The sequence below is a fragment of the Myzus persicae genome, unplaced genomic scaffold (genome assembly GCF_001856785.1).
Source record: "Myzus persicae strain clone G006 unplaced genomic scaffold, MPER_G0061.0, whole genome shotgun sequence".
Taxonomy (NCBI): Eukaryota; Metazoa; Arthropoda; class Insecta; order Hemiptera; family Aphididae; genus Myzus; species Myzus persicae.
This window is the reverse complement of record NW_019101427.1, coordinates 360,159-432,247: the sequence shown is the minus strand read 5'-3', so window position 1 is coordinate 432,247 and position 72,089 is coordinate 360,159. Positions and strand designations below refer to the sequence as shown.

At 27.5% G+C, this 72,089-nt stretch overlaps 4 protein-coding genes across 7 annotated transcripts in view; 1 reads left to right on the top strand and 3 right to left on the bottom strand.

The window, feature by feature from the left end:
- The window catches only part of LOC111029036 (3-hydroxy-3-methylglutaryl-coenzyme A reductase), a 28,239-nt gene extending 25,308 nt beyond the window's left edge, over positions 1–2,931 (bottom strand). The window contains exon 1 of the mRNA XM_022307857.1: positions 2,755–2,931. Within this exon, the coding sequence (XP_022163549.1) occupies positions 2,755–2,779 (25 nt within the window). The 5' untranslated portion in view covers positions 2,780–2,931. The remainder of the gene's footprint in view (positions 1–2,754) is intronic.
- A 23,954-nt stretch (positions 2,932–26,885) lies between these two features.
- On the bottom strand, positions 26,886–38,629 carry LOC111029047 (armadillo repeat-containing protein gudu-like). Its single transcript, XM_022307880.1, has 11 exons — positions 38,447–38,629; positions 34,387–34,560; positions 34,137–34,283; positions 33,150–33,359; positions 32,782–33,030; positions 32,581–32,691; positions 32,266–32,490; positions 31,477–31,776; positions 29,174–29,362; positions 28,856–29,077; positions 26,886–27,353 (listed from the first exon to the last, which is right to left on the bottom strand). Exons 1-11 carry the CDS (start codon positions 38,549–38,551, stop codon positions 27,246–27,248), a joined length of 2,040 nt encoding a protein of 679 aa, XP_022163572.1. The 5' UTR covers positions 38,552–38,629; the 3' UTR covers positions 26,886–27,245.
- A 446-nt stretch (positions 38,630–39,075) lies between these two features.
- On the top strand, positions 39,076–55,712 carry LOC111029046. Of its 2 annotated transcripts, none has more exons than XM_022307878.1 (8): positions 39,076–39,393; positions 48,450–48,539; positions 48,785–48,918; positions 49,407–49,549; positions 50,611–50,842; positions 51,366–51,705; positions 52,926–53,182; positions 54,049–55,712. In XM_022307878.1, exons 2-8 carry the CDS (start codon positions 48,474–48,476, stop codon positions 54,113–54,115), a joined length of 1,239 nt encoding a protein of 412 aa, XP_022163570.1. In that variant the 5' UTR covers positions 39,076–39,393; positions 48,450–48,473; the 3' UTR covers positions 54,116–55,712. The 2 variants fall into 2 exon arrangements, with proteins under 2 accessions (XP_022163570.1, XP_022163571.1); XM_022307879.1 differs by lacking the exon at positions 39,076–39,393 and adding an exon at positions 47,861–48,325.
- Positions 55,713–60,036: 4,324 nt separating this feature from the next.
- LOC111029035 (MTSS1-like protein) overlaps positions 60,037–72,089 on the bottom strand; it is a 37,990-nt gene continuing 25,937 nt past the window's right edge. The window contains exons 6-14 of one of the 3 annotated variants that reach the window (XM_022307854.1): positions 67,952–68,178; positions 67,760–67,867; positions 65,945–66,121; positions 65,125–65,250; positions 64,655–64,997; positions 63,630–63,739; positions 63,233–63,332; positions 62,192–62,281; positions 60,037–61,153 (exon numbers count right to left, since the gene is read on the bottom strand). In XM_022307854.1, coding sequence (XP_022163546.1) covers positions 60,558–61,153; positions 62,192–62,281; positions 63,233–63,332; positions 63,630–63,739; positions 64,655–64,997; positions 65,125–65,250; positions 65,945–66,121; positions 67,760–67,867; positions 67,952–68,178 — 1,877 coding nt within the window. In that variant the 3' untranslated portion in view covers positions 60,037–60,557. The remainder of the gene's footprint in view (positions 61,154–62,191; positions 62,282–63,232; positions 63,333–63,629; positions 63,740–64,654; positions 64,998–65,124; positions 65,251–65,944; positions 66,122–67,759; positions 67,868–67,951; positions 68,179–72,089) is intronic. The other 2 variants (XM_022307855.1, XM_022307856.1) reach the window with 2 other exon arrangements.

Below are 72,089 nucleotides of genomic sequence, written 5' to 3'. Positions count from 1 at the left end.
TATTTTATACATTACATTGATTTTATTGATTAACATAGGTAAGCAACAAACTCTGCCTACGCACATATTCAGCTACTAGATGTTAGCTGCAGTTGACTGCACTTCATTGTGGTAGCTACTATTCAACAGCCAACATTATTTCTTATTGCATTGCTTATAATTAATGCCTTGAAATTCTAATAAATCTCTGAAGATGCATAAGTGTTTATATTTGAAATAAGTACTAATTTTAATAAGTGATAAACATTATCTAAGTATGTGATTTGTATACATTGAAACTGTTGTATATCAAATAAAAATTATTTGCTTTCACATTTCAAAAAGCTTGTTATATCTGCTAGAAAATAGGCAAAAGCACTGAATTAAATTTTTTTATTTTTAAATGTTCATAGACAAACTATAGTCTAGTATGTATATATATGATACCTTTGTATTATAGCGTTTTTTGTTTAGTGTATAGATTTATTCTCCCTGTTTATTACAGACATTTTATACACCAAAAGGTACAATTTACTTTAGCTACGTAATATAATAATATAAATAATATTAAGTAAACATTTTAGCATGAAGCTTAGTTAAAATGGCAATTTTGTTTTTTTATAATAACTATGGGAATGGTTTAAATAAATAAACTTTTTTTGTCAGAAAATTTTCAGAAGCAAAATAGTTGTTGTTTAAATTAAATGCTTTAATTTCTCTTATTGTATACAAATAAATTCTAGAATGAAATTAATTAATAATTATAAATTTTGATTTTATTTTTAAACATGTATGTGCTTATTTTAATACTATACTAAGAAAAACTAAAACTAAGCAGCTTGCTTTAATGGTTTAATCTAAAACTCAGCATATAAATTTGTACATGTTATTTCGATCAATTTTATACTAGAATATAAATCGATAGTAGCTACTTCGTACACTATATTTCAGATTTCCAGAGATTACCAAACATTCCTACACCGATTGATGATATGCCCTAGTATTCCTGTATACATTCTATTTATTTAAATTAATATTTATTCACTGCAAACATTCATTCATGTACCCATAGAATATTTTTAAAAGAAATAATACATTTAAGTACTTAGAAATAAGTGTTATTATGCTATTCTGATACTTATGCGTTATTTGTATTATTATATTAGATAATATTATTTTAAAATATAACACATTTACTAATATATATATATATATATAATATATATAAATATGTAATATAATATATTTGAAGCTGTTTAATCAATAATTTTTGATACTGTTTAACCAATATTTAAATAAATATACCTAAGTTATATTTGTTTAACATAATATTTACAGTTAATTTACATTGAAAATATCTCTATAATATAATGGGTATAACTATCAATAATTAATTAATAAAAATCAAATAAGTGCCATACATATTAGTATCAGTTAGGTTCCTATACTCTATTTCTAAATATACTAAGTAGATACATTACAGCATCTCTATATTAGTTTATAATCATGCATTTATATCTTGTGTACTAGGAATCATTTAGTAACATGGTAAGTCATTGCTAGTCATTATGCCTTAAGTGATGTATTTTAACGTATTAAAAACTATAATTTAACGAGATGACATATAAACTTGGATTTACTTGAATATAGAAAGTACATACTATAATATAATGACTATAAACTATTTATTAAAGAAGAAAGAAAGATTAGAGACATGTTACTTTCAATTTTTTAAATTGATAAATTAATAAATTAATAAATGAAAAATAACTTAACAAATAGGGATCTAGTTAAAATGTAGATCCATTAGCTTAATATTAAATTTATAGAATAAAATGATGTTTAAGTAGGTATATATCAGCATAATTGCTTACTATTTTGAATAACTACATAATAATACAATTATATACCTATTTTAGAAATGTTGGAAGATTTCCAAAGATTAACAGATATTCTTAAAAATGTGTGTACTATGCAGGGGACTGGGAGGTATGAGACCCAGTATTCTACTCTGATAATCTAATAATAACATTTAATAAGTAATATTCTCAAATGTTCATCCTCTTGGCTGACATATTCAACCAGGTAAAGTTTAATTTTTATACAGAATAAAGGATCTATACAACTCTTTAGTAATCATTTTGCTAGTTATACAACTCCAAAAATGATATTTAAATAGAATAAATGAATCAATAGCTTAATACTAACTTCAACCTCTAAAAAAAATAGGTATCTATGTATATTCTATTTAGAATAGGACTATAGGAGTTCACCAGTTAGCGCACGTACGAGACTGAAGGTGTACTCAGCGGTGCCGGCTGCTAGTAATAGCGCTGCCTGTATCCCCAATTCATGATAGAACTAGTAGCATTTCTATCCACCACCTGGTGTACTCTTATTCTAAATAGAAAATACCTAAATGAAAATTCTGATTCCAACTCTACGTTCCATCAACAAATTAATGCATGTGACTATCTTACAAAAAAATTATCAATACACCACTGCTTTGTTGCAATAAATAACTGCATAATATAAGTATATAACTACCTACTCTAAAATAAGCAAATCTACACCTACTTAAATAATTGCTAAATAAAATGTGCTAATCTAAAATATTTATCTTTGAACTTTTTAATCTATGTAAATAAATATGTAAGTTATAACATTATAATACATTTCTAAGATAGTACGACTCGTAACAGTCGAAATACCGTTAAAATATTTGCGTAAAATTATATAAAGTATAATATTATTTTCTATCAAAATACAACTTACGATATCGTGTTTCGATTGATTCCATTACATATAATTGGCATTACAAGGTTTCACATAATCTTTAATAAGAGTATGTTTAGTAAATTAAATCCATTAAATTAATTAGATAATAATACAGTAATAAATGACTAAATGAGACAAAAAATTCGAAGTCACTAAAGTTTGACAGAAAATTGGACTTTGTAGTAAATAAATATTAAATCAATATCTTATCAGGTGACTTTTCGGTTATCAGATAACATTGTGTACTATTTAGATAACCTCGATGTATCGATCATTTCCCCAAAGAACACTTGAATCGAAAAATCTCACTAATTAGAATGACTTTATCGTGCAAATTAGATATTGACCAAGCAGTATCGTTTACACCGAAAAAAAAATGTTTAAAATTCAAAAACTTAATAGGTAATTAATAAACAGAGAACACAAATATTATATATTATTATGGTAGGTACGGTATGTTGCCATGTTGGTACATACTACATACAATATACGTGCATACATGAATACATTATAGTATGACGCATAGTACAACACCTACGAATTACATATTATTATGTTATATAGTCATTTATATTTAGTATTTTTACATTGTAAATTGTAATATTGTGTAGACTTTAATATGGATGTTTAGACCAACATTTTAAGATAAAGTCGATGGAAATTAATGTCAGTACGAATTGTACGGTATATTTTTAGGAAACCGTATTTTATATTATTTTAGAAATAATTATCACATTTTACATCTACAGTGGTCTATTGTTCAAGATCGTTCGTAACTGACGGAAATCTTAAAAATAGGAATAAAAATCGTTCACTATTTACATAGACCAACGTAAATTACCTATTCATAGTAATATATTATTTGTATTTAAACATTTTTCTTTTTTTTCATAACAATGAATATTTATTCAAAACTAAAAATTTTCACATACTGTTTTTTTTCGAAGTGTCATTTCTATTTTCCATAATAGATATGTACTGCATACCTTCTAATTGTTCAAACAGAATCTTCTCTGCTGTCGGTTAAACAGAAAAAAAAGGAATTTGGTACCTATACCTACTAGTATACCTACTAGTAGGGGGGGGGGGGTAAGTAGTATTTATTTAGGTATTATCTAGGCTTTCTATAGAGTATAGACTATAATAAATTATATAGGTAGCTAAAATAAACATCAGAGTGTCAAACTATAATTTATAATTTAAATTCGTGCTACAAAATCAAATTATCTGTGAATATACTCGAAATATCATAAACGTATTAAAAGTTTGCATTAGGTACCTATACCTACCTATAATTGTGTTGTTCTAGAAACAGAGGATTTTATTTAAGATTTTGAGCGAACGTAAAGAAATGAATGTAGGTGTAAGTGAACAATTTATTGATTTTATAATGTGTGTTATTGTATAATGTGCGTCTTATTAGTTTATTACTCATCACCTTTTTGAGCAGTAAATTCGCTTAGATATTTAACTTTGAGGTAGGTTTTTGACAGAAAATTAGATCTAGTTGGTATTTTTATGGGGGTCAAAAGAAAGCACTTTAGGTACTTCAGAATTTCGCGCCTCACTGTGCCTTACTTGCCTCTGAAAGATACTCACTATTTAGTGCTATATGGGACCCTTAACCTGCGTATACAGATTCAAAAGTAGACAAGAGTATCCAATGACGTTTCCTCTCCATTACTGGTCTTTATTATTTACATCGAACACCCTCAAACATGATGATTCCAATATTCAATACAACCTTGAATACCACCTAGGTACGTCAGCAGATAGAAAATTCTCCTCAAACTTTAAACTATTGGACAACTTGAATCTTATTTGAATGATTCAATTGATGTATAGGCATATAAGTATCATTTATGGCACTTATGTAGGCTTCTTTCTCAAGTTGACTTCAGGGTCCTTCCACTGTCCTTAGTCCCTTTGCAGTTTCATTCCATATCATGACATATACGCCTACAATTCATCACATGATGCTTGCAGTGTATAGTATGTAAATATTAATGTATTTTACTTTAAGGTCCTCGATGTTTTCTATATGTTGTATAAATTCTTGTAATTTTGGACCTTAGCCTCTTTTGTAGTATAGGTGACGAATAAATTAATATATTCATGAGGTACAAGGGTGGTTAAGAGAACTGATTTTATTTAATTTTTATTACGATCAATTTAAATAGGTATGTGATTTTTTTGGTATCCATAATCCATGGATAGATAATCGTTGCCACTAGCTTGACCCGGACTTCACGTTGGTATTAAATAATAGTATATGTATATATTATATAATATATATAGGAACTGTGCATGTTCATTTATTTATACTTTCCAGTGAATGTCATTATAATCCAGGGCTATGAATTAAATAGTTTTGAATGTCGATCGATTTTATTCAGAAATTATAATTAAAGAGATACGAATCTATCTCAAATCACACCGTGACATTTAATATCTTCACGTTAGTGAATATAACTGGTTGTTTATATTTTTGTAACATATTTTATTTTTTATGAATTTTAGTATTTATTGTATGTAAACACATTATTTTTATCGATGAGAAATCGCAAACATATCACAAAATTATACTTTCTATTACAAATTATATTGAAATTGAATTATTACAATTATACTTATATATACGGAATAAAAAATAACACTAAAAAAAAGGCATTTCCGTTTTAAAAAAGACTTAACTTTTATAATACAAAAATTACCTAAGTTTTCTATTTGCGCTTAATATATACTGCTAAGTTTACTAAAATTAATAAAAAAATAACTTAGCGAGTGGGAATGGCCGGAATAGATAATATGTAGTGTCTTATAAAAGCTAATGACTACATACCTATGTACATATATGATCCGGATCCGGAAACACTTCATGATATCTATTCCTGACCATATGCATACATACTCAAAGCTTTTTAAAAAATGACTAATGTGTCATTAGTACCCAGTAATTACCTATTTATTATAATTATTAAAATAGTTCATACATTAGATGGTGTGTCATCTAAAGACTATGATATGGTATTTGGTTAATTTGTAATTTTTCAATAACAAATATTATATAATAATATAAATTCTGACATCATCACAATGTTATGACAACGGTGACAATTTGATAAATTCTTTTTATTACAGATGAATATACTTACAATCGATATAATATTATGGTATAAATGTGTAATAATTAAGTTGGATAACATTCATAAGTCATACTATTAATGGTCGACATAAGAAAGCTCTCAGCAGTTCCTCCTGACAAGCCAAATAAATAAGATTAATATTTTATATTATTATTTCATAATGGTACATGGGCACATGGCATATAAATTATAATAACATATTATACGCAATATACATCTAATGACCAGACATGAATTTGATTATTGTTTTTAGCGTTCTCATAAAAGTCAAATAGATACTTATTAGATTCATACAGTGAGCCGAGAACTGTTGGCATCAATGTTTTTTTTTCTAGAATAATATCTTATTAATTAATAATTCTAATTTCTTAGCAGAATTGAATCATATCATTTATTAGATTCTGGGAGGAGCGATGAATGTATTGATTTTACAATTATGCTGTTTTATTATTTTTTTTTTTCATTACGTTTCGGGACAGTAAAAGTTCTTCGATTTTCTTCAACAGCATATTTTCTGGTAAGAAGGTGAATCTAGTTGGTATATAGGGTCGTCATTCCTAATAGTTTTCAAAAGTGGCATGAAAAGCAAACAAACAATTAAGGAAGAACGGGAATTTTTACTCAAAACCAGTTTTTGAAAAAATCGATTTTTGTTTTTAGGGAACTCTAAAAATAAATCATAGATAGGTTCATGAATTTTTCACTGAATGTTTGTGTTAGCATTTTCTATATATCATAACATTTTCAAAATATTTTGAATTGTATTGAACTATTTATAGGCATATGGCATTTTCGATTATTATTTGTTTTTTTTAAACTAATGTCGATAAAAACTTTTTTGCAGTATCAAAAAATTTGAAAATGTTATACAACATTCCACGTAAGTTGTTTTGTTGTTAGTAGAAATTTAAAAAAAAGTTGATTGTATATCCACAATAATTTTTTATGAGCGTTTGAATTTAGAGTTTTCACAAAATTCTTAAAAATCACGAAAATTAGCAAAGTATTTTGAGTTAGAAATACATAAAAATGTTTCTTTTTGCAATTAAGATTTAAAAATTTGATATAAGATTCCTCATAAACTTTTCTACCTCTATCAAAAAAAAAAAAAAAAATGTCTACCAGAAAGTCAAATTAAATATTTATGAGCGTTTAAAGTTGAAATGATTAAAACATTGGATATTCACTCGATTTCTCATGTACCGATTTTTTTATTATGCTGTAATTCAAAAACAAGTTACTGTAAACACTTGAAATTTACACCATACGTTTATTTCATCAATTTGTATACTTGATACAATTTTCAAAATATTCTGACACGTTCTAGGCTGTTGACGGACATTTCCATTTTCCTTTTTTTCCTTTTTTTTTCTATTAATGTCAATAAAATTATATTGGTTGGTTCAAAAAGCATAATTTAATTTATACAAAACTCTTGATAACTTGTTACAATAGCAGTTAAAAACTATTGCAAATACATAGTCACGATTTCTTCTTCTGAGCATTTAAAGTTCAAATGTTGACAACATTTATCAAATTGAAAAATAAAAATGATTTTTTAGTTAAACATTAACACAATTTTCAATTCTTATGGCTAAGGATTGTAAATTTGAAACAAGGTTCCACTTAAGCAGTTTTTTGTGTAACTGAAAAATCTAAAAATATATACGTACAGTTATTTTTTGCAGACATTTTAAATTAAAATTTGGACAAAATTGTATATTAACAAAAAGATTAACGGTTATCATTTTGTTGTAATTCGATTCTAAAACAGCCCAATTTTACATTGATATATTTAATATTTTTCCAGTATCTCTGATAATGTAAGAATAATATTAATTCAAATCGCAAATAGCGATGTTGGACGTTGGTGCATATTCTTAATACTAAGAATAGCGTTGCTTTAATTTGATTATTTTCTTTGTACATTTTGAAATACTACTTGGAAACTCTCAAGTAACTTACTATAACTATTGAATGTGCCTAAATATACGTAAGTGTTGGCATAAAGATATTACTAAAATTAGTTTTTATCACTTTCTTGTGCTCTCCAGAACAATAAAACTAATAAAATCTGTTTTTTATTATTTGAAAATACAGAGCATAAAAAGTCTAAATATTATTGTAACATTGTTGCACAATTTATGATTTCCGTATTTAAACGCAAGTCGTATTTTCGTGTGACGTCATAAAATCACACAGTCCGACGGACCGTATCTGAAATACAGATTATGAGTACCTACAATTAAAATAATTATAAAATATAATTGTATGAAAGTAAAAAAGTTATATATTATACATATTTCTTCATAATATGTTCTTATTAATTCTATAGTAGTAACATTTGTTAAAGGGTAGTTTATAGCCTTATAGGAACGAATAAAAATGTATAAAAACTAAAATAAGTTAATAAAAAAAACCTTACAATAAAATATAAAAAATTCAAATAAAAATACATACATTTAAATAGCTTAATAGGTTGGGATTGTGAACCACTGTAGCCTAAAGGTAGTAGCCAGTGCCCAGTAGTATACATCTACTTTATATAACACCAACAATATTTACTTATTTTATTAGATGTATTTTATTTAAATTCATATTTTGTGAGATTTTTCATGTATTTATTTTAACAATTGTTACATTATTAATTATAATAAATAATGATGCATTAGTTTATACTTTAAATTACAGATCATAATATTATTTATCTTTGCTATTTTGTATAATTTAATTTTTAATCGTTCCAATAAACTGAAGTAAATGGTTGACAGAAATGTTTAGACCATCAAAATTATTATTTTTTGAAGCTCTATATTTTTACCCACTAAAGTTGTTTTTACTTTTTAGTTGTATGGAGTTCAACCTCAACTTCGTAATTAACGTCTGCTAAAGACTTATGTATGTAACGGAAGTGACATTCAAAACGTTAAACTGCAATACAAACAGTTTTTTTTTTGAAAAACATGAAATCTAAAAACGATTATCAGGACGCTATTCTCGCATGTGTTGTCTCCGTTTAGCGTTTAAAAGAATTCTCAAAGAATTATTTTACTCAGTTAAAGGTGATTTTTCATGTTTCAGTGAATTTATCAAATTTAAAGGTTAGATTATTATCTGTGTTTTTTTCATATTTTAATTTTAAAGCAAGTTAGGAGTATTTTAAAATGTATTATTGTTGGTACGAAATTTGTTATGCGCTTATAATGTTTATATAGTAAAATGGAGACAACAAATGCACGTATAACGTACTTTCAAGTACCTACCGACCACATTTTCAATGGAAAAAAATATTAATTGTTATTTAAACTGCAATGCAATTGTTTAAATAACTTTTTAAATTTGTTATCTCAAGAGTATTGATTTCATGCAAAATGTATCTTAGGTTTTCAGATTAAAAACGTACTTTATAGAAATCAGAAATCAGAAATATAAAATAACAATAACTTTTTAAAAACACGAATTACTTTTAATCTATCATATAAATTAATAACTTTTGACTCTTAGCCTTATGTCATAATATTATATTATACTTGTTATTTATAATTAATTATTAGCATAATACATAGCCTTTCAGCTGGCACATATATTTATTAATGAATAACATTTACTGATAACAACTTACAAGTATTTGAAGTATTTATGCTATTAATTGTATAATAAGGTCAATACTATCAGGAAATTATAATTTAAATGTTAACTGTATAACTGTAATTATACTTGCATATATTTCAGTGCTCTTGGCAAATCACGATAAGGATTACTGATACAAGGTTGTCCTTCTCAAACTATAATTTTTTTTAAATCATATTCATTCAGGAGCACACGAGTTGCGTCCCGTAAAAAAGGTATACACGAATTCCGCCCCAAAAAATCCTCAAAATAATAAATAAATGACAACTATAAATATAATCACAAGTCAATCAAAAATGTGTTTATAAAATGTAATAAAAAAGTAAATAAACGTTGAATCACTTACATCTAATCAAAATCAATATAGTCAATAAAATAAATAAATAATAATAATAATGATATCAATCAAAATGTCAGTCAAAACTTAGGTTTATACTTATAACTTATAAGATAAGATTTTTAAAATATCTAACCTTCTTATTTTATTTTAGTTTACAGATATAATATAGGTAGAATAGAGGTCGTGTTTTAATTGTTCATGATGCCGATAAACGAATTTGATTATTATTGCTATCAATACTATTTCTTATGGAATCAGTTACAAAATCCATACACTGTCGTAATTTATAATATTAGGCACGTATTAAAATATATCGAAACATAATATTAGAGTCCAGGCTCCTTTATAATTAATACACCAAGGAGAAGCCCTGGAAACCAAATAACAATTCTACTACCTCACCAATATAATAAGACGCAATTGGTGTATACTTTTTTTGAGGGACGCAATTAAGGTGTCCTGATTCATCACAAGATGTGAAAAAAATAAAAGTTTATAATATTTCATAATATAATTTTTAATAACTCGTACATATTTATTGATTTTTGTTTTTTATTAATACGCTTAAATTTATGTGTTGTAATGTTGTACATTGCTTTTCATACTCTGTTAGCAGAGTTCACTGGATAATCTCAAACAGGAGAATCAATATCCTAAAAGATTTATTATAACGTGCTTACCAATAAGTAAACCATAGAAACCCAGTGATCTTAAGTTTCCTAATTAATTTCTATACCAAAGTGATAAATACAAATGTGAGATATAAACAATTTATCCAGGCCACCCACCAAAAATGTTTTTCTCTCTACGCTCAAATTTGGTTTTTCTATTTTCTATTTCAAAACTATTATATAAGTAGGTTTAATTTCATTACTACTTTCAGTATTATATAAAAGTATTTCAATCACTATTTTGCTATTTCTTTTAACTTCTGTCTTCTAACGCATTATATTGATGTACCACTAATAATTGAAAGTCTTAAAAATAGAATTAGTAGGTATAGTTTAATAGTTGAAACCAACGAAATACATGCATTAATAATAATATATTGTATTTTAATGGTTTAGGTACATTATAGGTATAAGGTAATAAGTAATAAATAAATACATAAATTATAAACAAAATAATAAAAAAGATTTATGCATTTATAATAATAATCTAGATAATAGCTGAGATTTCTCACCAACTGCATTTGTGATAATATTATTATCTATTTCCATGTTTTATTATAAAAATAACCAGCTATATCAATATATTCTTTTGATTTTATTTTATGTACCAAATATTTTGTAATTTTATATCCAAAGTTTTCTCATACGATGTACGAGACTAATACTATGTACTATTATTGCATTAATAATATTTGTAATAAAATAATTTAATAGAAACAAATTTTTGATGCATTTAGCATTTACTAATATTTTGTAAATTAAATTACCGGCCACAGTGCCCCTGCAGGCAGGTCGCAAGTAAATAAAACCAATAACCACGATGTTTTTTTGTTCTTTTTCAGTCTGTGCAAAGTGAACATCTAGGTTAATAAAACGCAACATAAACATTTTGATTCGTAAATATTTCCAATCTGGTTTTTTGGTGCAAACGGAAAGCTTACAAAATTTCGCAGTCTCGTAATTGTTGCGCCCAATTTAAAATTGTATGATGTAATACTATTGTGTCTATTTTTGGTTGTATCAGCCTTGGTTTGACACTTACTCTATACCGATTTATCTGACTATCTGACTTTAGAATGTATGTTGATATAGTCCAGGGGTATTTTGACACTACGTGCCAAAAATTACCTTTTTTTTCGAGCGTGCAATTAACGTATGAAAATACATAATATTTGTAATTATATTACATTAAATATTGTAAGAACCGTAATTTTATTGTATAATTAATGTATGAATACAAAAAAGGTTAGTTCAGGTCACATATTACTTTGGTAATTATTTATTATCTTAATGTGATTTTTTTTTTGAATAATTGATGCCAATTCGTTGATATTTGGTTTATAATTGGTAACTTTTAATATGCTTATATTGCAAATTATGTTAATACGTTCATGCGGCACTGCATTCATAACTCTCATCAGTTAGAAGGTTTCTTAAATCAGATTTTATAAAATTCATTTTTGAAAATAGTGACTCGCATGAATAAGTCGAAAAAAAAATAGAAAATATTGCTATGTGTGGCTCATGTACTTTCTCGAAGTGGAATACCAAAGGTTTTTTGTACTACCAATATAATAAGTGTCCACATACACATTAAAAATAATAATAATAAAATAAAACACATATTTCGGTTCTAATATATTACATAAAATAGTCAAATAAAACATAATCTGTTTCTAAAACGAGAAGTTTTTTTATTAAGTATGGTGCAAGTAGGTTGCACCTATTGAATAATTTTAAAATTGTTTGTTAGGTACGAGGACACTTGGTATTACCACGACAGTCTATTTGCTTGGAATCTAATAATGAATTAAAATACTGCAGTAGAATAGTAAGAACTTATAAAACGGAGGTATTCGATTATCTATATGGCTGAATATAATTCGAAATTAGAATCAAGATAAATGATTTAATATGGAATTGAAAATACTACATTTATCTGTACAAAATCATCGATATCTGTACAATATCATCCAAAGTTTTTATTTTTTTTTTAAATCAAGATGATTTATTTATATAGGCAGTTATGGTTTCAAGGGTAATTAGGTAATCAATCACATTTTGTAGCAGATATCTATCATAACTCATATAATACTTGGTAAACATTTTTATTTGACGATTAGATTAACGGAAGTTGGCTATTGAATTATTATCGTTATTGTGCATAATTTTTAAAGTATAATATTATACAACGGTAGTTTTGTATCATTGTGTAACTGCATAAGATATATTATTCATCTTATACAACAAAGAAGAAAATTAAGTTAATTTATAAAAGGTATTTAGTAGTATAATATATCTATTGTCTAGTATTTATGTCTTTAAGATGGTTGATATATTTAAGTACTTTATACGTTATATAGCCTATAAAGTACTACTTATAGTATAAATCTTTTGGCTTAATTAACTATTTTTATCAACAATAAGGAAGTTATATCCGATTTAAATAATTAGATTATTGTAATTAATAACTGTATTGTTATATAATATCAAAATATTGTGAGCTTTGAGTATGATTTATTTATAAACACAATAATCGGTATCTGTTATATAATCACGATTATAATATAGTCTGTGTAGGTACTTATCGCCAATCTATTATTATAATTCATCATACATTAACCGTAATGCATATGAATATATGAAATGATTAGCTATTACCTTATACTTATTATGTTTATAGTTTATTGTATAATCTGTTTCTATAAACAGTCTACCAGGCGATATTTTTAACAGTTAACAACTGAACACAAATGTTAGAGAAAGTTTTGAATGTTTTTGAAAATAGTTTTTATCAGCATTAATTATTTTAGATTCTGAGTGGAGCAATAAATGTCTTGGTTTTACAATGTGTTTACTTTTTGTGTCCGACGTGGCGACGTCCTTAGGGACAGTACAAATACTTCACCTTCAACTTTGAGGGAAGTTTCTGGTAAAAAATTGGGGTTTGTCGATTTTGTAAGGGTCAAAAGTGAAAATGTTTTGCCCTTTTATTACATGCATGTGCAATACGCAACTTGTAATTTTTTAAATGACAATACTTATTTTCAACACAAGATTTGAGTAGACCAAATTTATTGAACTCATATTGACCCTTTATGTATGGCACTAAAACAAAATTTGACTGAATTACAATTTACAACAAGTTTAAGTCAAGTTAAACTTAAAAATACTCAAAATCACATAGACATTAGGAAAATCATTTGATCATCGTTAAAAAATTCAATAATTTACAAATCTAAATTGAAACTTTAACTTGTTGTAATGCAGTCAATTTTGAATTTTGAGCCATTATTATAAAATCAAAATGACTTTGAAATTGAAAGTGATTATTTGTAACTAGGTACATTTAAAAAATGGTGGAGCGTTCCCGATCGTGCATGTTCGGATGTTCCTACTACCTATTCATGTCAATAACGCCCTAAAACGAATATTAATACATTTTTTTCTTACCCAAGGTATCCATTGCTTCCATTGAATACAATTGTTTCAGAATATTTTTGCTCGTCTTGTGTTATTTATAGACGTTTAAATTATTTGTCTTTTTAGTTTTTATTATTCAGTTTATTGCAAACAATATTAATAGAAGAAACTTCAAACATTTCACTATCTCTTAGATTATCCCTAATATGAATTTTGAAATATTTTTAAACTAATTTTATACTTGTCTTTCTTTACCTCTAGCCTGACCAATATATTAGTTCATACTTTTTTTTTAATATTAAAAAAAACATTAATTACTTTTTGAGATAACGACCAACGATAGTGTTTACTGTTGAAATGATTACACTGTATATTCTGTAAATTAAAATCAAGTGTTAAAAGGTGAAATCTGTAACACAAATGAATAAAAGGTACCTTAATATATGTAGGTACACATATAATATATATTAACACGTGAAAATAATTTACCTTGCACGTGTGAAGTTTAATTTTTACTGTTTTGGTTAGACACTTGAACAATAATTCGCGAGTATAGTTAATGGTGCATCTATGTATAAATGTAGTTCTAAATAAATCTAAATGCGAAAGTGAGATAATATTTTTTTACTGATGAAATGTAAATCATATTTTCAAATTGCATATTATATGATTTTGCTTAACGATTTCACGTATACTACTATAGTATAATACCATGTGAAATCTTTTTGCGGTTAAAATTACGATTTATTTAAATGTTAAATCGAGTAACCTATGGGTCATGTGATTAGCGATTAGTGGTTGCTAAAATTAAAAGACATTAAAATTTGCAGTCTTGCAAATTTTGATACAAATAGAATTTTTAATAGCCGAAGTCATAATGTGAAATAAACTTCATTTTATGTACAATAATACAATCTAGGACTTATAATACAATTATCAATTATTAATTATCTATCTTTACGAGTTAGCTTTATTATTTGATCATAATACATGTATCTATAGATACATTATAGATTCTAAAAAGTTGGGCTAATGGGTATGACTTTGCTATACATTAGGTGTCGTGTGGGTAACTGCGATGAATGTTTTAGATACATAAAATTGAATTTAACGATATAAAATCATTGTCAGTACATATTATAATTAAGTATATTTTATGATATTATTGCTATTAAAGTAGTTTATTTTACTATTAGACATTAGTATAATACAGTATTATTAGTAATTGCTATCGAAAAAATTGCATTTAAAAATGGCTCTATGTAACAATATAATATTATTCTTTGAAAGTTTCTAAAATAATATTTTTAATTTACAACGAAATAACATAAATCATTATTCTTGGTTATTTAATATGTAATTTCGTCCACATTTGAACATATAAAAACTAAAAAAAAAGTAGCCAAGTTAAAGTATACTTTAGTTTAAAGTAACCAATCTAAGTATTTGCTTAAATGTTTGTATTGCGCAAAAAGATACTATCGGAATAATTTTGGTGTGGGCCTGATGGACACCAAATGATTAATAAACGTTTTTCCGTTCGAAGCGATTTTGAAAAAATTACACGAGTATTGAAAATAAATAATATTTACACTATAGCAAAAGAAAATTTGAAAATACATTATTATGGGTAGGACGTGATTCCTATTTGTTTCTCAGGAGTTAGGATTCTGTTCTAATGCATATGGATATATATATTATAAGTTTTAAATTTCCTTGACATTTTGGACTGCTAGATTGGATTTGAGGAAATTATAAAGAATTAGCTATCAAAAGAAGTGTGCAAGGAAAAAACACATTCGGTATAATGGAAATATAAAATTATATTTCTCAGTTCATTCCGAATCTAAAAAATACGTTGCTATTTTGACATTTTCAAAAGAATATTTATACTCAGCAAAACATTAGGTTAAAGAAATTATGTTTCATTATTTAATTGTAGTTTTAGAAGATGAAAAATAAGGTTAGATTTTATTTTAAACTGTAAACAGTGTAAACAGAAATATTAAATAAAAAAAAAAAAACTGCATCTGGATTTGTTATTTAGTATGTTTCGGGCATATCTTGGACTTGAGAGTAAGTAACTGTAATGGATTCATTAAATTTGAAATCATTAAGAAAGCATTACATAAGAAAAAAGATAAGCAAATTTTTCATTCCAAAACATAAATTGATGACAAACATACAAATATAAGTTCATATCATTTGTAATACATTTGATAAATTATCAGTTAGGACTTAGGAAGTATACATAGCTAAGAATCTAAAATCATCATAATATCTGATATTACTCATGGGTGGTGGGTACCATGTTAAGTAATGAAATGTATTAATTTTTTTATAATTTAGTCATCTAGGTATAAAGATCATACCTACACATTGAGTGTACCTATGTAATGTTTAAATAATAAATATTTTAAAAGTCGAATAAAGTTTTAAGTCCATTACCTAACTTACTCTATTAATAAGGTTCAATTTTGTAGGTACTACTATACAGTGTATTATTTAAAAACAACAAAAATGTTTGAGAATTAAATTAAGGTAGGTCTAAAGCCCTTTTCTTGAAGATTATACTTTATCTGTAATGCCCTATATTTTTACAAATAAGTACCTACCTTCGATAGTATTTCAAGCACTTTTTTATTTTGAGGTTAATTTAATTGTCAGATTTGTTTGCACTATGATTATTGACAATATGACAAATATATAATTAAGTATGACTATGATTTATTTTTAGATTATACATTTAATAACTAACTAAAATCTGAAATACAGTAAAACGGTAAAATCTTTTAGATGTATTAAAGTTGAAATTTGAGCTTCATCAATAAATGAAGAAAATGTATAGTAAATAATTTAAAAGACCTTTTTTATGGCATTAATACATTTATAACATTATAAATGCCACAGGGCACAGAACACATATTTTTTATGACATTAAAAAAAATCAACATTTTAACTAGTTAATAGGTATCTACTAAGCTAATAATATTTATATATTAAACTAATAAGTAATAAATTAATAATTAATAGTAAAAGTTTTAAAATTATAATGGATATTTTGTATCTATATGGAATGTGATTATGTGAACAGTTAGACCATATTATTATAATATTCATGTCATATTATATTATTATATTATATACGTACATATAGTATTATGTACCTATTAAGCTAATAAATGTATACATGAAAACACATATAATATTAGTTATACGCGTTACACATTTTCCTACGTAATAAAAAAAAATATTTACCTATGTTATTTGTTTGCCATTATATGGAACTAAATCTGTCGACCCCTACACTAAATATCAGGTAGGTACATATTTACATACCACATAACCACGTACTTAAATTATTCTGAAGTTAACAATAGTCTTTAAAATATAGGACCTACTCAAACTTTATATATTACATAATCATATAAGTATATAACATATTACATACATCAAACTATCAAAGGTATACAAAATACCGAACACAAATGTTTTTTTTTGTATAACTCTGCAATAAAAATTGTTTATTCTCAAATCAAAATTTCTACATTTAGGTTAGTTTATAAAACAATGTTTATCAATAATATCACGATAATAACAATTTTCATTCAATTGAAATCTAAAAAAAAAATGTTCGTTAAAAACTTAAAATTGTTACCAGGAAATCTTAGTACGTGATAACATAACAGTACCTGACAAAATATAAATACGTAACAGGTTGTTCATATAATCATATACATCGAAATTCATATTTTTTGAAAGTAAAAAAGAAATATTAGTATATTACCTAATGACATAATAGAGTTGTACTTAAACAATCTATAACGGGTAACAATATAATTATTATTAAATGGTAAATTATTCAGCTAGTATTATAAATAGTATAATGGATAATTATTAAATACCTAATTAATATTATTAGGTATTACTAATAATATTCATGATTTACGGCCTGAGTATCTATAAGATGCATTTACACATACACGAACGCACACGTTTCACCCAAGCCAAATATCTTTATAAAGAAGGCGCAAATGTAATAAAAGCTTACAATAAAACATAATATAGGTGATTAATTTTATAAATAAATGTTACCTACTGCACACATTTGATACATTATCTACAGGCCTACTGTTAATAATCATTTTTTCTTTAATGGTGTGAACGACCAGTAAGTATAAACACCCACTTTCTTTTAAAATGCAAAACCTTATAGGTATTTTGACAAAAGTAAGCCTTTAAAAATGTAACTTAAAACATATTTTGTTCTGTATACGTCATACAATTTACTGATTATAGCACCCATCAAAAATTGTATTTTATTACGTTCTGTGTTGTCAGTACTATAATAAATAACCAAACAAAAAAGTGAAAAAAGTATTAGTCAGTTGAAGTTCTCAGCAATTCAGCATTATTGTGCAATACAAACAAAATTTCTTAGTATAGCAATTACAATTAAACTTTAAAAATCAAATTTATTGTTAATAGTATTTAATAAGTATTTACTATTTCTTACTATTTCATATTACTTAAGACGCCGAGTAAAATGTAATTTTAGCGCCATTCAATGGCAGGCAGCCGAGGCCAAGTTCCCATAAAAAACGAAAAAAATGCCGAATAACAACTTTCACTAACATGAACATTATTGCTAATGATATAAATTCGCTTATTAATCCCATAAACCATATCATATTTTATTTTATACTTGCACATTTATTCAACTATAATTTATAAATATCTGAATCAAAACTACTAAGTTATACATTAAATAGGTACCTACATACCTAATAAGTTATTACAACCTACAAGTAATTTGATTTGTGTCGTGTACGAAGTATTTGAATAATGAAGCTATTTATATATTTTATATCTAGCAATTAAGTTATAGATAATATTTTATCTAAACTGTACGAACAATCATTAATTTAACACTTATTTTAATTAATTAATAATTCATTTTTTGGTGTGAATTTATTGTAAACCAAATCAACGTCGGTCCACATGCAACCCCGGCACACGGCAAAATTGTTCAACAAAGTGGTTAGATCTAATAAACAAAGAGTTGAGCGTCGTTCAAAACCGTACACTTATCATTCATAAGCTCACATTTTACACCGTTCAATACGGCACACATTTTGTCTATTGTTAAAAATGAAAATTTGATAGGTTGAAAGTTCAAAACTTCGCACATTTGATGACGGTTAAAAATTAAACATTTATTGATATTAAATAAATTATCATAACAATTATTTTATTTATAATTAATTTAAAATAATATAAAAATAAAAAATAAATTGTTTAGTGAAAGAAATTAATGTTTAGCATGGAATAAATTTACTTCCATAAATTTTTACTGGTAAAAGATAATGTAATTTTAGATAAACGTGTGAGTTATTGATGATGATTAATATCTGTGTGTGCGGTATCGAAAGATATAATTTTGGTAAAACTGTGGAATTGGCGTATAAAAGTGTGCGTTTTTGAACGAAGACCTTTTTTTAAAAATGTGCGGTTATGACGACCGCTGAAAGAGTTCGGTACCACTGGTTATACCTACTTAGCTAATACTAACTTTACACTTAAAACTTACACCGACGGCGACGACTCCAACGTCACTCAGGCAGAGATCTTTTATGCTATGTCCATGCAAAGTAATAATTGACGACTTGGTATCAACTATTACTAGGCGTGTGGCGCAAGTCGTCAGCGCACAACAATCGCGTAAGCAGAATCATTAATTTTTACTGCAAATACTCGAAATAGAATGTCTTAAATTGTTTAAAAAATATGTACCTAACCTTTTTTAAATTTAAGTACAGGTACCTACCCAAATGTATCGTTTGTGGTAGAAAGAATAACAAAGAATAAAAAAAATATATGAATCAAGTAGGTACCTATATAATCTATATCGATACGGCTTAAATAAAATATAAATAAAAAATATAACTATATATTGTATTAATTCATTTAAATATTCAGTATAAAATATATAATACTAATATGCGTCTTTCACTTTAAAAAAAACACATTTTTCACACCGAACAAACACAGCATATGTATTGCAGGACGGTTTATTTTAAAGCAGTAAGTTTATGTCATTATACATGTATAGGTACATAAAATAATTGTCTATTTGCACTAAAATAAGATTATATCATTTTTCAAAATGTTTATACCTTTTCCATTAGACCCATCGCGACGGCTTAAGTTATGCTGAATATGCTGCACTTGTTCAATTTTCGATAAGTTCCTTGTAGTGCAAGAAACATTCATTTTCTGTTTTCAAGCTCCTCGTCATACTAAAGCGCGTATGTATAATAAGACCAAATAGCAATATTATATTTTATACATTATTACCTATATTACACATTTTCAAGAAACGTTAACCACGGTATACCGATAATATTATAATACCTATGTGTTCGCAAAATCGCAATGCCTTAATATAATAGAGAATATACTTATATCGTTTCTAGTGACGGTGGTATATATAGGTACGCGTCGATATTATATATTTTACTAGAACGGGCTGTGACCCAGTTCGCGACAAAAATATGCAAATGTGCGGTATAGACGTATAGTGAAGCGGTATAATATGTATTATTTACTGTCGGTTCTATCGTACTATGTCTTTAATAGTTTAAAATGTAATCGGACTATCTATACCCTGTAGCGTGTTTGGCGTACTATAAACGTGACACAAAAAAATAATGTTTTGCATGTCGTGCGAAATTGTAAAATAAGTAAACTCGGTACTCGCTTTACTACTAACTATATAATATTACGTTCAATGTACTGCATTGCCGCCTGTAATATGTTATCCCATGGGCACAGAGTGGGTTTTTAGGCAGGTTTCGGACAAAAAACGAAAAGTACTGTGCCGGATTATAATATTATACTGAGTGATTAACTGACCATGCTCATAGTCTCCCCCCATTTATCATTTTCAATATTTCATTACAGTTGTTTAATACATGATTTTCGGACATTTTGAAATGTATAACACTATATAACTACTTAAACACTATATACATTTTTAGTTCATGAGACTTTTGTAATTGTTGTACATTAATGTTTTTATATTTACTTTCCAGTATATGCAGTCACTAATTGTGATTGTAACCGGTAACTGGTATAATCCAATCTTTAATTGCCCGAAGAAGTGTTAGTTTATCACGTTTCTCCACTGGAATCAAAAAATAATTTCCGGTATCTATTCAAAACCATCGATAATCCACTGTCTTTCCGGCTTCCACACGACGTTCACGCGCTGTGATATGTTTGGAGGCCAAACTTTGATTCTTCAATTTCCAAAATTGTATAGTAATATATAATTATTTTAATTTTTAAATGACATATCTATAATGTAAAAAAATAATTTTTAGACGTGTTATTTTATATAAAAACTAATGAATAACCAATTTTTGGTACTGTATATCCAATAATCATGGCATCATAGGTGACTTCACAGTGGTACGATAACAGTGGCTTGTCGGGAAATTTGTATTTGCTTTTTAAAATAAATGATTAAGAAACATTTTCAAGCTATAAATAGTAAAATATATTATTTGGAATAGAGATAAATCAGGTTTATTAAAAAATACATCGTTTCTAATGGTAAAGTCACATTGTTTTTTGTTTATAGAGGCTGCTTGTTACGGTGCGCCGCTAAGTAAACTCGCCAATACATCTCAAATCTTCATAACAAGTCGAGGGTTATTTTCGACTTTAATCATCCGAATGAACTCAAAAAGCGAGTGACCATTCTATGGGTATATGTGCTTTTAAACATTTTGTTTTAACTCTTAGACCTACCCGACTTACTCTACCTAAGGTGCTTTTACATACAAATTGAGGGATGTTTTCGATAAAAATTGTCCGAGTGCAGCGAGTTATAGTGATCACACCGCGTCTAAAAGGTAATGTTCAATTGAGTAGGATTTTCGCAAAATACTAATTTCAATAACTATCGCTCATTGTCTTGTCCAAAATCTACTACCAGTAGATTGTCTTATCTGATATACTGTTATATATGCTATATTATTTTCATAACATAACGTTCAAATACGATAGTTTGAAAAAAATATGATATAAGCATCCTTCTTTGTAAATACCTTAGAAACTTATGATTTCGAAACATTTTTTTGGTACCATAATTATTAGAACAATCAAATACACAGGTTTTCAAAAAAAACCTAAAATGTTGAGGGGGTGTTAAACAAGGCGATTCTCCTTTTAGAGCGAGCAGGGTTAGCGTCACGCACTCCCATGTACGTGTTAAAAAACGAACGAAATCGAAATTGTTTCATGGTAAATTATTGTAATTTAGTTAACACTTAAATAAGTTCCAGTGAGAATTTTATACTGACAAAAGATAGATTTGATTTTTTTGATAAGTCCACTTTGACCAATATTTTTAATTTATTATACTAAAAAAAATATATATCTCTTAAAATTTAGTAAATAATCTTGTATGAGATGTATGTATCTTGTACAGAAATGTTCAACGGAAAAAAAATACAGTTTAAAATGTTTATAGAATTCTAACTTAAATTATTCAAAATAGAAAATAGAAAATATTTGGTGATAAAATCACTCGTACTCATATAAGTACTCAGACTCTTGGTTCAGGTAGTGCACAACACATTACAAATTAAGGCCCAAAAGAATTTTAAAAGCCATTAGGTAAGTTTCAACAATTCTTGCCGTGAAAGTTGATCCAAAAGTCCATTCAAATAAAAATAAGCGTTTATTCAGATAAACTAAGTTATGTAGAAAATAAACAAATGAATATCTAGATAATATATAAAAAATGATTTTCCAATGACAACACTGTGATCAAAATATTTTTCTCGTCAATATATTATATTATACAATGTATGTGTAATATAATTTATAAACGTATGGGCGAGGCAGGTACAAGAATATGTCTAGGTAATGGAGGGCTTTCGTTTTCTAGTTATGACTTATAAGTTATATTTCTTTAACTTTTAAGTTATAAGTAGGCCTAGGATGTTGAAGACTTTTGTATCTGTTTATGGAACACTTAAAAGACGATGCTTTCCAAGCTTCAAAAGTTTTTCAGCTCTCAATAATATACAAATCTTTATAACTAATTTTTATTTTGCATTTTTGTGTTTTATGTTATTTTTGTGACTTAAGGTCATTTTTTACCGTTCTCTAACAATACAATCGGATGAAAAATAATTATGTGTTCATTATTTGTCATTATCAGGGGTGGGTTTAACAATTTGGCATTTGCCATCCCTATGCCAAATAAAAATGTGTAGTCCTTATCCTAAAAAAATCACTTTTGTATACCTACAGCAAAATTTCCTAAATAACATTTTCTATTTCTTTTTCTTTATGAAATACAAGAAAAAAATTAAGTATTTTTCTGTAGAACAAAATAAATACCTATTAAATACAACTTACTACGTATAAAATATTTACAGCTCTCCAAAAATGTACAACCCTATGCAGCCGCATAGTTCGCAGTGCGTTAAATCCACCCTTGGTTATTATTATTGATTTTATGTTTAATTATTATTTATATTTTTTAAAATGTACAGGTATGGATATATCATTAGGATTAGTTCCATTTTACCTACTGGTTACCAAAAATATACTTACAACAACATTTTAAATTATTTTCTAAATTAAAACTAGTTTTGAAATCAAAATCACGTATGTTTATAAATTATAATTTTTATTTTAAAATTCATAAGCAATTTTACTATAACTTTAATAATTTGATGAGCGTTTTAAAGCATTTAGGTTACTAACATATAAACATTTTCCGGTTATTTTTTATGTGTTTTATGTTTTGTGCTTTTATATCATAAATTCATTTTCTTTAGGGCATTAGCATCCGGGTTCTACTTATAATTAGTAACGATGTATAGTAGGTACTGACAATTAAACGTAATACAAAAACATTTTGATTTAAAAATTGATTATCCTTTTAAACTGAAGTAATCAAGCATATAAATATAGAGTATCAATCTTTACTGAATAGACAATACCTAACTCTCATAGTCTGTTATATCTGTGGCATTCTCAGGATTTTTTAATGGAGGGAGATAACAAATAGACTTACAAATTATTATCATTATCAAATATTAGCTATTAAGATACGCATGATGTGAGTAAGTGCAGGAACGCAGACATGAGGTGGGTGGGGGGGGGGGGGTGTTTTGGTGTTGGTTGATGGGGGGGGGGGGGGGGGGGGGAGTTGTTTTGGTGTTGTAACACCCTCTCGGCTGTATTTATATGCAAAATATATAATATTTACTTAGTGCGTCGAGTATAAAAAAAAAATGTAGATTGTTATATTAAAGTGTGTTAACCTTAACACATCTCTGAACAAGTTATATTTGAATTTAAATTTGATACACCCCCTACAAAAAAATCTTGGGTAAGTGGGTTGTTCCTTTTCTGTTCTATACAAAACAGTTTGGGACTAGATACCTCGAGAACAGCAAGAACAGATTAATGGACAACATCGACATAGGCGTGTCAAAAATTATGATGTGTGGCTCTTGTAGGGAGGACATTTCAGTCTTGGGCGAATCCCTCTGGTTTCGCAGTCTGTACCTGTCATTTCGTAAACCGCCCTTGACGCACAATATAATATACACACCACTATAGTATGTTGGTATAGATAGGTACTATAAAATATAGTGTTATACATAGCAGGTACCTATTACCTACTATACCACTTTTGAAAAATACTGAATATGCTTTTTTTTGCTTAAATACTTCTAATTCACATCAGATAATTTTTTTTGTACTCGTTTCCTAATGATCAAGTCTGTTTAGCGTTGTTCGGCATCTTAGATGAAATTTAATTTTAAGAAAAAAATTTTAATTCAGCATGTATAGTGGTTTTTTTTCGTCATCATTTTAATATATTTAATAAATAAATATAAATAAAAATAAAATGAACAATGTTTACTACATATCGCATAAAAAAATCCACCCCATTTGTAAAATTCCACATTTGACATACCTAAGCCTATTTTAGGATAAGTTCCGTGTCTTACAATTAAAACACAACTGGTAAAAGAAACAAAAAAAAAAAAATAGAAACAAACAATATAATATTAAGTTATTATGAATAATAATTAGTACACAACTCGATATAGGTGATGCATAATAAATAAATAAATAATTATACATCAATTTTCAATTGACATAATGTCTTATCTTGTTTCAATTTACAGTTTTTATGATGATGATTGTATTACAATTTATAAGCAAAAATAATAAACGAGGTCTTTTATAAATAATGTTTAATTCAATTATATTACCTACATATAGTTTCTGTTTAAGGTTCCCACTAAAACAATTATCCATAATCATATGAAATATAAATGCAACTAGTGTCTTTCATCGGACTTAAGTAGAATTGTATAAATGTGTGGGTAATTATATCATAATTATTATGATTTAAAAAACATTTAATTATAAGTCATGAGAAATTGTATAAATAGACGATCCGATTGATTACCAAAAGGTGAGAATGAAGATATAAATCATAAGTATAAACTGCAGTGGTGACGTGGAGGAGTGAAGTTAACAGTATTTTTTAAAAGTCATTAAAATGCAGTGGTTGGATGCGTTGTTCGCGACATTGGCTGTTTTTTTTATACTTTCTTTGCGTAAAACGTTCGGAAGGATTGTAAAATCGTCAGAAACAATAGCACAGCCCACCAAAAGAATATCCTAAAATCTATCATTCTCAAATAGATGTACGATTCATGTTGATGTGAGTACATATATAAATAGGATCTAAATTCTAAATTATTGTTCAAAGGAGGGCTTAAATGAGTCAAACATTTAAATCAATTTACTTATTTTTTTTTATTCATTAATTTAATATGGCGGGTGCAATTTTTAGGTATTTAATGTAGCAATGTAGCATTGTGTTATTTTATTGGTTTATTTTATATCACTGTTTATTTTTATTCAAATTATGACATAATATTATGTTAAATATATTTAAGCGTCATTATGATTTACGATGACCTAAGATAATAAATAATAATATTATCTCCCCATACTGTCTTAAAGCTTGAATAAATATATCTAAATATTCTGATATTCTTGTAGTTGATATTTATTTATTTATTTGTAAATTGATATTTTTGACTATATATTAGTCATTAGACAAGTTTAAAAAATAGTGCAACTTTTAACGGAATTTAACTTACGTTTTAATAATTTCTCATTACATTAAAATATTATCAAATCGGACAATAGGTCGATTATCACTTTAGATTCATCAAATATATTATATATCTACACCAGGGTTAACACCATAACACAAGTATAATTCGTACTACAATACCTACGACATAAATTATAAATCTAGTGGGTACCTACTAAATATGGTTATTAGCTATAGCTGTGTTTGCACTCAGGAAAGCAATATTCACCTTCCTTGGCTACTACAGAATTAATTCTCCGAGTTTCTTATAATTAATGAGTTAATACTATAACGTAGACATTTATACCCAAAAATAACATAAAATACTTTTTGGTGTTTTGCTTATTATATAATATATAATATTGTGTGCTGTACATTTAAAATTTCAATCATGACTTCATTTTAATTTAATAATAATATACTATATACACGTGACCAGGATCTTGATGACTTGCGATTTTTTTCTATTTACATCGTAATATTCTTACTTCGTCTTTATCGTGTATACCTAATAATTATTATGACATGTAATTTTTGATTATTTCGTCGTATTTAATTTCGAACTTTTATCAAATAATTTTATATTATTATTATTTTGGTCAGAAGCAATTTTAACATCAACACACTATTAAATTAACAATAAGTATAATATATTGTATAATAGTTCAATAACCACAAATAAACCCTATATAAAGTATATATATATAATCATAATAATGAATAATAACACTATAGTATTTAAAACGAATAGGTGGGGAAGGGGGTAATATATTCATATCGTATATGAATTTAATATAACAATATCGGGTTTAAGTACTTACATACTAACGGAGATAAGAAAATTAAACAGTCATAACTCATTACATTATTGTTAAACACAACCTTCGCAAAAGACGCAGTCAATATTTGAAAAGAAGAAATCTTTAACAGAATATAATATACTATAGAAATAAAGTTAACTAAATTATTGTTAATAATAATAATAATAATATGATGTTTCCTATATAATAATTTCACCTTTTGTAGTTATAACATAATCGTCGTGTAATTGATTATATTAAAAGTTATCATTTTAATCTTCGAGAGTTCAAAGCGATCTTACGAATATTTGCCAAACATCCAGCTGAAGCCTCCTGTACGTCGGAATCTCGTGACGCAATAGTCTCCATCAGGAACTGTAATTTCAAACGCAATTAAAGTATACTATTAATTATTATTCTATAAATAATTTTTTTTTTCTATACGGAATAAAAATTTAAAAAACGAATAGCCAAAAGCCACAGCCCTCATAGCTATAATATTGTTTCTAAAATAAATTCAAGGTCTCCACATAATAATGGCAACTGGGGACTAATATTATAGCAGTGTTATATTCCTATGCAGCCATGTAGGTACATAACCATTGATTATAAATAGGTAGTGATTAAAGTACAGTATTGTGATGTAGAGGTAGACGAGAAATCTTCTCCACATTGTGTATAGTAGCTAGTAGGTGCTATAGGTATTTTTTGATTAATGATAAATATTATAAAATAGTATCTATAGGTATTCTGAGCTTACTGCAAAGTGCGGTTGGCCAAATGACGTCTGAAACACGTCTTGATGTACGTAGGTACAACATTAATTTTTTAACGTCTGTGAATTTTTTTTTATTATTTAAGGCTATTATATAGCATATAAATTGTTAGATTCATGAAGCGTTTTACTATATTTGAAGTTTGATTATTATCTATATATAGTATCTCACCTTATTGTCTTTGTTATTCGTGCCTGTAAGCTATTTATTTAAGTCTCTATACACATCCTGCTTTTATTTAAGAAGTACATAACTAATGGGGATAAGTTAATTTTTTTAATATTTACACATTCTCTATAAATTGGATTGGGATTTGAGATTTTTAAGAAACACGAAAACGAAAGTTATATTCATTAACTTCGAAGTATAGAAAAACTATAAAAATAAGAAATACTATAATATTATCTATAATATTATATTAAAGTAGTTGTGTCTATCTTAAATAAACAGTTATGATTTTATAAAATATACTTATTGGGAAAAAGTAACTGGCTATAGGCTCAATTTTATTTTTAAAAAATCATCAAATGTTATCAATTTTAATTGATAAAATTATTATTATTTCATGTCAAAAAAGAATACATTTAAATTAGCATAGATTATTCATAAGCATTTAGGTATACAAAAAGTAATTATTTTATTGCAACTAAAAAATTTCAACGAGAAAACTATTAATTATACTATTAAAAAAGTGTATAAAATATTGTACTATTGTAATATTTATAACTGGATAATACCTATACAACTATACAAGTGCCAATGTACTATGAACACTTTAAATAATTAAACATGGACTCATGGACTTACAAGTAATGAGGACAATATAATATAAACATCCACAAAGCCACAAAAGTATTAGAAAAATAATCAACCCCCGGGGATTTTTTTTTTTTAATTAGCATATTCAAACATAAGTAGATTATTATTATTTTTTAGCAAATAATAATATATTATATTATTATGATTTATGGTGTGTAGCAAGACAAATACAAACAAAAAATTAATTAAATTAACAGCCTCTTTTTTACTCAAGTATCGCCTTTGAAGCCTTCGATACAAGCCAAACATAATATAATTATTTATATTTTATTGTCATCATACGGGAACGACACCACAAGATTCCATGGCTACACAATTTGTCGCGTCTCCGGACAGACCGTGTAGAGCAAACGTAACGTTCTGTTTAACCAGATCAGAATTGGAATGTATGTATTTGGAAATGGGCAGTACTACATCAAGTCGACCGAACGTGTGACAGTTGCGTTCTAATAAACAGCAGGAACCGATGGCACGAGACAAATGGGCTTGGAGGTCCGAATTGCTCTGCAAATGAAAAATTGTAGCCGACGGTTATTACCACAGTAAACTTCGATTGCACTGCACATAGATTACATTATAAAAAATAATTATACGTATTACCGTGTGCACCAAACTAGATAACCGCTGTACGATATCGTAATCTGTGAGAATTGCCAAGTTTTCGGGTTCTTTGGCCAAAATTCCGATGACGGCGCAGGCGGCTGCTAACACCCTCGTGTCGTGTGATTTCAATAAATCGACCAACATTACCAATCCGGTTACTAGAGAACGCATAATGTCACTAGACTCCTAATAAATAGTAATACTTATGTAATAATAATAATTCTAAACGGCATTAGATTAGGATTTCAAACCCTTTTAATATGTATACCGATCCCTGAAAAGGGTGTCTCGTGGATGTTTGTCCTCGCATGACCAGGCCATCTACTTATATATTATTATTATTATAATTATTATAGGTATATACTCCTACCTAAAAAACTCACACTATCATTAGAATTTCTAATTTAGAAAGCATAATAGGGAAATTAATAGATAGATACCTATCTATATAATAACTATAAATTAGCTAGCTTTATTATTGTTATTATTATATCGCGATAATACGAGTAATCAATATTTGTACATTGTATCAGTATAGGTAGGTATTTCAAAGTTCCCCTCCAATCATTGTACATTTTTATTACTCCACAAAAATCATATTCTAATAGCATACAATTTTGATGACCATACCAGAAAAACTTTATTTTAATAAAAAAAGAAACTATTTCAAATTTTTAAAAGGCACGAACCCAACAATTTTAATTTTAGGTTAACTGCTAAAATATATATTATCAATTATGTTAACAGCAGCTTCTAATATACTTATACAGTATAATAAAGTTTCATACAGAATTATAACTAAACATTTTAATAAGAAAAAAAATTATTTGATGGGGGTTGACCTTAACACGACGAGACACCCTGTAAATATTTAAACTGGGTGATTATTTTATCACTCATTAATATCCATTAACGTCTTTGACAATATGTTTTTATTAAATTTAAAGTATATTTAAGAAATAATATTTATTTTAAGTTTTATACTTTTTTGAATGAGAACATACATTTATTATTTCATGATCCTAAGCAGAATATTTTCTAAGAATTTCAAAAAACTCTTACGAGTTTGCTAGAAGTTAATTAGTTATACGATGCAATATTATTAACACTAATTAACAATTTGTCTGAAATTACATATTTTATGAATTTAATCATTCTAAAAAATATGCTGCTGCGGACTACGAAATTTAAAAAATGAATTTAGTCATTCAAAAAAGTAAAAAACTTAAGACAAATCATTTTTTTACTGGACTTGGCGTAACGAAACGAAACTGAAAAACAAAAACGGGAAAAATGTTCAAAAGTGTGCTGAATGCATCGCCGGCGAGAAGTTTTACGGGGCCCGGGGGCCAATTTTTTCATGGGACCAAGAAACCTTTTTTCGTAAGCCAAAAAAAATTTTCTGGTACGTCCTAGTACTTAGGTACTCGTAAGAATTTTTTCAATGTTTATTAAAATAAAATACGAATAAATTAAATGTTTAGGTACACCAAGTATACTAAATACAAGTGTTACACAAAAAAAAAAAAAATTCAAGATTTTAACATCAAAATCGTTTTTGACGTTGCCGTCGCTCGTCGGCAGTATGATTTATTTTTACTCTCACTCGTCTATTACAGGTATTCCCAATTATTATATTAAAAACCCACAAGACTCGAAAAACAAAATTTTTAGGATTAATCCAATGCCATGAAAAGCGCAGGGTTCCTAAAATGGCGGGGCCCGGGGCAGCTGCTCCTTCTACCCTGCCCTTCTGCCGGCGCCGGCTGAATGTATATAGGATTTTAAGTCATAATTTGCTAGGTTGTACATCGATGGACTTAAAAACATGGCTAGTAGGTAGATATAACTTAAAATTTTAAATATTCAAGATTAAATTTTTTTTTTTGATAAAATCACAAATTATTGATAAGTAACAATAATAAATAAAAAAACATTGTAACTAAACACATTTCGGGAATACATTGGCTGTTCATTACTGCTATTCTTATATTATACACATTACACATACCTATAATAATGTGACTAGGTAGTAGGTATGTATGTTCACTATATTTTACCATTAATTATTATAATTATTGCTGGTTATAAATTAAATTAAAAAAATTAGTCTAATAATATTTAGTTGAAATTATACTTGGATTAATTGTTCGGAATATATCAAAATTTAAAATCCTATATTAAACGAGCTTGCTATAACTATGATTCGTAAGATACAAATAAAATATATTGACCGGTACATACTCAGCAACTGGGAAAAACAAATAGGTATAAGGTATAACACTGTGACGTGAATTTACTTTTGTATTTTTAAGCAACGTGACCAACGTATGTCCCGCCGTAGATTGAACGAGAGTGGAATCAAATTTCATCATGGACCATACTAAACGTATGCCATCATTGCTAACCACTTGTTCCATGCACAGTAAATCAGACGCACAATTGTCGATCACACGACACACGTTAACTAGAATCCTCTCATGGCCGGTGTCTTGTAATAGCTTTATTATGGGTACCAAACCATCGGCCGCCCTCAGAGCGATCTTGTTGCGCCCTATTTTCGTGCATTCCGCTAAAGACGCCACGGTGTTGGCGATTACCTGGGTATAAAGAAAACGAGAGCTAAGGCCTAAGACTAAAACTGGGCTCGCATTACATAATTGTGTCGTGTAAAATAATTTTCTCCGATTAGCCGAATCAGGCGGTTACATTAAGTATACTATATGGTATATAGTTATTTTGTCACACAATACTGCATAATAGTTCAATTTATTCAACTTTTGACTGTGTGCCACACGCCACACGGTCATCGGGCATGTGGTTGCATTTATGTACCTACGAAAAGTGATACCGAAAAAAAATGATAAAATGTTATCATCTGGAACAATACTTATATCATTGGTATTACATTTTGGTAATCTGGTATAAAAAACAGTAAACATAAAAAAGCGCACTGCACAAATGTCCAAGATCATTAAAAACACGACACGATATAGTGTGAACCCGGCTTTAATTTGCAGTTGATCTCAAGCAGCCCACATAGGTACTATAATATTATTATGTGACATTATTTAAAATTTCCCACTCACCTCTTCACTGTCTGAGTCCAATAGTTTTACCAAAACGTGTATGCCGTTTATGTCTTCCAGACGTTTCACGTTATCCGGGTTCATCAAACATTTCCATATTGCACCCGTAGCGGCTTCCATTAATTTCGTTTCACACTTGTGTGATTCCACTTTGACAATGTTTACCAACGAGTTTAGGCCCCCTTGCTCTTTAATCATTTTCCGGCTCTCGGGATCCTCAGCACACTATACATGGTCACGATTTTATAAAGGCGTGTTTAATTGTTCGGCACACCCAATATTATTATGGTTTATAAAAGTAATGAGCACACTCACATTGAACGTTATGGTGGCAGCGTTGTTCATCATTTCAATATCCGAACTCTTCAACAGTTTTAATATATCGACCAACATGCCTTGCTCTTTGATCGCCGTACGAAACACTGGCTGTGCAAATTCACAATTTCATTTCGAGCTTAATGAAAATTAATTCGATATCGCGCACCGTTTGATTATAGTCGTAAAATTCCTATCTACCTGTGTTGCACAATTAACGATAATTCCCATAATAGAACTGACAACATCCTCATGCACCGAGGTCAATAGCTTTGCCATTACCGGTATGATTCCAGAACGTCGCATCACATCTTTATTTTTATCCGATTTGGACATCGACCACAATGCTTTTGAACAATTGCACAACAGACTAAATAACTTTTGTTGAACTACTGGTAACATTTCACTTTCGGTTTTTAAGACTTGATGCGGTACATCCATGTAGTCGACCTGTTACACGATGAATGTAAATGTTCAACAGTTATTAAATAATAGATATCTATATAATCTCCAGATACGATTAATAATACAAAATAAAAATAAATTTGTTAATATATTTGCTGATTTACCATTAATTTTATACCACCGGCTTTGCGTATGAACTTTCGGCCTTTTTTTATTTTTGCTACATTAGCTAGAGTCTCGGCTGAGAGAATTTGTAAGTCTAGTGATCGGTCAGACAATAACTTCACTAAAATTGGAATTGCACCCAAATTTGTCAGATTTCTTCTAGTACCCAGCATATATGACATTTCATTTAACACTGCTAGTGCACCGTGCTAAAAAAACACACACATTGAAATCGCCTTATGTTAACTCTAAAATTATTAATTAAATACACTTGTAATAAATAATAATTATACCTATTGATATTGTTCGAAATTTTAACATTAATTTTCAAATAAAAACTTAAAACAAATAATTATTTACGGTAAGGAGAAACCTTCTTTAATAATATAACTATTTGATTGTCGAAGTTATCAAACATATTAAACTATGATGATTCGCAAAAAAAAATGTAGGTATACATTTTATTTTATTACATTATCAACAACTAAAAAGGTTATACAACAGAATAAATTAATTAGAATGGACACTGATAAGGAATTATACGAACAAATAGGGACATCTGATAAACTAATTCGCCAATTTTTAGAGGAAATCATTATGACCATTGTACATGTTATGTATTCATATATAACAATATTATCTTCCTCCAAAAATATGGCCGATAATTATTGACTATCGTTATCATTTTACAGTGTCCAGAGCCTGAGGTTACCAATAAGGTGCATACTTGTAAATTACTTTGTAGTTTGTATATATTTTTATTTTCTTTGAAAGTGGCTAAAATTTAAGCACCCTAAAAATGTCCTCTCAAAATAATTAATTTAAATGTTTCAGTAAATACTATAACAAATATTACATTATGTGATAGTTTTTTTAATTTTAAAAATAGTTGGCTGTGCTCTTTAATTAGATTTTCCAACAGTTAAAGTCCAAACGGACTGTAAAAAACAATTTTTAAACGTCTGTATTAATTCGTACAACATTACTCTGCATTCGTTGTGGTCGGTTTCTAATAAATTGATCAAAAGCTCTGTACCACCAGTAGCAATCACGATACCTTGCGTGGACTCGTCACGCAGATTATAGTCCACCAAGGCAGCCAATGCAATTGCCGTAGCCGTTTGATTTCCTACCTTCAATCAATACATAATACATGATATTGTATATTACAACATATTGTACAGCAATGATATTTAAATAATAATTTAATAATATGATTAGGTATTGTATTGTTACTCGTATGTATTTAATCAATCTCTGGATGCTTTCTATTTCAGCTGCGTCATCAGACAACGATGTCGGATTATACCATCTGTCTTCTTCAAACTCGCTCAATGTCATACTGTAACTTGAACTGTCATCCGATTGTGCAGGTTCCTCAACCATCAATGTGTACAAAGTACTAGGGGCCTAATAACCGAAAATGGATATCATAAAATTTTTAAAATAATTAAACTGCAGTCAACGAATTGGTGTAGGTACGGTGTACCTAGCTACACATAATATTATATCATGTTTTAATGTTATATATTAGCTGTTGTATAATTAATTTAACTAGTAAAAAAGTTATTGTATAAGCATCTCAAAAGTATGATTGACTATTATTATTACAGTATCATATAAAAACTATAATTCATTATTAAATTATAGTGTAAGGAACTTGTTTACTTTCACGTTCACGCTCATCATGGTTCATCGAAAACATGAATACGGAATTATAAAAAGAAAATTGTATTATACGATGTAATTAATCAATATATTTAATAAATAGTAAATAAATTGAGCGTATTAAGAATCGTTAAAATGTATTAAAATATAAACGTCGTTCACGTTCATCACTTTTAATTTTTAAAAAAAACCAATGACGTTCGTATATTGTTCACTAAACATGAACGTGAACGTGTAAAAGTGCGTTCACGAACTACGGTTTTTTCAAAAACTGTAATTACAGTAGGTAATAATAGTGTACTCATTCATGTTATATATTATGTTGGGTTCATTGATCATCCATCATTATTTATTTATTATACGACGTGTGGTTTATTATTGTCAGCAAAATATACGTAACTCAACATTAAATGCTGCGTGAATATTCCTGTTTTTTTTTTGTTAGATTTTCCCAATTACCTAGTAAAAAAGTAGATACTGAACAATTTATACTTCTTACCCTATAGTGGTACCAAATAGATTGAATTTTCTACCAGAAACCACCCTCAATGTTGAAGATTAAAGCAATTTTCTGCTACAAATATGATAACCGACGCACAAATAAAAATAAAAAAGCGGGTAAGTGAATGTCGCTCTGCTGTACATTAGGTGTCTAAGAGGTCGCTGTAATGGGTGGTATTAAATTTGAATTCAATGATATCAAATCATTTTATACGGAAAACGATTCTGACCGGGGACAATTTAAGATATTTTATACTGTTATTACTTTTTATTAATATGGGAGCCGGTAAGTTGAATTAATATTATTCTTAAATTATCAGAGATGCAGGAAAAATATTAAATATATCTATGTAAAGTTGTGCTGTTTTGGAACCGAATTACAACAAAATGATAACCATTAATCTTTGTGTTAATATGCAATTTTGTCCAAATTTGAACTTAAAATTTCTGTAAAAAATAACTGTATTCATATACATTTTATACATTTTTAACTACAAAATCATTTTAAATTTTAAATTTGATAAATATTATCAACATTTAAACTTAAAATGCTTATAAAAAAAACGTGCCTATGTATTAAATTTTAAATTGTAATATTTTTATTCTAATGGGTCAGAATATTTTGAAAATTGTATCAAGTATATGAATTGATGAAATAAACATTTAATGTAAATTTCAAGTGTCTACAGTAATTCGTTTTTGAATTGCAACAAAATAAGATAATCGCTACAGGTGAAATCGAGTGAATATCCAATGTTGTAAAAATTTTAACTTTAAACGCTCATAAAAATCTCATTTGACTTTCCGGTAAAAATGTTTGTTGAAGGTAGACAAACTTGTAAAGAATCTCGTATTAAATTTTTAAATCTTAGTTACATAACTAATAGTATTACTATTACATATTATATTATGATGAAAACATTACCTATTGTATAGGTATTCCAAACAAATTAATATAATTAAAAAAAAGGGAAAAAGTTGTTAAATTATTGTATTAAAGATGATCGTAAAAAGTAAATTACACTCCATATTATGTATACAGTAGTTAAATAAGTAAGTAATTTATTACCAAATTGATTAAATATTATGAAATTTACCATTTAAATCACGTTTTATTCATTATAATTAAATATTAATAACAAGTTTGTTTTTTAAATATTATTTTTATAGGTATAACAAAATACTTCAAAAACTAAAGTTTTCACATTATTAAAAATGAATTTTCTTTTAGAAATGATCTGACATACACTGATAACTGCAGGGTTTGGAATGAATGCATTTATTTTTCAATGAATAATTAATTTATGAGTACATTTAATTTATACACTAGGAATTATGAATGCGAACTCACTAATTATACTAACAAAATATGTGAATTTAAATTTAATTAGGTATGCAATAATGTATTCTTCAAATCAAACAATAAAAATGTGTTTTGATATTTATTTTTTATTATCAAACTCCAGGTGTCATCGTCACCAATGGATTTAATTTCAAATTGCATAAGTGATACTCCTCATAACTTCATAAGGTATATTAAATACTTATGTACTTCAGTACGCATGATGTATAAGTATCTTGTTCAAATTTAATTTACCTAATACATTGTTTTTACTTTTTACTAATGCGATCATGAATTCGTTCATGTTTTAGTAAATGTGAATGCGAGTTTGAGCTCAAAAAACGCATGTACGAATTCATTAGATTTTGAAATCGATGAATCAATGAACGCAAATACGAATACATCCCTTTTTAAATTAATGTTCCAAATCTTGGATAATTGTTTGGTAAATGTCATGCTCTTATACACATATGTAACGCACTCATATAATTGCATGTACTTAGTTGGTGATTATTTAAGTTGCTTCTAAGTTATCAAAATTTTTATGGTTATACTCATAGACGCAAATAGACTTCTGCTTGAAAGAGGGGGGCTATGTTGCCGTGGTCTCTGTAAGCATTATTACATAATTTTTTTAAAATAAAAAACATTATTCATATAAAATTACCTATACTAATTAACACTGCTAACTACACGTGAACTATAATTTTCCGCCATGAGGAGATTGAAAACGTAGGTAGCCAACATTGTTGAAAAATTACTTTAGTGCATTACGGATATTTTAGTTATTAAAAGGATTTAAAAATGAGAAATAAATGTTGAGAATAAATTGAACACTGTTGTTTTATTGTTAATCAATTATCAACATTTTACTTAATTATTTTGACTAAATTATTGTTATTTTATCAATAAGTTAGTACATAATAATTGTTATGTGAAAAGTGTATGAGTTTCCAACTGTATAGTAGCATATGTACTAATTTCCCTAGACAAATCTAATTGAATCAATTCATTTTTACATTGTTACTTTTAATGTTAGTTGTTAATGCTAATTACTTATAGTAAAGTTTCACAGTATATAGTAGCATTTGATTTCTAAATAACGAAAGAAAAATCCAAGCCGTAGGTATTTTCAAAATATTGTAAGTGTAACTAAAAATAATGTTTTCATTTTTCCTATTTTAATAAAATTATGTTGCACCGAATGGTGCTCTAACATAAATTTACCACATGTTTAATGGATTTTATTTTATGTTAATTGTTAGATATTTATTTACTAATAATTTAAAAAATAAAACCATACATTAAAATTTAAGTATTGTTCTTCGAACATTGATAAGGAGTATAGATTTTTGATAGTTTTGAAGCAAAATATTTTTCTAAAATTATTGATTATTTAATATTAATCATTATTGAATATATTTTTAATATATTTTTTTATTACTCATCATCAATTGTATAGATGGTCGAAGTTTAATGTGTATCCATCTATATTGTGGCATAGTTTGCATTTTGAAAGGTATATAGGCCATTAGGCCAACACCAAATGCCACTTTATTCTTCTTAGATAGGTCACATTTTGAAATAATGATAGACTGATACTTCTAGAGAGCGAAAAAAATCACTTTGTAGGTATCTCTGCACTCTGAAGTACTTCATGGGGAATTTAAATTTAAATATAAGTCGGACTTTTCTTTATCACTATATTTAATTCGTTGTAGGTATCTGATATAGTGATATGGTATTATATATTACATATTATTATAGAATAACAAATGCGCCTACCTCAACTAAAGTTTTATCTTCTAATGTGACTTCTGTTTCGTTTCGTTTGTCTTTCGCCGCCGACCCTTCCCTTAAAGTTTCCATATTATTTGTAACTTCGTTCATAGTGTTGCAGTTTCTTATTTGGGCCGTTCAAATATAGCTGGGTTGGAGTACCTACCCTATAACGGATACAGCTCTGCTGTAATGCAGTATAAAGACTAATGCAGTTTTCGATAAAAAAATGTCAGATATATATATATTATTTTAATATATAGGTTAAATATCGATCAAACTCTGTGTTCCTTGTTGACTACCTAATTGCCAGCGTTTATAGTTACCTACCTAATAGTTGCAGACTTACAGTTTACATTTTCAATGTGCACGCACAAATAGTTGTGTAAAGATAACACGATAATATGAGTGCAGCGTTTATACAGGTACATATATTATTATAAATTATTATAACGCATTTCAAGTGTTAATAGAATAAAAAAAAGTAAAAAAATCCTTTGAGCACGAAAAAAAACAATTATTGGCGTATGATTGTATTGTTGTTTCGTTTTATTTCCTGTCCGGTCTACCAACACTGCCAACATTATCTAGTTGCACGACTATTTCGTCACAGTGACGATGACTACAACAAGTCGTAACAACGACGTAGGTACGAGCGGTTATAAACTACCTACCGAGTACCGACAACAGTACTAAAACTGCAATCAAATCATGCACATTCGCTTGAGCGTATCGTTAATGTCGTATTATGCTCCATTCATTGTTGTCGTTCGTACAAATCGCGGCGTTTGTGCTAAACGTTAAGTGATACATTTTTAGGTGTTTACATAATATATACGATTGGCATATATTTACTTATAATTAAAAACAAGCGTGCGTATTTATATACATTGTTTGTGTTGTGTACCACCTACAGTCGCATCAATCTCGGAGACTTGAATGCATCTTTAAAGGTAAATAATTTGAATTTAATTTTTAACAAATATCATCGATGCAAAGTATTTTACGTAGATATATTAATAGTTCTACTCGATTCGTAAAATACGCTGGAATCAGAATGTATGATAAAATATGGCATAATTCTAAGAATATTTTTTTTGCAAAAAGAAGAACCAAATATTATTTTTAAATTTCCATTAAAACCTTAGACGTTTAACTGGAAAGTTGGATTTAATAATTGAATTACTCACGAGTGTAGTAGTTGTATTCTTTCAAATTTAATTTTAGTAATGATAGTATCAACTTTGTATTTAATCTTTTATAATTTATGTAGCCAATTTTATTTAATTTTTAAGTATGAAATTATAATCTTTTATATTATTAATTTAATTGATTATATTCGACTTATTTTTTTTTATAATTAATGTAATGTATTTTTATAATTAAATAATAATTTAACATTTATTCCTTCTAAATTAATTATATTTTGTCTTATTTACTTAATAAATTGTTATAAGTACACCAATGTTTCTTTATTGCTCTTCGCGAATATAGTGATTTCATTTACCAACGTATATGTGTAAATCAAAATTAATGCATAATGTTTTTTAAATTTAATTAATTCAATACTTATAATAGCTATACAATATATTAATGTGATCTGGGTAGTGTTTATATGAAACATGTTCTTATAATATATTAATTTATACATAAAACTCGAGTAGTGTTTATTAAAAAAAATCAATTTTAAAAATCTACATCGTTCAAATTCAATCTTTTAGTTGTTTACTTCACAATTAGTTGGAAGTGTCCATTTAATTACCTACATTACGATGAAACGTGCTCAGCACGTATTGTAGCAATTCGTATACGTTTAAATATATGCACTTGCAAATTGTAAACATAATTTTTTATTTTATGTCTACCTTTATTATGTAATATGCTACTTACGCTGTACGCATGTGCCATGTTCCATACACTAAAAGTTCGAAAAAATTGTATTTTTGGGTTTTAGTTTTTTTTAAACGATTAAATTCAATATAACTTACCTTGACAAATTGATCATTACAAAACTTCCACGATATAGATAGATAGTGTCCATAAAACCGGTACCCAGACAACGACGTTCTTTAATTATTTTTCTTAGTTTTTCACTGTTTCCAGTTGGTACCAGTAGCTACCAGTTTTACCTTATAAACTCTAGACATTTTACTCATTTTAGTCATACTTTCACATACAATAATAACAATTTGCTCTAAGAATATAAATTTTAATTTACTAAAGTTTTAACAATGAAATAATAATATTACATTTTTTTAATATTAATAGATTTTACACTATAAAGCATCATATATTTCTAAATCATATAAAAATTATACATCAAAATCATAAAGAAAATAGTACAATATATTTTATTTAGTGCAAAAATGTCCAAATAAATTATTGTTAAAAGATTCATCATTAAGATTTTAAAATATATCTTATATAATATTGTTGTGCAGATATTTTCAATCGCGTATACTTGTATACGTGTATGTATGACGTTTATTATTATCTTTAAAGTTCTGCCTGTTTAATCTACTCCACAATATATGTTTTAATATTACCAAAACTATTGTCTTCCTATCAGCTGGGATGTAGTAAATTTTTTTATGTATTTACTATTTTAAAAATAATTTTTGTTCCTTTTGTTATTATTATTATTTTTTTACTTACTGTAAGATCCAACTATTCATATTTATATAGAGTCCCATCATATCAATCTGTTATTACGTATATTGTTTATTTCGTTTAATTATTATTGACTATAGGTATGATGAACTTAAAAAAAATCAGTCGTTTATTTTAATTTTTATCATTTTTTATAAATTTAAATAGAACATTTTTAGTCATCGATTTTCGATTTAGTAATCATGCTACATAAGTATAACCAGAAAACAGAATAGTACACCGAAAAATAAAAAAACAAAAGTTACCATTCAATACAGCAATAGCTTGCAAAAGTCTGATTAAATGGTACTAAGTTTTTTACGGGGACAAACGCATTATATATACATATATAAATATATATATCTATATTACGCATTATAATTTATATTATTAATCGCATTATATATCACTGCATTAAGAAGTTAGAACTGGAACATGTAGTACGTAGGTATTACTGATTATTTACCTAAAAAAATTAAGTTAATAAAATATAATATATATTGCCATAATTATTATAATATTGTGTTCAGATAACTTTGACAAAGTCAAATATTGGAGAAACTTAGTAATGGAGATAATTTTTATCGCAACTACCTAAAAACAAAAACAAAATAGGTATTCTAATAACTGTATTATTGCCAAGTTAAATTAGCCATACTGACGAATGTTGTACAGTACAATTGGAAACTCATGCATTTTTATACTGCATTGAAATATATACATGTAAGTATGCAATAGTCCAATAATATGCTATTGCCATAGTTATCTAAACATAGTTTTATATTCAAATATATCCGGATCGTTTTGACTTAAAGTACCTAATAATCATACGATCATAATTTTAAATATTTATTTAATCAAATCAATAAGTAGGTAAGTAAGTAGAAGTTGATATCTATTCCGTATTTTTATACATAGTATAGATACCTAGTTCAGTAATTATAGAGATTTAATGGTAATATTCTGTAAATTGGTAATTTTTTTAGGTAAATTCTTTTTAAAATTCATATAAAGTAAGTATTATATACATGTTTAGTTCTTAAAACTTAAAAACTTGTATTAAATGTGTAAGAGTACCTATGAATTGTTTTCCTATTCTTACTAACTATACCTAAAATTGTAAGTAGAAACCTTAAACATATTTGTACAACTGGACATACAAACTTACAGTATGTAGTAGGCAGTAGGTAACACTAAAATACTAAATATTACATAAGTAAACCTAAATAAAAATTACTATGCAAGTAGAACTGTTTAACATTAACAACAGTACAAAAAATTAACTGAGTAAATAAAACATCGGTTAAATTTAAGTAGATTCATTTTTATTCTGTACATTTATCGAGCTCCCACTTTTAATTATAGGTAGTTATAACTGGTTTTAAGATGCATTTATTTATTTATAAATATTTCATAAATCGTAAGAAAAAAACCTATTATCGTTGAGTGTAGATAATAAAAGTACCAACCGTCTATTATACATTATTATTACCTACTCAACGTTATACATTTATCATTTTCTACTTAATTAATTTGATTGGAAACCGTTTTTAGTATTCTATAATTTCTACTTTAATACGTTATTTTGTTGTATTTAAAAAAATATATGATTTATGGCAACGTGTTTTGTCGCAACAGTAATTATGAGTAGGTAATTCTATTTCGTGCATATAGGATATTACGAAGTCATTTGGATTTTTATAATTCAACGCTGAAGTGATTTTTGAAAAAAGTTAACTAAAAGTAATTTAGATTTGAATGAAATACAATGAAACTTCTCACCTGAGTAATGCTTTTATACTTATTAAAAATGTTTTCATTAACAGTAAAAATTAAAAAGTTATTTAATAGGTAGATTATATTAAATCAATATATTAATTTATTTATTTAAGCTATTTGATCTCGATATAGTATTCATTATTGGAATTTGGATAACATTACCACAGCAAAATTATATAAAAACATACAAAATACAAATAAATATTGGTAGCTGGTAACCAATGCAATTTTTTTTTGTCAAATGCTTTATTATTTAGATATATTAAACGAAAATACTCGAGTACCTAATAATTAAGGGTAAACAATAGTTTTTCTAAATTATACAATTATATTAAGATGAGAGGTGTATAATAATATCCCTACTCTCAACACAAGTATTTGTTTATATAGAGTAGGTATCAACTTTTAATCTAAGAAATAACCCATGTATATGTACAAATAGTTGAATAAACATTATTATTATTATTATTATTATTAATATAGTTATGAAATTCAATGATATATATTTTTATAAAAACAAAATAACCAAACCTTGGTAATAGGCAATAGCCTTATATGTTTTTTTTTTGCGAAAATATTACCTTTGATTGAAGGACTTATCATGGTGAATTAATATTGAATATAATACGAAACACAAATGTACTCAAATTATTGGTCGGGTGTCTTTATAATTTATATACTATCAGTTTGATCATAAACATATTACATGTAATGTATGAAAATTATCGATAATGTGAAAACATTACTTATATGTACCTATCACTAGAGAGCCGTAATAATAATAATTATTATTAAGGCTCTCTACCTGTCACAATACATTTATTAGACTCCTACAAGCTAGCAATAATGGATTTATAGAAATTATATTTATTTATATGTATATACTGGTTAAAATTATCGATGAATAATATTGATAATGTTAATCACTTTGTCCCAAAAAGTGAGAATAGTTTATAAATATTAAATGTAAAATTATCGATGACTGTGTAGTGTGTATAATTAATATTTAATTCGTATTAGGAAAAAACCCAAATATGACATATTGTCCGAATAGGTCTTACTTCTAAACGCTAATCATAGATACATATCATTTGGTTTACTGTATCACCTTTGAACAATTTTAATTTAAATATCAAAATCCGACAATTTAGGAAAAGCTACAATTTGCATGTATACCTCTATAGTCTATACACTATTACATACAGACTTTAATATAGAAGTATAAATTCATTGAACCTAATGTAATATTTATTCGAAATTAGGTTTAGTTGGTATTTTACTTTATTAACTGAATCAAACGAGAGACAATAAGGGCACAATTTTTTTAAATCAGTTTCATAATATTCAAGTATTATTAAGAACATTATAAATATAATTTTACCGTAGATAAGCAATAGTCAATAGGTAAGCTCATGCATATTTTTTATTCTGTAATCGGAAATGCTAATTTATTTAATATTAGATATACCAATTAGATCTTATTTGGTACCTACTTATTGATGTTTGAATGTCTAACACTTCCCCAACACAAACTTTTAAGTTTGGAAGCACAAAACCTATACTTAATAAAAATGTTTTTGTATCACAAATAAAATGACTCATTTGGATTTTATATTATGTATTTTTATGTGTATAATCTTTTGTCTACATTGTAGAAATTTATAACTATCATAGACAATCACAATGAGTATTCCGCATACGGTTTTGCCTCAAGTCAAACATGGTTTTAACTTTTATACAGTATCCTCGACTCTATACTTTTATCCCGTTGGCGAGAAAAACAGTTTGAATTATTATAGGTACCTCGTACCTACATAGTACATACCATACTTAAGTCTTAATTTGTTATTATTATTAAAGAGATATATTTTGTTATTTAAAGTTATACATACTATAATATATGATATATAATATAGTAGCCAAAATTGTTAATTTAGATTTGTGTACTTAACTATAAAAATTTTTTTTTTTTAAATATTACATATTATAGTATTTTACTATTTAAACCGTTCATTAAAGTAGGTAAGGTATGTCACTCGTCTAATTTACAATTTCATTGATAAAAAAAAATAATTTGATTACCACGAGCATCACCAATCTAAACTCTTATTGAAATTATTTATATTATTTAATGAGATTGCTATTAATCACTACTGTAGCAGCAGCTGCGAATAGTGCTATTATGATTTGCAATTTAATACCTCTAGCTCACACGCTGTTTAAATGGGTAAAACGGCTAATAACGAGTATACGATTAAAATAGATTTAAATTTTAAAGCAATATAGAATTTAAACGATAATTATTGTTTTCATTAATTGCCATTTGAAGAAACAAAAATGTGTCATACATACCGATCAACTGCAAGATGTGACAGCCGACAGGTAGGTACATATATATTTGGCCTTGCCAATATGTTCTACTTGTCTGTACTCCATGTAGTCTGTACATCACGCGAGTGTCAAACGATTGCGGTTAAACATTCTCCGCATGGCATCCATTAACACTTTTTACAGTTCAAGAAAAATAAATACATGTGCTTTTATTATAAATGTTTTTTTATTTATATTCTACGTGACTGTACAAATATAGTAAGTACTTGCCTAGATATATTTTAACCAGAAATAATACAGTTAAAACTACCAACAAAATGCAATACAATTATAATAATATTCATGGATCAGATTATAATATAGATAAATACATATTTAAAATAATAAATTAGTAACTAGGTACCTAATAAGTAGGTATCTAATAAGCTATATATTCCATTGCACAACAAATTATAGCGAGACTAAAATACAAAAATAATTTAAACAAGCAATTAATTAATTTTACACGTAGTTTTTTAAAAAGGCAAAAATGTGAAGGCTTTTTGATTAAGAATTATAATGACATTATTATCATTGATTAATCAATAAATTGAAAACGATTTCCCTACACGGGCTACACGTGCAATGATATTTACAACAAAATATTACTGAAGTGCAAAAAAATAAATATATAATACACCATAACTAATATATAACCATATAGGCATATAGTCTTATAGAATCACTTTATTTTCCGGTCATCAGCAAGAATAAAAGTGGCCATAACCTCCATATTTAGAGTAGAAAAACTTCAAGGTTCGGTAATATTTAATTTATTTTAAATTATATTCTTCACTGGACTATAATAAGGACCTCGGAAATACCAAAATATTCGTTTGAAAACTTCATGGTGAATCTACAGCTTGTAATATTTTCATAAAGGTGCAATAATGATTGTGACGTATCTATGCTTGTACCTTGAGACAAACAAAATATAACAATAGGTAGTCGAAAACTGACGTAGCTTTGAGCAATGCGTATTATATTATAATTTATAAAATGAGTCTGAAAATTTTAATTAGGTATACAGATATTCATATAAATGATTGAAGAATAATTACAGTCATGTATAATAATAATATGCTAACAACAATAGCTATAATAATACAACTTGAATACTTACCTGGTGGTTTTTTATGTCTTAATGTCTGTAAAAAAAATGTCTCTAAAAAGTTGAAAATTATACAAATTAATTTAACAGATATATTCAGTGCAGCTATACACCTTTACTTGCCACCGTTTTCCTTTATTTTAGTTTAATCAGGCAAATTTTAATGAACTAAATATATCTATTTGAACATGTCAGTGGCGTGGGCATGTGGTTCTAAGAGGGCTGCCCTCGAAATTACAGAAAGCTTTCAAAATGCTTTCAGTGATCTGTAAACGTTTAACGTAAGATGCAAACGTATGTATTAAAATTGCAATTTGTATGAAAATTGCTGTAAAAGTTTTGAACATTATATAACTATATACCCACGGCATCAGAATTCCAAACTTAAGAATGGATTTTTGTTGACTCAGCTAAATAATTTATACTTAAATCTAATAATTAAATAATATATATACATTTATCATAATAATCATACAAAGGTAATTAGGTAATAATAATAATAATAGGTAGTACATTTGTGAACTATAAACTATTATGAGTTATGAATTTGTGATTTTCATATTACCTATATGTATATCATATCCACTACATGTGATTTCAACCATAGAATAATACAAGATGAATATAGTTACTAGCTATAAACTAGTCTCTCATACCGCATCTTATATCTTAATTGACCTTCAAGTACCTATTTCACGGCTATATTTTCATGTTGGATCCAACTAAAATAGACAACAAAAAATTAAAACTATGTACCTATAAGTATATAAAAATGAATGTTTCTTTCTAACGTTCTTTCTTTGTCTATTAAATATACAGATACCTAACCTAACCGGACTGTTTTCTATGAAAGTTGGATCAATAAATTTCTTGAGATTATAGGAGACCATCTGTTGCTTGGTATTTCAACCCATAGATAGGTCGCTATAGCAGGGTGGCTCATCGCTCATAGTTCATCCAATTTTGCTTCGGCTCTCGAATATCGATACATTTTTTGTTTACATAATTATAAATATGTATCATGTATGTATAGGTTTGATATTTATTACAGATACTAAAATAATTACCTATTACTTATTATGATTGCATATTTGCATATAATTTTCCGCATGGTATAATATCTGGTCATTATTAGGCTAATATAAATAATTATCTTAAATAAATGTAAAATTGAGTAATAGCTATATTATAATATAATACATTATAAAGGTAAAATGTATGTTTGAGGTTTATATAAATGCTAAACAAATAGTCGACCAAATTTGTCAGAAAAATGTATTGAGAATATTTCAATTGGAGCAAAACATAAATACTAGATGGACAGATTATAATAGATAGATGGATTACACAGATATATATTGTTAGTCAGGTTATATCCAAAAGACGCACATACAAATCCACAGTTTTAATCAATTTGAACCAAAAATTTATTTTAATCGTATTTCTCACGAGTTGTAAGAGTATCAGTATATATAGAAGTCATTGGTAACTGTTACATTATATTTTATTTAAAGCAAAGTGTATAACTTATGCTTGTCCTGATTATAAAATAAAAAAAATACTTTGACTGATTTTGACGATTCGTGGAAGGGTGGTTTGGATAATAGATTGAACAAGTTAGTTAGTTTAAGGTGATTTAACCGCTATTAATAATATTAAAATCATAACCACGCATTCGTTTATTTTTGCTCGTGATTGGTTACTCGTACCTAAAGCTAAATCCCCGTCCAGGCCATGAAACATTCACCGGAAATATATGATTATGAAATTGTTGTTCACAAATCTTTATGCTTATGACAGAAAATCAGAAATTTTGTCAACGACTTATTTTTCTATGGTCTAGATCTGGAAGATACTTAAGAAAAAAAAATCGATTATTAGTTATCACATTATCCGTGGTTAGTGGACACCCATCTTGACTTCATTTATTTCCAGTCAACGCAGGGTGATACAGGTGTAGTAACTATAGTACCTAGGTAATAAATAAAACACGACCAAAAGTTACTATATTATTATTTTTTACTATACGTAACAAAAAATGATTAAAACTTATAAGCTATAAGTATTGTTAAATGTTGAATTTCATAATTATTATTATAGGGCTGGAACAAGCTGAAGTCAATCATGGAGATCTGCGGTATAATTGATATAAAAGTACCGGCCAAAGGTAGAAAATTCGGTTCATGGAAAGTATGTTCATATTTTATATTGTTTTATTGTTTTTGATGTTTTTGTAATAAAAATATGATACAATGATAATTAAGTAAGACTTTTCTGGTTAAATGTACAGCGGCCAAACATGGTTAAATCAAATTCACATATTAAGATAATATATTTAATTTAATAATAATAGGAGCATATACATTTTTAACAACCACTAATAGTACATTTAATAGTTAGTTCTTAATTATTATGTTTGTTAATAATGTTAACAGGCGTGGAAAAGCCAATGGTGTGAGGTTCTCAAAAACGAAAATCGTATGGTCATCAACATTGGACATAGTAAGGGAAATGTCACATCGTGTTTAGCAGTACCTAACAACGCAATCATCTACCGAATTAAATCCAGGTCGATACACATAAGCATAATATTTGAATATTACAAATACATAAAATATAATATTTTACCTATATGTATACTATTTATGATATATCAGTATATATATATACATAATATTTATATGGATACAATTCTTTTATAATGTAATATCTTAAGACCGGAAGAATTGACCCCAGACACTCAAAAGTTGAAAAAATTGAAAAAATTATTATAATAACATCAGAATGGTGTAGATAAAACCTGAGAACGTTTTACAATTTTAATCAGTTTTTAGGTATTTTTTCAATGCATATAATATAATATTAATAGTTTGCCTAATTTTTATTATTTTTAATCTGCAATTTAAGAGATAGACTTTTAACCAAAAAAACATTTAAGAATCAACAAACGTAATTCAGGTTAGGTCTTGAGTTATTATGATTGTTATAAATGTTCAAAAATGTTATCAAAATGTTTACTTAGGTATGATTGATGTTTTTATTTTTTCACCACTATAGGACTAAAGCCTACGGTTTCGGAATATTTTATGCAGGACAAAAGGAACAACAACCATGCATTTTTCTCGCTGGAAAATCAGAAACAGAGTCTCAAAAATGGATGAAATCTATAAGAGATGTTCTAAAACCACCAACACATAAAAGTACGAATCACGATCAACTATCTACATATCATATTTTATCAAAATATTATATTATAAGATTATTCAATTCACGCCTTTGGTATCAATGTATATAAAATATATAAAAAGAGTAAAATACCGTATGATTACGATGCATAAATGTATAATTATATTTTTATAATATTATATACCTGGCTGATGGTTATCTTATAAATGATTAAAATATAAGCTAGTTATCTCTAATTATTAAAAAAAGGTTGGTTGTTAAGTCTGTTATTGTTGTATTACTTGTATTCATTTATTTATTTACAATAGCTCAATACATTATATTATACAGAGGTGTATTAATTATGTTAATGTATTTTTTAATTAAAAAATTGTAATAAGTATGAAGACACTTAAGTAGAAACTGAATTAATGAAGAAACAACAATTTAATATGACGCAGATCGAATAAACACTATAAAGATATAGGTACCTAACGCAAATGATTCCTCATAATAATTTCAACAATTTATAGGTTGGGTTATTACTTATTAATATTAATAGAAAAAAATTTCTACACAGAATAAAATTATTTGAATGCAAATTTTGACTTTTTGAGAACTTTAAGAATCTTATAAATAAGTTTTCACTCAAAGACATACATTCATGATTGACAGTTGTTTAAAACTGAATGAAAAGTTATTCTGACTAAAATCGTTTAAGTTATATATTGTCATAGCGGTTATCCATACGCTGATTTGAATAAGATATATCATTGAGTAATTAAAGTTAGTACCTAAATTTTGTTCCTATGGTGAATAATGTAGGTACAGCATTTTTAACGAGGATGAGGAGACAACACTATTTAGGTGTAGTTTATATTAGACATTAGTTATATCTACGACTCTCTTGAATAAAATACGAATAAACTATTTGATGATATTATGCTGATATACTGTCAGTTACTCGTATAAATGAATAATAATTAGATCTCCCACGCATCTTATTAGAACTTTGCAAAAATTAATTAATTAATTTGACACATAAATAAACGGAAAGTATAAATAGATAATAGAAGTTATACATTATTCATTGCAGAGACAACAAACGAGTATACTGTATCGATAATTGACAATGAACATTCTAAAACGGCAGGTTTAACCGGATTGTATGGTACTCTATCAGTAAAGTCAGAAGAAATATTGGTGACGGACCCTCACACTGGAAAAATCAAAGTAACACTCCATTGGACACAAATACAATGTAGTTACTTACCTCTGCCGGCAGTATCAGATGATTTACATAGAGTATGCACAATACGCACAAACAGGTACCAATACAACACTGATAAAGTCCCTCATTACATTGATTTAAAAAAAAACATTGGCGTAGTCCCTTACGACCACCAACTATTGTAGTAATTTATTATCGACTTACAAATACAAATTACATTGGTGCATGGAAGAGTTTTGGGAGTCTAAGTTAACACAAGCCTCTCTCTTTTGTGCCAATGTGTGTATTATATTATGCTATGTCTAACTTATTTAATTCTTTGGAGGAATCAAATGGTTAGAAACATATTTGCATAAGAATACTGGTACCCACACATCACCAAGTTTTCTTAGAGTAATTTGCAAGTATAGGTATAATAGTATAAACTCAGTAGATGAGTGTATAGGGGAAATGTTCACACAGATTAATAAGGGAACAGTATGATGGCGGCTTCAGTCCCTACCACCACCAAACAAAAATTAGGCGCCTACGATGGCCATACTATACCCTGCTGGGTATAATTGGGAGCGTTCGTGCATGGACGGATTTGTTGAATTTTATTTTGTATACCATGATTACAGCAAGTTTAAAGCGGGCGATGGTGACTTGGAACTGTACTGCACCGAAGCCGACGAGTTGCACAACGAGCTCCTGTCGTGTCCGCGACCGTTGCCCAGGATCGCCACCACGCCGTTGCCGCCGACGCCCAGGGACTGCAGACAGACGCGCTACGACCATTGGTCCGCTGTCGATTCGCCTTCGACGACGCCGCCTCGGCGTTTGTTAGAGTCCAGACGAATGAGCAGGAGCGAAGGAGATCTAAAAAAGTTCGTCATGCAACAATCCGCACCCACGCTGCGGTCGGCCGGCTCCCAACAACACCTCGTGCTCATGCCCCAGTCTAACGGTTTGAGACAAAAGGTAAGTGTTACAGGTGATAATATAGTGTTTTGGAAGGCTAGGCATATTAACGAGTTAATAAGTTTAAGCTTTAAGTAGAGTTAATCTTAACATTTTAACTTAACTAGTTACTTTTGGATTTCTGTTAACTCAATTATTTTTAATTACCTTGAAATCAACTAATTAAATATCAATTTTTAGAAGTTAAGTTAATTTATTTATTTTCAATTTTATTTTACTATACATTTCAATAATTTTTTTTTCTATTCAGGTAATATTATAGGTGTAAATTGTTAGTTAATTATTATCGCGAAAGTAATACGAAGCAGGTCCTGCGCCATCGCGGTCGTCGGTTCCAAAATGAAAAAAGTTAATTAATTATTGACTTATCGAAAACAAATTTACAATTATTAACAATCAGTTATCATAAAATCAATATTAAAAATAGACTTGTTTAATTTTCAAAAAAACTGACATTAGTCGAAAATTGTATAGGTGCCTGCACCTACCTTATGGGTGTCTACCATAGAAACCATGTTTGAAAGTGTACCTTATTATTAGTTATTAAAAATATATAAATATATATAGATATAGATATAACAACATAATATTTTATAACAATTTATAAATATTAAATTTAATTACTATACTTGCTAGGTACCCTAGTTATTTTCAAGAAATCAAAATGTTTAAAATTAACTACCTATTGAATTTTATGTGTACAACAACAATAATATAATATTATCTGGTTAAAAATAAATGTGTTATTAGATTAGTAATAAATGTTATTTCGTATTAACATTAAATTATTCATTTTATTTCAAATAACGTTATAAAAATAATTCGTAAAAAAAAGCTGAATGTTGTCTTATTTTTAAAGACATATTATGTTTGAGATTGCAGTATTGAAAAACAGAGTTTAATGTGGCTTGTAGAATATTACCCAATATAAGTTAAAATTTTCTTTTTCAAATTTGGTTGATTCTACATAACAGAATCATTATTCCCGTAAAGTGTATTTTTGGATACGAAATTACATTGCACCTGGTGCCCTAATAAAATAATATATTCATTGAATATTTATTATTTACATATCGAGGTAGCAGTATACATGAATACTATGCACAATCAATTGTAGAGTACCTTTAGTAACTAACTTGACCTGACCGATAGTACCTAACCTATATCAATATAACCTATTCCTTAATTTCTAAAATAAATGAACGATGAACATTTTTCAGAGTTCTTCGCACTACCTGTTGACTAGTGTGGGATTGCTGTTGGCCACACCGGGATACAGTGAACCCAACTCGATGCAAGACTTACGGCTGATCGACCAACACCTGCTCAGTACACGTTTACAAGGAATAGTGGACGAAGAAAGCGCGGGCGCTGAAGGGAAGAGCGAGGAAGATGAGGATTACGAAGACATGTTGCATATGGATATCGAACAGACGAATAATGATGCACCGCCGCCATTACCTCCAAGACAATTAAAGTATAAAATCTTAAAAATCAATAATTATGTTATATTTTATTATTATATTACCATTATGATCATGATCATCGATTACTCGGGGTTTTAAAAGAATCATTGTTAGGTCATAATGTCATATTTGTATACAACAGATGATTTATCTTGATGATAATAAAAATATTAGTCGCTAACCAACCTTTAGTCTATTCAAAATGAGACAGTACTTAGGCGGCTAAGTTTTACGCACGGGCGTTATTTTAAAGCAATTATGGCCTAACGTTTCGACTCGGTAGGGGACGAAAACCCTTCGCCGGCGAGGTACGTTCTTATTCTGAATAGAGTATAGGTAATTAGTAATTTGATGGATGATCCCAAATTTGTTCCCGATACAACCTCATTGGCCTAATTGGTTTTGTTCCCATATTGTAGGTACTTAACTATATTTTCATTCAACCCTCACGAAAACCCAACAGTGCCGGGGGGTAAACCCTAAAGCCCACCCTCTGGCTATGGCACTGCAACTCCACCATACTCTGTAGGATACACCTCAAATTTAAACGGGAACCAATTCATTTCACTTTTTAAACATTTCAAATAACCTCTCTGAACGGGAATCAATTTGGTAACTCCCATTCTTAAACAATTCTATACCTAGTTAAAAAAAAAGTTTAATTTAATTTGAAGTGGTATCCAGCTACTTAATACAAAAATACTGAAGTACACTACTATAATAAAATAGGTATTAATCGTTTCATTTAAAAACACAAATATCGACTAAGAAAATATTCAATCTTGCAGCCATTTTAATGAATCCTTGGGTTAATAATAATAAATTATGATGAAATAGCATTGTTTTATTTATACTATTGTTTTCTGATATTATACAGATATGTCACCATGGCCAATCTAGGAGGAAATAACAAATTATACATTTCCGGACCAGTACCTATATGATATATATATATATATACGTATATAATATAGTATGCTACTTATGTATATAGATAAAAAATAAATATACCTTACCTATGTAATAAATAAGTCCATAAATCATGAGAATGAGAAACATTTTGCGGGCGCCGCCGTTTGGCGGTATCTTGGTGATAAATCCAAACAATGTGGCTGAACATATTTTGAACACACCTCATTTGGATACCGGACCGCACTTTGCATACCTCCTGTGCAGCTCAAGCAAACCTCGGGTGAGAGTCACCGTTGGACTTTGTTCGAAGATATAGTATTATTGGTTACCGCATATTAGGTATATGAGACGCGTGAATGTCACAATACTAAACGGCGTTTAAAAACACACAACTTTTCGAGCACAAACAAAACATTGTTATAGTTAATAATTATTGAGTACACCCACACACATTATTATTAGCGTTAAGAGTCTACTTGTGTTGAGTAATATATATTGTTCCGCCATTTGTTCCATGATAACTTGTAAGGAGAAAAACTAGTTGCATTCCAGTCCCCAGATAACACATTTTCTTCGACATTAGGACATCATTTTACCCCTTTTGACTCTTAATATAGTTGATATTTTCTCCTGCTTAGGACATTTCCTCACCAGAAAATATATTGAAGTATTTGCAAGGACCTACCTACCTAATGTCGAGAATTCGAGATATCGCAAAATGTCAATTAAATAATATGTACTAAGTTTACATTAAGTCATTATATAGGTATTTTTTATGACATTGAACAAATTATATTCTTATTCAATTATTTTTAACACCGAACGTAAGTTTATACTTAAGAGATCACTCTCAAAATACATGTTGAACGGAACTAGTCTATATACCTACCTTTTTTGTGGATAAGACTTACCAAAATAATATGCTGAAAGCAACTTATCCACAAAAGTATAGGTATGGAATGCAAGTCATTGAAATGCTAATCGCTCAGATCCTTGTACTTAATAATGTATTTAATATTTATACACACACCGTACACAGTAAATGTGTAGTAAATAAAGTAAATATATTATACTACCCATCATAGGTGCCGCCAGGAATTTTATTAGGGGGGGTGCATCGTGCAACTATAAACTGATTACCTACTAAATAATGCTTGTATACGTAATAATAATAATGATAACAATAATAATAATAGTTAAATAAGTAAAAATTTTTTTTCAAATTGTATAACGATACAGTTATTTTAGTTTTTTTTCAACGGCTACAATGTAACGCGGGCTAGTGGCTACGATTAGAAAAAAACCTAGGCGTTTACCTTTATAATTTAAAAAATAAGTATTATAATTTATAATACATAATATAAATTATATTTGTAGACAATTATGTAAAATATGTATAATAATAAATAATAGAAATAATGTAGATAATTAGGCAAAATAAAACAGTTTCAATACCATTCAATTTTTTTAAATTTAATTAAATATTTTTTTTTGAAAAGCCAGGGGAGTGCAAGTACACCCCCATCACGGTGCCCATGCTACCCATTATAATATAATGACGTAATATTTGTTTATTAATTATGATATGTGTATAGTAATTAAAAAATTTTGAGTACCTATTAAGAAATAGGTAATTTATGTAATATTCAACATTATTTTATAGCCGTACAGGCATTTTTTCTTACATTTTAAATAATTAAATAAGTAAGATTATAATATTATGTAATAGAAATAATAAAATTAATGTACCTAATATAAGTGTTACTTACCTATGATTTGTATTTGAACTCTAAAATAAAAATATCATATCTGATCATATAACATTCCCTCTTTGGTTTAGGCCACTTTTTAAAATGTTACCTACTTACATGAAGTATACTTTGGTTGGTAGGTACCTACTTCAGTTTTGAGCTAATAGCGAGAAATGTATAGATTTTGTTATAATGTCATGAGTGTTTTTAAAATTTAACACAAGGCTCCTAAAAATGGTTCTTGCGACTTACGATAACAATTAAAAAAAATCAAAAACACATTGTCACAATTTTTAATTTTATGTGAGTTTGAAATTTAGATTTTGAAATGTTGGATAACAATTTTTCTTCAATTGGTTGAAGTTATTTTGTAGTAATATAAAAAGAATTAATCACACTTGACATTATTTTCACCATTATGCATACTACTACAGTATAATTATTTTTAGTGCATAAAAATGCTTGCTGTATCCATAACATTATAAATAAATTACTTAATATAATAATATAATTATTATATACTTACATTATACTAGCTGTTCCAAGACGGCGTTGCCCCCGTATTAGTCTGTTTTTCGGCATTTTCGTAGGCCGTGTAGTATTGCTATTATGTATGAGAAAATATATTTTTTTTATTTGTAGTTCATTAGTGGTTTCGGAGATCATAGCGTATACTATTGAGTATGTCATATTAATATTTATATAATGTCACTAATAATAACCCACGGGATTAAAGATAGAACATAGTCTGCAATGAATAAGTAAATTACAAAGTTCTTTATTGATAACATAAACAAATATAATTTTATAAATGATGTACATTTTAAACTATTTTTAATAATGACCTACATTATTTTGAATTATACCAATTTATATAATTATATAATAATAATTTGAATTTAACTAAGAACTAATTGGTGCACAATATTTTTGGTTAACCGGTCTTTTGCCAATATAAATAGATTTGATGGCTTCCCCATACGTGAGCATGCAACATATGGTTGCCCATGGGAAAAACATGCATTTTCCAAGTCCAAGCTACAAATGGACATTGACGTATTATACTTATCTATGAGACATTGTTTGTCCTTGAAACTTGTTTATGGTCATTGCTAATGCCAAATGAATAGGAAATTGGTATAGGAGATTCTGATGGTATCATTGAACTACGTGGCAACTGCACAATTTCTCCTTTAAACTTCCCAGTCAAAATAGTTGCTTCAAGAACATTTCCGGTGATCCTTTTGATTACCAAACGTGTACCGTTGTATAATCTAGGAGGATAGAAATTACGCAAAAGAATAACTGGTAAACCAATTTTCAATCGAAGATTGTGTGGTGGCATTCCTAGTAGGTATATCCAGAGAATTTAAAAATTCGGTAGGAAAATTTACCGTTTCGTTTTCATCGACAGTAGTGTCGATTGATTTAAAATACATCAATATGTTAATATGCGGTTAGTTTGCTGTCTCTCTCGCTTTCGGGCTTTAAATGTGTCTATATGATGTTCACGCACCGTTCTGTTCTCAACGGCTTTTGTCGCAGACGTTCATCACGCTGCTCTCGAGATTCTTGTGCACGGCTCTGTGCTACGTTTCTTGCAACAATTTCTTCAGCCGATTCATGATGTCTTACAACACGTTTGCGTTGTGCCTCATTGCTATACGCATTGTTGAGGTTAGACTATTTTGGCGGCATTTTACTGAAAATAAATGGGTGAGAATAATAAAATTTATACTCACACGTTTTTAATAAAAAAAAATATCCAACTCCAAAAGCACCAAGGATCCCTTCCCCGTCCCTTTGGGGTAAAATTTCGTACGGGACACGGACAATGCTAAGCACACGGGAAATGGAGGTGTACTATAACCGGGAACGTCTAACTCCAAAAGTGCGAATAAGAAATAAAATGTTGTACTTACTTCAGTTAAATAGTTCAAGGTCTTCAATAGAAACTTCACTGAATAATACTGATGAATACGTCGTACCGAACTTCGTATTTTATACCTTTGAAGATTGAAATATCTAGAACGAAGCTTTAGGGAACATTTTATACGACATCACTCCCTATTCTCAAACATTGTAGATCTTACTAGAAAATTCTATAACTTTCTTTTTCACAATTATTGTAAATAATCTAAGACCGTGGTTGAGGGCCTCAATCGAGATAAAAAATTTTCTATATATTACGGAGATAATAATATAATAATATATTATTAACTATTCTATATATTATGGAGATATAGAAGATAGTATAAAATAGTTTATAGATTAACAAGTTTTACTTCTTGGAACAATAATTCACATCTACACGCCGCCGACGATAAAACATATAGGTACAAAAGAAAAAATGTCAGGTTGCAGGTAGCTGGAAACGTAGTATCGCGGTCGGTGACGGGAATACCCGAAATACACCATGCAATTATACCTAAGTATGTAAATGTATTAAAAAGTTAATAAATATAATATTAAAACATTTTAGATAAAAACTATCCTATCTTTTAAGATGGACCAAAATACACAAAATGTAAAAAGTTTCATCAAGATCGGTCCAGTAGTTAAGGAGTTCATCCCGGATAAACACTGTGACACGATATTTATATATATGTATAAAGTATGATGATGAGGTATTTAGGTATGTTAATAACAGTATTTAAAAAGTTGTACTTAACGTACTAGTATTTAAATTTAAATGTCTATGTCAATTAAAGTCTTCTTTTTCTTATAGTTGAATGTTTTGAGGTGACAAAGAGATGCAAACCAACGTTTATTCAAAGCAAAACTCATTGGAATAGATGGACACATTTTATGAACATAGTATATATTATAAAATGAGCAAATTTAGTATTTTACAAGTTCAAATGTAAATAGGCTTCAAAATGCCCAGTAATATTAATTTATGAACACAATTTCATAAATAGGTAGTTTTAATTCTATCTTTAAGCCATCAAAGTCAATATTGTTGGTGTTACAAATTTCAAAAATATCTTCATTTCTCAAAATTAAAGTTTCATCTTGGTTTTGTTTATACTCAAGTAATACGAGAAGAGATTAAATTCTGTTATCATGATGTATTGTGATGCAAATGGCAATGATTAAATATTTTTGATTAATCCATTATTTTTTTCTATAGTTGATAGTTTAAAATATTATACTTTTCTTGATAAAATAACTCTTATTTTATCATTTAAAAAATGCCTTTTCAATAATATTTTGCTGATTAATTTACAAAATAACAAGGGACCATGGCCTCGCTTAAATTTTTAGAGGGGGGCAGTTGCCCCCTCCCACCAGTTAACGCCTATGACCATTGATTATAGAAGATATTATTACTTATCGTGTTTCCAAATTATGTATTAAACTCTTCACATAAGTACTATGAAATAAAAGACAGAAAAAAATATTTGATACTAACTAGGTTTTAATGTACATTTAAATATTTTCAATTTTCATAATATTTCAGGGCAGGTCAGTACTTTGTACACATGGATATGGATATTGAATTATAATGAAATATTGTAAATGGATTGAGGAAAAATAGTTTATTTACAAATGAATATCAAATTTCAAAAAATGTTTGATTTCTAACGGGTATAAATTAATGCAGTAGAAATTTAAACTTTATTTTTGATATAAGTGTTTTGTTATACTTATGTGTTACTGTAAATAAAGTCTGATGAATGTAATCTTTCATTTATTTTTCATTTATCAACAAACGGTTATTATGAACCCTTAAAACAAATCCACAATTTTCTATACACAAAAAAAAACATCATAATATAAATAAATATTTGTTACGAAAAAAAAAAAAAAAATTAACTACAAAAAAGTAATATTAATAATAGTAGTGATAATAATAATAATCATAATAATAATAATAATAATAATAATGATATAAATAAAGATTATACAATTCATCAATAGTTTTAATGCATTTAGAAATGTACACATTCATTTATTTTGATAAGTATCAATAAATGTTTATAGACGGATGTCAAATTGACTTTGGTTTTATATAATAATTGTTTATTTTTATCTTTTTAAACAATATCATATTTCTAAAAAAGAGCATAATATATTAAGTTTATACTGAAAGTCAGAACATAATTGATTATATCAATGAACACAGGTGTATACATATATAATATTGTTTGTAACAAGGAATGATATCTAAATTAATAGTTTTTGGAATAGTTATGGTATGCCAAAGTGAGTCTTGTAAGTGTTTGTCTTGTGTAATAAACATTTAGATATAAGTGATTATACCATGAACTAAGGAATGTGTTAGTAAAAAAAAAATATACATGTCTGGAATGATATTAATATACTAGACTCAAGTCCAAATTATCCATAAAATATTTTATAGACCTTACACATAGTATTTTTTCACCTTGGTCAAAAAACCCTTACTTATAAGAAATAAGAAAAAAATCCTACATATTATTTTATAACTCATGCCTCAAGTTTAGAATGTATATAATATATTTTTTTAGTAGTAGACACAGAGTAATTGTTAGAAATATTATGTTAAAATGGATTTCATAGTTTATGAGTTTATATTAGTTTTAGGATAAATCTTAATCCAATAACTATGTGAACAATTTGAAATTAAAAATACATTATAATTTACTATTTAAATTAAATTGATTAGGTATTACAAAATAAAATCATGAAAATTATTAATAATCGAAGAAAAAACAATATTAACTTAGTGTATCAATGCTTAATTAGTTTTAGGTGCTGACCTGTCATTGACAGCAATAGACTTTCTTAACACCATACCTTTCCTTATTTGTTCCATCAGTGAATCATGACATGTGGCTGGATCTACAACAGAGTGTCTGGCAGGAGCAATCCAACGTCGGCTTAATTTAGGAGATCCACCTGTTGTTTTAGGTTGCTGTTGTAACAGTCTAGAGCCTAAAGCTGCCATAAACCCAGTAACTGGCTCAGATGAACGGCTATTACAGCGATCAGCACTTGTTGATCGATTACTGGGTGTGCGACGTAATAAAATAGGACTTGCAGGTGTATGATTGAGTTGCGTTAGATTACGTACAGTTTCGGCCACGTTTCCACTAGACAATTTGCGTTGATGTGTCATTGGTTCAGAATATACTTTTTCTGATGTTAAAGATGTTTGTGAACGACTTTGCTGACGTTGTTCTGCAGTAACATCTAGCAAAAATGGAGGTGGTGGAGGTAGATTTTGTACTGAATTATTTAAAATGGACGGTGTACGGCGTATAGGTGGAGGTGGCTTGTTGCTCTGTATTGAAGAACGACGACACAGTGTACCGCTTCTAAGACTGGAATAACCTAAAATAAGAACAAATAAATTTCAATAAATATTCCAATTTAATTTGAATGAAAATAATATATAAATAAAAAAATCATCATAATCAAATGTTAAGAACATGAAAATCAGGTAGGGTTGTTAATTTTTCACACCAATATTTAAATATAAATATTTCAAAGAAAAAAACTTAACACAAACAAATTGAACATGCAACTTACTACTGTAGGACATACTAATACATTTTTAAAAGTTTTTTTGCTAATTTCTTATTAATGACTAAATCACAAAAATATTTGTGTAATTAAAAACAATACCTAAACATTGTTTTTACGGTTACGAGGGTTTATGATGGTTAAAAAAAGGCACATATAAATCAAGTTGTAAATTTATTTTAATTTATTGTCCTAAAATGTATTTATTCCAAGAACTTATGATTCATACACGACACATCAAAGAAATTAAAAATGAAATTTTTATTATTTTAATATTTTGAGTACATTTTAAGAATTAGGATAACATTTTATAAAAACTAACCATAAACTATCTCAATAATAAGAAAATGGGTATTAACTATTCATATTAATTTTATTATGCATTATATTTTTACTTAAGTACCAGATAAAAGCGTCGGCAGCTGCACAACAGTTTGACAATTAAAATTGTTGTCATGTGCGGACATTGTATATTAGAATATATTATATTTTTAGATTGTTTTATTTATGACTTGCATCAATTGCCAAAACGCCGAATTATGTGAATATAAATAATAAAAATGGATTTTTGTCTTATCATTTTCATTAAACGTCATGTATATTTTTCTTCTTTTTTAGTACATAAACCCACACTCTAGAAATAAGTTAATAATTTTAGTATAAGAATGAACACATTTAAATTTGTTCTTTAGTTTTAATTAGATTTTTTTATTTCAAATGTTAAAGAATCTATTTTTATTTTATATTATCACTAAGTTGAGAAGAATTAAAACATTACTATACAAAAAAAAAAAAATTAGATATTATAATATAACCATACTAAATCACTGCATTGGGAATACATACCCAATGTAGATACAGGCCGTACACGTTCTTTGATGGCACTAATATTTCGACTATCCAATGTGCAATATTTCAAAAGTGAATTTTCCACTTCTATATATTATACGAACAAACATATACAAGCAAGCATAATAGAATTAGATGAAATAAGAACAATACAAATTACATATGATTTCTAAGCATTACACATGGACATTTTTTATTTAGTCTCTAAAGCAGGGATTCTCAAACTGTGGATCATGAGTATATTAGGTAAACCGCATTAAGTTTTGAAATATTTATATTTTTTTCAGTACACAAGATTTTTAATATTAGATCTGATTGCTATACAACATCTATATAGTATAAAAAAGATATTTCTTATCTATAAATATGAGAATAAAGTCAAATAAATATGATGTAGTATTTTCTGAGTAACTAAGTAAAAATTAAATTTAATAATAATACATTTTCTTTTGATTAATTATTTAGTTTATAAAACTGTTGAGGGTATTATATCATAAAATATAATACAAATAATGAAATAATTCTGTAAATTGCTACCATTGACAAATAATTTATTAAAAGATAGTTGTCTTTGTGTTATTATTGATACATACAATTATTTTTATCAAAGATGTGAATGTATAATGTATCATATTTATCTGTAGATATAGTCGGCCGGTTTACCATAATGCACGTAGTATTATACATTTTTTTGTAAACATACACCTCCTGACCTCCTTGATAACTAATTTCAGGCTTCAATACATTCCACAGTTTGTAATACAAAGACAAGCAGCTATCTAGTTAATATATTATTGTTATATAATGTTCTATTACTATGATTCTGACAGTTTGATTAAGGGTTGTTAAGGAATTTGTAACATAAATCGATAAATAGAGACAAACTACCACAGCATTGGTATAGTAAATAAATAAATGTCCAATAATCAATGATTTACTTTTTTAAGTCATCTGTACTAGAAGTATGTAATGTGCAACTATTTAACTATTTTTTTTCTAATAAATTAAATTAATCATTCAAATTTATAATATAATCACCTTCATCAGGAGTTGCATTTGATATTGCTGTTTGACTACTATAGCCACTTGAAGACTCCAGAGAACTCTCACTAGTGCTCTCCTTTCGATCTCCATCATTCTGTGTTTAAAAAATATTGGTTAAACATATATATTATACAATAAAATCAATGGTAGTAATAGGTAAATTAAAATCTACCCAAAATATTGGCTCAACAATAAGTTTTTATTTTTTTATTTGAAGTTTAATTCTTTCAATTCTTTTGGTTAAACATCAGGCAGTATAGGTTGGATACAGCCAAGACCGTTAGACAGATTTACTTAGAAAATAATTTAGTGATTTTTTAGTAAGCAAAACTTTTGGGTATATTTGGACATTTTTTTGCTGTTTATTATGATAAAAATAACAACATATTACTTTCAAATTTACAATTGAAGGCTCATTATGCTGCAAATTTCTTTCTTGAGCTTTGTTGGCAGCCATACTAGCTAGTTCATGCATATTGACATATGTTGGTTGAATATATTCTAAACAAAATAAATATGAATATAAACTATAAAAATCACATGTATTAAATCACTAAAAATAAAATAAAAAAATATAGACCATAATAGAAAATAAATAATTTCATATCAATTTACAAATATTATTTAAATGAAAACACAGGGAGTCAGAATTTAAAATTTAGATTTTGGCAAAGGATTTAATTTCTTAACAAAATTATTTTTTTATAACCTGTTTAAGCCACTAAAAGCATCAATTTAGTACAAACAGTATGAACATTGTACTATCATTGATAATAAATACAAGTATTTATAATCAACAGCACTAGCCATCGAGAAATTATTATTCTTAAGTCAGTTTAACCAGGAACGTTTGAATATATTCAAACCCAAAACTATAAATGCTTGAATTGTGTGAAAAAAAGCATTACACAATACACAATGATGTAAAACCAATATACTTATTGATCAACTCTGAATATAAGACTCATGATGAATAATTAGAATACAGTGATGAGAGTGATAACTACACTGCACTACTCTAGCAAATGAGATATATTAGGGAATGGAAAACGAAAATAACATCTTTTAAGATACAATCTGTGTACAGCTTCAACACTTTCATTCTGATAAAAATAAAAATATATAATCTATTGTGCAACAAACAAATCTTATCTCTATTCAGGATCTAAAAATGAATATTCATTGTTTTTACAGATAATATTATGTATTTTAGAACACAATGTAAAACCCTAATGAATAACACACATTCTACATTAAATGTATGTAAACAATTACAGCATTACAAACTACTATAGAATATGTAAAAATTAAGAATGGAAATATTTCAAAATTAATGTAATATTGAAAAAGTCTTCTTTCCTCAAAAACTAAATATACAAAATTTGTGATCATAAGAGCTACACTTTTTTTACCAACCAATTGTTTTTAATGAAGTTGGATTATAACTTTTGTGCATATCTCTGGATGGTACATCGGGGACATGAGCATAATCGTCTTGTGGTGAGACAACAGGAGTTTTATCAATAGAAGAAGAATCAGGTTGAAATGTGTACGCGCTAAGGGCTGGCCGTTGATGGTGGGCACCACCTGAAATTGTGTGTGGTCTTGCATCATTCATAATGGCTGACGCAGCTCGTTCAAATTGCAATGTTTCCTGAGCATTGGGCCATGTGCCACATCCACCCTCAGAACTAGCAAATGGTGTAGATGGTGTACTGCTTCCAGCACTGCTACTATTGGAGTCAGATGAATTAGGAGCCTAAGAATAATAATATATGAATATAAAATAAACTGTTAAGCATTATCTAATATTAAAATTATACGTAGTGGTTCTAAGAAATATAATACAGGAGTCAAATTCAATTGTCTTTCATTTAGGCACTCACCTTTGAGTATGATTGTTGTTTTGTATATATTGCATCTTGTGATGTAAACCCCGAATCACGAGATGAAGCACTGCATAATCTACTAGGAGGTAAAGGTCCTTTGTAACGTAGCTCATTGGATACTGGCTAAATTACCAGGCACACACACAAAAAAAAAAAACATGCCAAAATAACTACATGTAATAAAAAAAATAAATTACAAAAATATAAATGCTATTTTTTAAATTACTTACTACCAGAGTACAAATATAAATAAAAATACTAAAACAATACAATTTGTACTAAATTTATGTTTTTCAACTACTTTAGTATTTTAGTTTAACAAATTTTAATGGCAGGTTCAAGTTTCTCAAAGTAGAAAATATACTCGTTTTGTAAAATGTTAGAAATAGTATGTTTTGACTAATTCCCATTCATATTTTCTAATTAAATAATTAAAAATATTTTTTGATTACACACATATTTCATGAATTATTCATCATACTAATATAAATGATTATTGAAAAATAAATTATCAGCAAACCTAATTGAAAAAAAGTTTTAAGTATAAAAATAATATTGTATGTAATTAGTTTTAAGTTTGCATTAAATATTGAGCTATATCATTAATTTGAAATTAAATATAGTTATATTTCTATTTGAGATTTGTACCTTCAATTGTATTTCCTGGAGCCATAAAAAATTGTAAATAATACTTAATTCAACTACAACTGTGCAATTTAATTAATAAAAACACAATGATGCTGATACATAAGAAAAAAACTCATGCCATTGTATGTAATTTTTATTTGTGTTGATCAATGTCTGTCTGAATCAATACCTGAAGCAATGAGCGGCTCCAGTATTGATGGCTCGGTGAATGTGTACTGCCGCTAGACCAGCTGTTAATTGAATTGATGGAACACATACTGGATTTACGTGAACCCAACGAACTGGGACTACTCGGGGGTGTTTGGTGTGTCCATGACATTTCACTACCTTTATAGTCAACCAACACCTAATAAACATTAATGCATTAAAACCTTTACAGTGTATATTTTTTAATGTTAAGGGAGTTTGAAATAAAGTTTGTGAGGTATAATACCAAAACACAAAAAATAAAAATAATTCAATTTTAATGATGTAAGTGTAATTGAAAGTAGAGGTATAATAAATATATAAAGGACATGCTATGTTATTCTCCATACAGTTCTAAAAACTACACATATCAACATGCCATGTGATATATGGCTATATTGGGTGTATTACATATTTTATTTATGTCAGTTACATCGTTTATGAAGTTTAATTTAAGGATTTTAACAGAAAATATATGACATTATGAATTTTACATTTTTTTCCTCTCAAACATTACACATCTTTCATGCAATTTAATTAAATTATTATTAGTTAGTGTTCCGAAAATTCTACTTGAGAATTTAATTAGTTCAAGTTAACGTTATATTTTTTTTAAAGGAACATGTTCATGTTCTTGTTCTTGAAAATTTTTTTACGTACTTATGTTATAATTAAACCTTATATAATAATAAAATATACAATATTAGATTACCAATCTGTACGTGAATACAATTAATAATAAAACAAAGTACCCATACTTATATACCTAATAAAATAAACATTATTTATTGTATATTTGGTTACAGGGATACCTAATTTAATGACATTGGATTGAAGCCAAGGCAAAACATACAATTCATATGCTTTATAACGTAATTACAAATATTTCTGATAGGTAGATTTTGTAGTTTAAAATTTAAATTGAATAGTCAAAATTGTCCTCTTTCTATAGTTATCAAATCATATAACTATCAGCAATTATAAAAAATATCGAATTTTTAATATACCTCAATTATTTAACATATGTTTTAACACACATAAAATAAATACCAAGCTCGTATTGTACATGATTCATAACTGCGTAAAAAATCTTAAATATCTATTGTATAATAGTATGAATTTGTTGATACCACTATTTAGAAAACATTTCAATATTCAATATAATACAATATTATGATAATAATATCAAAAAACAATTAACATAGATAAGATGCAAGATAGTAATTTTATTATTATTATACCTACATTTGGAAGCAATCAAAAACCACTGCTTTCAAAACATAAAGAAGTTTTTTAGTATAAGAACAAGTGTTATCAGTTTATCACATATTAACTTCTCATGAAAATAATACAAGTAAAGAATATTGACATTTATTGAATTTGGTTGGAAAATTAAATGAATAAATCTTGCACATAATTGTGTGACGAATTAAAAAATAAGTTTAAAAAAAAATTATTTTATCAATATCCATTTAAAATTGCGGTAAAATTAATGAAAATCCTAGAATTAAACTCATATTGCTTTGAAAACTGATTTTAAATTTTACACTTATACTGGCAGGTATTAATTTTCAAACAAATAATACTTGTATAATGTATAATTTTGTAATATTATGTTTCTCCCATAAAAATTTCTCTTTCAAGTATTTAAACCAACTTTTCAATTTATAAGATCAATAGCGGGACTATTATATAAGTGATGGACACTTTTATTCTGTTTTCAGCCGAGAAATAAAAGTGTAGATAAGTATATTGCAGAATCGTATTTTAACTGTAAAAATAAATCAACTATATTTACCTGTTCACTAGCTGGAGGTAATGAGTATGGCTCAGTGGTATGTGCTTCTAATTTATCCATAACTTCTTGTAAATGAGATAATTCCATAAGCATGGCTACTTCTTCTTCCTAATTATAAAATATAGAATACAATTAAGTTTAAAACATTATACTTTTTAATTGTAAACAACTAAAAAAATATATTGAACTTACGAGGACTGGTTTCAAAATTGTAACAAAAATACAATAACGACTTCGTTCTTCGATTAATGCTTCACGGACAGCTCTTTTTTCTGTTTCTTCCAATACAGCTTTTCTGTCAGAAACGTCTTGTAAGGCTTTATGCAGTTCATTCATTTTAGCACCTTTGCGTGCCTTTTTTTGTAAGCGCAGTGTGTCCGTAGACCGCTTTTTCAACTCAGCTCTTGCTTTTTTATATTCTAAAAAATGTGCAGTAACAATGATTTAAATTAATTTAGAAGTTTTTAGTAATAGTACAATTAGTGCATAATAATTTAATAAATTATTAAAATTACATTTAAACACAAATGTAATTGTACAAAACAATAATACATGTATTTATTTTTATCCATTTGTTAACAGTAACTTTAAATATGTTTTATTATGAAAAGGATGGAATTATTTTTTTTTATATGTCATGAAAATGATTATACCTATGTTTCTGAATTACACATATTTTTATAAAACATTATACATCTATACAACAAGTATAATAAATACAGATCACATCACAGATCCCTACACTCGCGTAATTAATAAGTAGGTAATACCTAATAAATAATCTTTAAAATATATAATATGTTTTATCGCTTCAATTCTTTTTAGGGTTATAATAATAAATAAAACGCCTTAGTAATAAACAAAATAAATCATCTTATAGCTGGTTTAATATCAATGAATTGTCATTATAAATATATAAACCAAGATTAAATTAATATATTATTATTTATTTTCTCGAATTATGCTATTGAGAAAAATATTTCTAAATTCAGAAAAAATATATAAGAAATGATCTGATAGATTTTCGCCGTTCTCGGAACTTTATATTTAGTTCGTACAGAGAGAAAAATAGTTTTTACATTTAAATTACCAAAAATAATAACGAAAACGGTCGTCGGTGAGAACGATGGACATTTATTAGTTAATTTCTGTGTGTATATAGATAGGACGGTGGCCAGGTGGGTAATATTGTAATAAATAATATTCTTATTCTTTGTCTTCGACCTTGACTTCAGTCGTTTATTTATTTGGTGCGAATTGTTTTTATCTTTTGAACGCAACTACGAAAGTGAGTAGGTAGGCATGGCCGGTACATGAATGGTATACACGCCGAAAAAAGATCATATTATCTAATTCTGCCAACTAACATATACCATTAGTACCCCTAAACACCTCTGTGCACCGAAACCACACCAGGGCCGGGTGTGGTTTACTGCAGGTTTAATATAATTCATATCAACGATGCGTAGTTTGGTTGACAAAGAATTAACGGTTTTTATTCCATATAATATAGTATACTATATATAACATAATAATATATCATATACCTACATTATATCCCGAAAGAGAACTTGATATTGATTTAAACATAATATCGTTGAATAGGCAGTGGAGTATATTATAATATGTTCTAATTATCGAGTCATCGAATGTAACCACAAACAATTATTATGATTTATGGTAGGTACATGCATAATAATCAAAATGTATTACGCTGTAGACTTGTCGGTACATCGCTTCTATACAAGATAATGAATTAAATACATACCTAGACACAGTAATATAATTTCTATCAAAAGTATTTTGTACATTATTTGTTACAGTAAAAGACAAAAGTAAATAAATATAATATGAATAAAGCATAATATTCGAATGGACCGTAAGGGAATGCTGTAAGTATGAGGACATGAAAAATTTAAACATCACATGACACTTAGGTACTACAACAGATATGGAAGAAGCACAACCAGACCTAAAATATAAATATCATTAACTACTTAAAAGAAACGAAATTATAAAAATTAATTTAATCTAAGCATAATATATTGTAAATAATAGAATTACGGTCGTGTAAATAAAACTTTAAAATTAATGGTCAAAGATTCCGTTGCTATTTAGATTATTAACAATAAAAGAAAAGATAAATATTTTTTAATGATTAAATAATTTACCTACATAAATATTATAACCTATATGTAAAACTCTATTTCTAACAATACAATAGGTATAGAAATTGTTGGGGTACACATATTTTTATAACAGATAACAGTAGTTATATAATAACTTAGTCTTAAGACAATTAATAAAAAATACATTTTACTAAAAATAATTCTAAAATCATAGATACAACTAAAATTCACTAAATTAATTGTGCGACGTACTCCATCGCATAGTTTTTCATCAATTTTATAATTTATAGTAGACGTTTTATAATATAAGATAGTAATAATTGACATTTAATACCTACATTTTGATTCATTTGAATTCTGTGTAATATTTTATTTACCATCTTTTTGATATGTCAATAGTTCAATACAAAACATCAATATTGTATAGGTAGGTACTCTGTACCATCAACGGAATGCAAATAGTAATTACTGATTTTATAACAAGATAATCATTAAGTCCAATATGAATAAAGTTTGAAAATGTTTTCTGGACCGTATTGGTAGATAATATATATAGGTGTCTATTTTATGTCAATAATGAATAAATCATAAATTATTTTAAAATAATAGATATTAGGAAACCTAAATAATATTAAATTAGGTCTTCGGCCTTCGTACATTTTATACCTAATATGTTGGTAACGATTTTTATACACTCGAGAACAACTGATGAGAAAATAGAACAGCAGAGATTACATAACTGTATTAATAGATTGTTTTTATAAATTATTTTCACAATCATTGCACAACCATTTTTTAACCACAATCTGTTATACTTTTCAAATAAAATTGATTAAGAGGATGTCAGTGCACTATTTGTTTTCCATTTCTGAACTACGTAAAACATAGAAAATATACAAGAACAATCTAATTTTGTGTTGTTATTTGTTAAAATTAATATCAGAGTGAATTGACTATTATCAAACCATTATAGGAAAGAATATTATCTAAACATGGATGAATATTTTAATTTTAAAGCAAGTTATGATTATTTTATAATTTTAATATTTTTCGTAACTAGTTATAAATCACTTTTAGATTAAAATACCAATAAAAAAAGTATGACGTGTCCTAGATAATTTTTTTACCTTATAATTTTGATAATAGAGTCAATTCATTCTAATATTAAAGTTATGACAACACACAATTGGAATGACTGACTATAATGTTGTATGTTGCGCATTGGTCAGAGAGAAAGAGAAAACAAAAAGTAAGCTGACATTATTGACTATTATATTCATACGTATAGAATAAAGTGTTAGTGATATTTTAGTTTAATTGGCATAAAAGAATGTTTTACACACAAAATACCTATAGTTTAATTTACCATTTATCTTATAAACATGGAAGCTTGCAAGTTGTAATATGTTGTTTAAAAAAAAATACATTTTGAAATATACGACTACTCTATGTTGTCATAATAAAATGGATTCTTTGTTAAAATTCTAATTATTTCATTACTGATAATACCTAGAAATATTCTCACTATAAAAGTATAAAAGTTTATAATATTCATATATTTTTAAAAAGATGGCATAATTTAAATATTATAATGAATAGGAATAAAATATATCGATGATAAGATCACTCACTAGCCTCTATATTGTAAATAGGTATACATGGACATGTACAATATTAGGTTGTATTTAACAAAATATAACAGTACCTAGGTGGCTAGGTATTTACTTTATTATTTAATGATATAATTAAATCGATATGTAAAATTATAATCCGGATCTCCCATTTGTTGTTGTTATGGGTATAGAGTATTTACACTTTTTGTATAAAACAAACATAACGTTTGTACCCATGCGATAGCAAAACTATTACGTGATTGAGAAAATAAAAAGATTTTATAAAAGTAAACTATGTCTTAATAGATTTTACAGTAAAAAATTAGATGTTAACATTAAACAGCCTACAAAGAGTTTCTGTGGAAAAAATCGATAAACTCCCCATTTAGTTGTCGTGTGAAATGTTTAACCAAACATGTGGTAATACGTATCGTATTATACAGATATTATTGTATTATATACAGACTCGGCGTGGAAACAACGTTGCCGTGGCCGCAGAGGTTTGGTGCGCGCGTGGACCGATACGCCTACACCACGCGCCTCGCCGACGCACAGATGTCGGCGGGCAGCAATGCTACAAACCGACAA

Bases quoted from the DNA above. Each gene is read 5' to 3' on its own strand.
- LOC111029047 (XM_022307880.1), bottom strand. From the start codon at position 38,551: ATGAACGAAGTTACAAATAATATGGAAACTTTAAGGGAAGGGTCGGCG. The intron at 32,692-32,781 runs GTAGATAGGAAT...GAATTTGCACAG, and splicing joins TCGTTAATTGTGCAACACAG to CCAGTGTTTCGTACGGCGAT. The intron at 32,491-32,580 runs GTGAGTGTGCTC...GACCATGTATAG, and splicing joins CTGCCACCATAACGTTCAAT to TGTGCTGAGGATCCCGAGAG.
- LOC111029046 (XM_022307878.1), top strand. From the start codon at position 48,474: ATGGAGATCTGCGGTATAATTGATATAAAAGTACCGGCCAAAGGTAGA. The intron at 48,919-49,406 runs GTCGATACACAT...TCACCACTATAG, and splicing joins ATCTACCGAATTAAATCCAG to GACTAAAGCCTACGGTTTCG. The intron at 51,706-52,925 runs GTAAGTGTTACA...AACATTTTTCAG, and splicing joins CTAACGGTTTGAGACAAAAG to AGTTCTTCGCACTACCTGTT.